This window comes from Lissotriton helveticus, chromosome 9 (assembly GCF_964261635.1).
Source record: "Lissotriton helveticus chromosome 9, aLisHel1.1, whole genome shotgun sequence".
In the NCBI taxonomy this organism is placed as follows: domain Eukaryota; kingdom Metazoa; phylum Chordata; class Amphibia; order Caudata; family Salamandridae; genus Lissotriton; species Lissotriton helveticus.
Genome location: NC_136070.1, coordinates 186,054,876 through 186,126,964, shown reverse-complemented (window position 1 = coordinate 186,126,964; position 72,089 = coordinate 186,054,876). Strand labels below are relative to the sequence as shown.

Genomic DNA, 72,089 nt, shown 5'->3' with positions numbered 1-72,089 from the left:
TGGTACTGGGGATTAGGGAAATATTTATAACAAAAAAAAACGTACCTGTTCCAATGCTGCTGGCTGCCTCAGTGCTCCTCTTCTCTCCTGATGGTGTCCCAGCAGTCCCTGGGACATCAACTCAGGCTCCCCACCCAATCCTGACGCTGCTCCCAAAAGCATGAGAGCAGCACCAGGATTGGTCTGAGCAGCTTGGTATGCCACTCAGACAGTGCCTGGGAGTCTGTGTTGTTTCTCCAACCCGGTTGTGCAACACAGCTGGTTTGGTGAAACCTAAGTGTGCATGACGGTTTGGCCGGCCTAAGACGGCCGCCAAACTGTCATGCGCACTTACAGTGTGCACTACTCCTCCCCTGCTGGCTGTGATGAAAGCCAAGCCCCGCCCCACCTAGACTTAGCTGGCTCTAGAGAGAAAAGGGAGAAATAAAATGATAATAAAACAAATAAATTATCATTTTATTTTTCCTGTTTCCCTCAGCTGACTCTCAGCAGTGGGGGCGAAGCTCCTCTGCCAATGCGGAGGAGCTGCCGCTGATTGTAGCAGCCGGTAATACCTCTACAGCAAGATGTGTTCACTCTCACCTTCCATTACTGTAATTCTTGTGTTTTTATTTTCCATTTTGTACTGAGGTTAGTATATAAAACACTGTAATGACTTTGTGCTATTTAAAAATTATGCAGATCACATTGACTTCCATTTGTGCCCTTTGTGACCCTAACATCATTGTAGCCTTCTACATTATACAACATCTTTTTTTTACATGCACATTCCTTATCAGAGCACCACTGAATAAGTGGAACAGGTATTCTCAGGTTGCACAGACCATACACCATCCATTAGCAGAGCTGTTCCTCAAACAACATGCTTGTTGAAGAGTCATAAGACAGTAGAACTATATACACACATTAATGTCCTACACCAGACTCTCTTGGTGGGTGAAGATGAAACTGTTGAGAGCTCTGAGCACGTTGAGGCATGGCTAAATTATTAATTTGCTAGCTATTTACACCTCGAAAGTGACCTTTGTAAGCAACTACTGGAGAAGGTGTCATAGGGACCATATTTAAGGTGAACTTATGGTTGTGGCTGTGTGGGCAGCAAATCACATTTCATCCAACTTTCAAGATGTGCAGACGTGTGTTTTGTGGGGAAGCACACACAGTGAGAGTCACTGGGAAGGAAGCCTTGCTTCTGCAAATCCTAATTTTCACAACTTCATAAGTTTGAAGACAGAGTGTATTTTAGTCTGGTAGAATGTTTGGGAAGCAAAATGTTGTAGTCATGTGCTTTAATCACTAGCGTACTTCAGTGAAACATTAAGTGCTTGAAAAGGAACCAATTTTTTTATTAGAAATAGTCTAGCATAATTTTGACATGCCACTTGCTGTAGCATTTATATGTGGGAATCTTTGACGGTTCCTATGTGGTCCAGCCACCACAATTAATGTTCTACCTCACCCACCTTTACCAGTCATGCAGCACGAATGCCAGATGAAGGCTGCTTCACAGAAGGACTAACGCAAAAAACATTTTTATAAACATGTTTAGTATTATGGATAGTAATATGTAAGAATGTGAGCACATGGGTGGGTTGGTTGAAACTGAAACCCCAGGTAAATAACGGTTCTGTTGCTTTCTCTAGTGGAGCTTTGGTGACCATCATGTGCATTGTGTTTGTAACTCCCATAACCTAAGCTAAAAATCTTCTTTTCAACTGCAGACAGTAAACATTTGCCTCGCAAAAGCCAGGCAATTCTGTGGATGTTCTTGATGGAATTAGGGTTCTACCGGGTAAATCTAGTTCACAATCCACATCTTTTCCTTTATTACAGGTTTCTGAGACAGTGCAAGATACAGATGTGATACAGCAGACATGTGTAGAAGCAGAAAGTCCAGGTAATTATTTGATAGATTTTCCTTGCGGTGCACCTGGTACATTATAATATGACAACATGCTTCAACCACCTTTTCTTCTATTGCAGAGATCTCAGACTATACTGCTCCTAGGCAAGCCAGGGCAGGTGTGAGTAGAAGCAGAAAGACCGGAAAATTATTTAGTATATTCCCCTTGTCATGCACCTAATACATTATAATATGACAACATCGACTCATCGGCAACTGAACGGGGCTGTGTACACCCTCCTCCCCCCGCCACCCTCCTTCCCCCTCAACGCCTTGAGACCCTCACAGGTGAGTAGCGCGCTTTAGAATTCCCTGATTGATTGATTGATTGAAATGTTTCAACCACCTTTACTTATTTGAAGGCATTTCAGACATCGCTACTAATCGATTAGAAAGTGCATATGTGAGTGCAAGCAGAAAGATCAGGTAATTATTTGGTCAACTTTACTTCTAGAGTATCTGGCCAATTGTAAAACTGTTTTAACCATCTTTTCTTCCACTACAGGCCTTACATACAGTACTAGGTACAGATTTGGTCAGACAGCTATGAGAACAAGCAGAAAAGTCCAGAAATTAATTGTTACATTTTCCAGGGGATGCATCAGAACTTAAATTCATAAACATAGGAACAAACTTTAAACATTTTTCTTTTCTTAAAAACGTCGCAGCCTAGCAGGCTCAGACCGATTAGTAGAAAACTGTTCAAAGTGCAAAGCTGTTAATTCTGCGGAGCGCAATGCTACACCACAAAGAAAGAAATGCTGCCTTGTGTTCAAAGAAGATTGAATGAAATAAATAGTGGATTCTGGTAAGCAGAAATCAAGGAGCAATGTGTAGTAATCAACTCCAGGACACAAAGGAAGTTGAGTAGAAAGATATTTATTCAGCACAGGTGCCAGCAGCAACCGGCAGGGGAAAGGATCTGAGAGCAACTGCCTCACAGAACACGAGTCACTCACAACATTCCATAACAGAATAGAATCTAGCATGCACGTGGATAATGACCAAAGCAACTAAAGAAGATAAGACCATTACATTATCCTCCTCCTTGTACAGCGAAAACAAAACAAAGTAAAGCAAAAACAATAAAATAAAATAAAAATAAAAATAAAAACAAACATTTCAAAGATTACAAGAGTAATTGGAAAGAACTGAAAACTGCCTATAAATAATTAGCGGAATTTTGCAGGAACAAAACACTGCCTGTTGCTCCTACGTAGAACAGTAGAAGTATCCCTTTGAGGAGGAGAAAACTGTGAAGAAGAGATGTCATCATCAAACAAAGATTCCCTTTGTTGCAAATTAACACATGAATTTCTAACAATCCTAGAAACATTCCACCATTGTTTATTGCTCATTCTAACTGCATTACCTTGAATCTTGTCAATAACCATGGGAGAAGAGAATTTACAACAACCCTTCTTCTTATGAACTGGAAATTTCACACAAACTAAATCCCCAACAACAAAAGAATGAGACATAGTTTTTTTCCTTGAATCAAAATATGACTTTTGTTTAGATTGTGCCATGGTAACATTTTCTCTGACAATATCATCTAAATCAGAAATAGAGTCCAACTTTACCCATTTGGACATCCAACCAGGGCATAACTTAGAACAAGGTTTCCTCCCACGCAAAAGTTCAAAGGGTGACACTTTAGTGGACGAGTGAGGTGTTGTGCGATAGAACCACAGCATTGAACGTACTGCATTTTGCACATTAAACTTACCCGCTAAGGCCCACTGTACACAGTTGTTAAGAACACGATTCATGCGTTCAACTAATCCATTTGTTTGCGGGTGATAAAGTGAACTCTCTGAATGACTAATACCACACTGTCCCAAAACTTGTTCAAATTCTCTGCTCACAAACTGTACACCATTATCGCTGACAATGGTGGAAGGAAAACCCTCACGTAAAAAGACATCCTTTAAAAAGTCAATAACATTTTGAGAATTAGGTTCACCAATGAATCGAACTTCTGGCCATTTTGAGTAATGATCAGTTGCCACTATGGCAAACTTAAAAGAAGATGGAAGTACATTGAATGGTCCAACAAGATCAATACCAATTTTCTGCCAAGGTGCTACAGGTAGTTCAATTGGCTGCAAAGGAGGAGTTCTAACAATAAAGTTTTTCTCTGCACCAGAACAAACAACACATTCACCCACAAAAGAATCAACATCTCTATCCATTTGGGGCCACCAAAAATACTCACGTAACCTCCTCTTTGTGAGAGTCTTCCCCAAATGCCCCTCATGCGCTCCTTTCATTAAACGTAACCTGAGAACATCAGGAGGAATTAGCTTATCACTGCGTACAAGTAACCCATCTTCAACAGAAAGTTCAACAGAAACCTTAACATAGTCTTAACATAGGTCTGCAGTGATAAAGGAACACTTTTCTCTTTTGCCCATCCTTGCTTAATATGCTTAATGACACAAGGAAGAAGATTGTCTTTCGCAAGCTCCTCTCTCCATTCCTTCTCAGTAACAGCATACATGTCATCCAAAACAAGACTGGCAATAAAACACTCATCCTCATTTCCCAAATCCAACTCACTCCCATCATCAACCGGAAATCTAGAAAAATAATCAGCTCTCCCATTCTTATTTCCAGGAATAAAGGGGACATCAAAATCATATTGTAGCAATTTTGTGGATAAGCGAGCTATTCTCGGAGTGTGCTCTTTAAGTTTTACACCTGACAAAATGGAAACAAGTGGACTGTGGTCTGTACGTAATTGAAAATGTCTGCCCCAAATATAGGAGTTAAACTTCCTCACAGCCCACCAACATGCCAACAGTTCTCTTTCAATGACAGCAAAACTTAATTCAGTACCCCGCAAGACTCTTGAGGCAAAACCTAAAGTGTTCTCGACACCGCCAACAGATTGGGTAAGGACAGCGCCTAGACCCAACCCACTGGCATCCACGGTTATAGTGCACATTGCACTGGGATCAAAAGGTTTAAGAACATTAGGACAAGTCAACTGTGTCTTAATCCACTCAAGCGTCTTTTGAGCATTCGAGTCCCAAAGGAAAGGAAGGCTCTTCTTTAGCATGTTGGTGAGAGGTTGAGCTTTCGAAGCATAATCCGGTACAAATCGTGAATAAAATTCACATAAACCTATGAACTAAGAACTCAACAAACCCATGGTGAGAACCATATATCGAATTTCTACCTCCTCTGCCATGGAACCTTATCTAACATTTGTGACAAAACCATACCATCGTTTTCTTTTATTGAGATTTAGGTTCAATCTTATCCATCTAGTGCTGGGTTCCAACATAAAGTGGGGGACCCTTGAAATTACCCCACCTTGCACTTGTGATAGCTTCTCAAATCAGGACACAGTCCACTTTGTGATGTTTTGCGAACACTATCTGGAGCCCCGGAAAAAGTTTTTATATCCCATTTTGAAGGAACTTAATTTTGTCCAAGTAAGGCCTGCACTTTTACACCTGCAAATGTTGAACACTGTGCAGGTCACATATGGTGTAGCCAGTTTCTTGGTGGCGGCTGCCCGATTGAATAAGGCAAGACTTACCCAGACAAATATACATCCTGGTTGACATTTTATCAACTTTATTCTGGGACACCGGATAAGGATCATTGGGACATGGAGGCGCTTGTCTTTTTCTGGTCCTTTTCTTATAGTGAACCTGTTTTGTATTCATATTTTTTAATAACAAAAAAACTTCTTTTAAAAAAAAACCTCTTTTAATGAATCATTTTAGGAACTGCATCATGTGTATAGTTTGTTTAATTGCTAATTTTAATCTATTTGTATAGTTCTTATTTTAAAAAAATGAATTGTGTATTGCTTTTATGGTTTTAATTAACCGAATAAAGATATTTGACTGACTGACTGACTGACTGACTTAAGCCCAATTTTGTCCAAAGGGGCTGGACTGTCAACAATCGCTTTGATAAGAGCGGGCCTGGGCTTAATTCCCTGTTCAGATAGAACATGACCAAGATATTCTATTTTCTTAACTTTGAAAACACACTTCTCCTGTTTGAGAACAACACCACTGTCTTGCATAACCTCAAGTACATTGAAAAGAGTTTCATCATGCGCATCACTGGAGTCACCATGTATCAACACATCGTCTTGAAAGACAACTACACCTTTAATGTGTTTCAACATACCTGACATAATCCTTTGAAAAACAGCCGCCGCTGAAGCCAACCCAAATGGCATACGGCAATACTGGAAAGAACCACAAGGTGACACAAAAGCTGTAAGATGTCTCGAAGAGGGATCTAGCAGAACTTGGTGGTATGCTGAAGCCAAATCTATTTTTGAAAACCATTTAGAACCACGAACCAAACTTAGCATGTGGGAAATCTTCGGAAGAGGATGTGAATCGACCCAAATGTTTTTATTTAAACTGCGAAGATCAACACAAACGCGAAGATCGCCATTTTTTTTCTTCGCGACCACTAAGGGAGACAAACACAATGAAGATTCTATTGGTTCTATGATCCCCTTACTACACAAATCATGAAGTTCCTTCTCTAATTGATCTCTGACACTAAAAGGAACATTCCTCAATTTGTGCTTGACGGGAATAGTACCATCCTTAACCTTGATGACATGGGTAAATCCTTTTATTTACCTAATTTATTGCTAAAAACTGAAGGATAGTGTTCTGTCAATTTGACAGAAAAATCATCTAACCCAACAACAGAGACTTGATCTTTGATACCTGGTCGCAAAACCATTTTGAACAATCCTTGGTGGTACCAACCTAGAATTAGCAAACCTTTAATGGCCACATAAATTTTACCATGAATCACTCTTCCTCTGAACTCCAACGGATTTTCAAAGAACCCAACCAATTCAATCCTTCTCCCTTCATAAGAAACCAGAGCTCTATATGGAGGCATCAAAGAACGAGAACCCCAGAGCTCAGCAAATAATTCTTGAGTAAGCATCGTAATCCTCGCCCCTGAATCAACTAACAAATTTACAATCTTCCCTCCAATGTTAATATCCACATAAGGGTCAACACATTCTTCAGTTTCACAAGATGAATTACTCACCACCACAACCATGTCTTTTAAATCATCTCGAATATTGCTAAGATTAACATCATTACCCTCCATAGCTGAGACATTGGCAACAGGAGAAGGAAAATGCTTAACATCCGAGAAAACACGTTTGCCACTTTGACAAATTTTGGCAAAATGCCCCATTCTCCCACATATTCTACAAACGACATTCTTTGCAGGGCATGGTCAACCAGATTTAAAATGTGAAAGATTTCCACAATGATAACATATATTGTTTTGTTTGAACTGCTTCTTTTCCACACGTGTGGGATTATTGCTCTTAACATCTTTAGCTTTAACAACAGCAACTGTCTCATTTGACACTACTTTTTCAACAAGTTCTTTTACAGAAATCTTAGAAAGCTCAATGCTCTTGGCTGTGCGTATGGTTTCTTCAAGGGTAGGATTACCCATAGATAACAATTTTTGTTGAATGTTTTTATCCAAACATTTGCAGATGTATTGATCACGAATCAATTGTTCATTAAACCCCTCAAACTGACAATCTGCACTCAGTTTACGCAAAGCTGAAATGAAAGTTTCAACATCTTCGCCTGTCCTTTGTTCCCTTTTAAAGAACTTGTGCCTAAGCACAACGATACTGGGTTGAATGTCAAAACGAATCTCCGACTTCTTTAGTGCTTCATCATACTCATCAAGCTCTGCTTCATTTCCTGCACGTACTAATTCTGGAAGGTGCTTAAAGACAGACCTACCCTTAAATCCCAGAGAATTCAGAAGAAGATATTTTCTTCGCTCAGCCCTGAAACGTGAAGCACCTATAGCACCAATATATGTCACAAATGCATCATACCAATTTCTCCAAGGTATTGGTGGATTACCAGGAGACTCCAGAAAAGGAGGTGGTGGAGATACCGATTGCATTTTAAAATTTAAAAAAAACTAAGCAATTCCCTTGTGACTCTACAATGGAATTTCCCAAAGCAATGGCATAAATATAGTACAGAAAATGAATAAGAGAGTGAAAAACTGTGTACTCAGACGTACTCCTCAGGTGTGCAGTTAAATGTCACCATACGTTTACATAAGTGTGCGTCTCACTGTGTACTGTAGCTTGATACGCACTAACCATCACTACAAGTGTGCATATCACAGTAAATGAGTGTACGTGTCACTTGAACCTTGTAACTTGACACGCATAAGTAAGTGTGTGTGTCACTGTCGTTCCACCCACAAGCGAAATGCAATATTCAATCCCTGAATATCCTCTTTGAGTATGCGTATCACTGAAACTTGACACGCATAAGTAAGTGTGCGTGTCACTGTCGCTCCACCCTCGAAATGTAATAAGCAAGTGGGACACGTAAAAGCATGCGTGTTTCACTTTCACTTCATCTCGAAGTAAATGTGAGATAGATATACTACTTGCTAAACCATGAGCTGTAAATGGTCATTTCACAATTTGATACTCTCCCTTCAATGAACTCGACCGTAGATGAATTTCCGCTCCTTAATTACTTGATCCTTTTTCTTTTTTGTTAATGTGTAATATCTGATGTGGCTAAACGTTGTTTTTTTTTAACACTTTAAAACTACACGCATTCGAAATAAAATGTCATAGACTTCCTTTCCACACGTATTAACTAATAACGACGTGCAGACAATGTTAATCACAGCGTGAATAACGTAGAGTAGTTTTTAAACAACACTTTTTGTAAATGTGTTTACACTTTAAGATGGCCGCCTCAACGTCATCTTCAGAAACAATCAGATATCACATAATGGCCGACACGTGAATTGCGCATTGAAACTGACTGCGTTTCACCGACGTCAGCTGCGCTGTGTAGCGCACTGTCTCAACGATGTTCTTCCCCAAATATGCCCGCGCTGCTAACTTTGCCGATTGATAACCACAGTACCTCCAAAACTTGACGCTGGGAGATAAGAAACTGTTCACCCAGTTACAGCCTCACGAAGGTAAGCAGATATACAAGTCTTCATCCACGCTCGAACTTCTTCACAACTTAACTTGAATGACGAATGGGTTCTTCTTGCACCTGTGCATCGTCGCCACAATATTCTGTAGTAATCAACTCCAGGACACAAAGGAAGTTGAGTAGAAAGATATTTATTCAGCACAGGTGCCAGCAGCAACCGGCAGGGAAAAGGATCTGAGAGCAACTGCCTCACAGAACACGAGTCACTCACAACATTCCATAACAGAATAGAATCTAACATGCACGTGGATAATGACCAAAGCAACTAAAGAAGATAAGACCATTACACAATGTTCACTCATAACTTGGGGAGCTATTTCAATACAATCCAGAAGAGAAGATGGTCCTCCTGGAGGACCCTGTAGAAATGTTGCAGTTGAGGAATCAGCAAAGTTTGCAGAATATGTTTCAACATAGACACCCAGGCAACTGGAACTTACGTTACATTATGTATTGGTGCTTGGACTCATAAGGAGGCCCAGGGGCTATTTGGAAGATCTTCAGATGTGACATTTTGGGCTCAGAAATGTCATAGTACTGTTGAAAGTCTGCAACTTCTTCCTCCTCTTCACAAGCATCCTCTTTGCACTCCGAAATGTAGCACACACTGTAAGTTATGTTTGAAGCTTGTCTTTGGCCTCTTACATCAGCCCAACAGATGGACTGGCAGTTGCTCAGAAACCTTTAAAGGTGAATATGAATAGGCTTGATGTTTTTCCAGAATTGGCAAATAAGTAATGCTGTTGTCAACAGGACTCTGTTGTACGGTTCCTACTTTCAGAGTATGACTGTACTGTTGAGCCACATAAGCATTACAACTATGTGGGAATGAGTCCCACATACCTTCAGAATATGTTGCCCTGGTTCCTGGCTAGCTCAGTGTGCCACCTGGGCCCCTAAACTGACAGGGCACTGGATGGTGTCAGCAACCTCAGTACTTGTCAACCTAAATCCTCCCCCCCCCCCGCACCAAGGAAATCGTGGAAACAAATCTTACCCTTTCGTTTGTAACTCATGCACGCACAAAGAGGTACACAAGAAATACAAAAATACGGTTTCAAATATTTATTGAGGCAACTGGAATCTTGTGTAAAATATATACACTGCTGAGGGGGTGTGGGGTGTAGGGTGCGGCCAAGATGGTGGCCACATCGGATGCTTGTTAAAAGAGATCCATGACGGGCCCGGTAAAAATCCTGTCTACCCGGCAGCACCTGCCTACAGACTAACGTTTTCTGGCTCGCCATGCACTCAGCGACAGTGTCCACATAGTGAGACCGCCGTTTGCAGGGTTCCATGGAGATAGATAGCTGGCGGTGCCAACGACCGCAGCCTGCCAGCGTTGTCCCGTGTGCGGTGGCCCTGGTGGTGCTGGAGTGGCCCTGTGGGGCACTGGGCGAGCGGCTGAACATGGCTGGAGAGTGATCAAGCAGTGGCGCTACAGCACTCCCCTGAACAAGGTCCTGCCACAGGTGGAGTGGTGAACGGCGGGCCCTGGGGCGACCTTGGAGCGGGGTTCCTCAGCCTCCGAGTGGTGCTACGCTTGACCTGCTTCTGGACGAGGTGTGATTCGTAGGGGGTGGACCAACAACGACATTGGGCCGTAGGGCCTGAATGATATACAACTTTGCTCAGCTGGGATGAGATGGCTGTTCCCCCCTTCCCTCGGGTGGCAAACAGGAGGAACTATCGTGACTGCGGTCTGTTTCACAGGTCAGCCCCAACTATATGAAAGCTGTAAACACTAGTGAGGCCTGTACTGATGCGGTTCCTCTCTGCTGCTACGAGGACACTGCTTAGAGCCCTATGGGTATCTCCAGGAGGTGCAGTAGTTGCGCCCTGTCTGTGGCCAGGGCTGCCCTGGGATGCCTAACTTTGGAATTCTGACCAAGAGACAGTTGAGCAGGGTTGCAGTCAAGACCAGACCCACCACTCCCGGACACGGGACTCACTGGCAGTCAGGGATGCGACTGTGAATGCTGCAGAGGATAACAGGGGAGTGGCACCCCCGGTGGGCTTCTGGCCTGAACCCCTGGACTCGGGCTGCGGCCAGACAGCATATCTGAAATGTCCTGATTCACCTTTCTATGACCCAGCTACTGCGGGGGAGGACCCGGTGAGACGCATTGTAATGCCAGGAAATTGTGGTGATTGGGGTGGCAGCGAGTACCCCCTGGCATCCACTATGTCCCCACACCCTCTTTGTTTGTGACTGAGACTCCTGCATGCCCACTGGAGTGGTGCCTTTCTTACTACACATCTAACGAAGTAACAGCTCACGCCCCAGCAACTAGGCATGCCTGAGAGGCACCCACCTACATTGCTTCCTCGGAGATAAGGGTACACAGTGTTAGATCACCTGAGCCCACATATGCTAAACTGCCGCCAGGCAATCCTCAGATACAAGACCCTTTGAATGACTGAAATTTCTCAATCCCAGACTATCTGCTGGACTGGGGCTGCGTGTTATCACGCAGTTCATCCTTGGATATACGGCAAGGGCCTGCCTAATCCATGATCAGAGAACCCCACAGGGCAAACCAGACCCTACTATATCCTTAGCCAATCCTCTCTTTTTTCCACTATTGCTGTCCTGATGGAGAAACCCAGAACCAAACTGATGGGGATAACCACAGAAACAAATGATCACCCCTGCACTCTCTCAGCGAACAATAATTATGTTACCCAAGCAGTGGACCCCTTAAGCCTACAACTGGAGAAGATTCTGGCAGCCACAGCAGACACCAAGGTCACCTTTTAGCAGGATATTGGTACGGCATCAGTGGGACTTGGCCTTCTGCAGGCAGGAAATCACAAATTAGCGGATAGAGTCAAAGAGGTGGAGCTCGTCAGCTGTTCAGCTGTTCAGTGCTCACAGGTCAGGTATCAGAGCTGCGAGACAGAGTCCAACGTCTTGAAGGTCATACAGAGGATGCAGAAGGCCACAACAGGTGAAATAACATCAGGGTGGTGGGCCTTCCTGAGGGAGTGGAAAGTGATGATACGGTATAATATCTGGAAAACTGGCTGGAGTCAGAAGTGGCCCACAATCTACTTACCCCCCTCTTTGGACTGGAACATGTGCACCAGGTTCCAGCATGGCCACCGGCCCCAGACAGGCCTCCTATATCAATTGTGGCTAGATTGCTGCATTATCGGGACAGAGATATAATCCTGCAAACAGCACACTCGGGGGGCCCCTTCATGGTGGATAATAGCAGGTTGTCGGTGTTCCCAGACTTTACGGCGACGGTGCAGGCCAGAAGGGCTTCCTTCCTGGAGGTTAAGAAAGTTGTCAGAGATAATGGCATAATCTACTCCCTGATGTTACCCTCCAAACTCCGGATTATACTTGATGGAACCACACACTTCTGCGAAAGCCCAGAGTCGGCATGGAACTGGCTGGAGGCTTTCAAAGAGGGGGATCCTCTCGTCAACTCTCTCAGGGTCTACTGTATCCAGTAGGTACTCGGGGTGAGCCATCTCCTTCACAGACCGAACTAGAGGGCAGTGCCCCTTCAGGCGGCCGCAGACATCGTAATGGCTCACAAAACATACTCAGGAGCTGGGACCCCAGCCGAGTACAAATCGGGGCTGTCTGATTATGCGACTTCTCATGGCGACAGACTTGGACTTCCTGTGGTGATCCCGCAGATGGCAGAGTAACTGATTTGATATCCTGTGCTACCTGTGATACTTTTGATGCTGGGGGTGAGGTTTATCCAAGGAAGGGGGAGGTTCTTTCAGACTATGTTTGACGAATTCCTGAGACACATGATGGAGTTGTGTGTGTAGATGGTAGATTGCTGGATGGATCCTTGATCTATACACTATGTGATGGGTCGGCATGGCACTGACCTGGTGAGAGCAGCGCTGTCTACCCCTCTTTGAAAAGCCCTTGCTGACTGACTAGGGGAGCTTTTCCTTACGATTATGTTTTGAAATATTCTGTTTGGATGACCAGCTGTTGCAGTACTGCCATATGTTGGGGAGTTTAAGGTTGTGGGTTATTTTAGTTTTTAATTATATCTGTTTGCACAAGGATTGAGCCGCTCATTGATGAGAGGAGGGGTGAATGTGGGAGTTCTGAGATGACGATGAGGGTTCACGTAGTATGTAACTTTTCATGGCTGACCACCGGCAGGCATTGAACTTTTTTGTCTTCGAACATTAAGGGGATGGGATCAGCCTCCAAGAGACATAACATTCACAGATATCTAAAGCGGCAAAGGGTGCAAGTGGCCATGCTTCAGGACCGAACCTGGGGGAGGAGGATTGCCAGCTGAGACGCAGATGACGGGCCCAGCTGTATGCCACCTCATACTCAGCCTATGCTAGGGTAACCTTGATATGGATTAGGGTGGGGATCCCCTTTGAGCTCATGCACTCTGTCACTGACAGGGAGGGTAGGTATGTGTTCCTTGAAGGTCAACTACTGAGGAAAGAGATAACACTGGGGAGTGTCTATGCCCAGAACCAGAATTAGGTAACCTTCTTGCAGTCTCTTTCTGTACACCTGGCAATACTCCAACCGATACTCTACTGCTAGGCATGACTTCAATGTGTGATAATGTACTGTTGGACCGCTCTACCCCCCCCGCCCCCCCCCACTAGGTGCACCAGCTTATAAGCTGGAAAGGGGCCTGCAGGACATGCTGGAACTTTGGGAGATGCAGATATGAGCATGGGGAAGATCGGGATTACTCATATTTCTCCCACATCTGTAAGCTTCGTACACGGATAGACCAATTTGTTCATTCTCATAGGTTCAGACAATACATTAACAATTCTGAATATTTAGGGCACACACATTGTCTGATCACAGCCGTCTTGCTGGGGTCCACCTGGCAGGGGATCGACTTCAAGTCCCCATATTGCGCCTTAACCCATCCACCCTGGTAGACAAGTGCTACAGTGACTCTCTGGCGAAAGTAGTCTCTGAGTATTTTGCTCATAATCAGGGCTTTGCTTCCTCAGGTATAGTAGAATGGGATGCCTTTAAGTAGTAGTAGTACAGGGCCATTGCCTTAGCCAGACAATTGGCATCTAAAAGGAGTTGAATGAGGAGCTCCAGACTTTGGATAGAAAACTGCAGACTTTGGATAACACTCTTGGTACAAGGCCAAATGTCTTAGATGAGATTTAGAAGACAAGGGAACAATATACTGCTTCCCTGGAGAAGCTACGCTGTCTTGTTTGTCAGTGCCAGAATTAGAGATTTCAGTTCAGCCAGTAGTGAAGTGCAATCACCTAGTGATTGTGTATATATTTTTAGAGGCTGGAATTCTCCATACCTCATTTTACCCTTAATAACTGTGCAAGCAGCAGAGTATTGATGGTTTCTTTCAACTGCAGGCGGAGCAGACGATCAGTGTAAACTATAAAGTCATTCTGATTTAGAGGCATTATTTGACGAGAAAGAGGCTATTCTTATTCATATTGCAGGTATGCTTGTGTTTGTATTGTAGAGTCAGATATGTAGTCTACATCAGTTGATGTCAGTGATCTGGCCCATTGTATCCATCTTGTTTATAAGGCTTTTGCGTTAGGAACCCTAGCCTTTGTAACAGACTTTAAGGCTGGGATGGGAGTAACAACAATTATGTGTTTTCCCTGAGCCAACAAACTTTCTCCCACTACAGCCGTCTGTACCGCTGTCAGAATCGTTTCTGTAAGAGCAAAACGCATTTCAGCATTTGAGTGTAGATGCAATTTATATGCTATTTCTACAGTGTCACCCTCGATGAAAGTGACAAATGTGTATCCTGTGGTCCCCGCAATTACGCGGATTACAAAGTGTGCTGTGCTTACATTGAGTGTGTAAGTGTTTTGCAGCTAGCATGTTAGCTTGTACTGCATGCAAAATATGTGTGCATTCTAGTGTCCAATGTTGCTTGAGAAGTCTGGACAGATCAATTCATAAAACTGGTATGTATGTACTACCAATTGTAGCCTTTTTATTGAGGTTGGTTGTAAAAGCATGCACTGCTCTAAGAAGTGTGGTGCTAAGCTTTTGCCTTCAGTTGACAACTTGTATACCAAGAACAGGACACTGATATAGGCAATTTTAGATTTTTTTTAAATTGAATTTGTATCCAAAAATAGCAAATCCCAGGATAATGCGATCTATCTGTCCAGATGAGCGTCTAAGTCATCATACATAAGGTATCTCATCAACAGAGGACAATGCTTCATTGTCCAATCTTTGTAACAGTTCTGTTACATGGGCTGAGAACAAACCTAGGCTGTTCTCATACCCTGTACCAAACAGCAGAATTGTTTTTGTGACCATAAGGCGGGAAATGCTGTCAAATACCTGCTTTCAGGTGTAATGTTTTGACAGAAAAGGCCATTTGAAAAGTCTAATGTGGTTTTATATTTTAGTGCTGTGTAATATTTTGTACTATAAATGTGCGAGAATTACTGTTTAGATGTTTGTTGTGTAAGACTACTTTATGTGAGTGATCTGGTATTACTACAATAAAGTAGGGTTGTTCATCGGTGAGTTACAAGGTTTATTGGCGCCTTGATATTCAAGTTGTGTTAATATTTCTCTAACTTTTTTTGCCTCTTGGTCAATTGGGTACTGAGGTTGCACTTGACAGCTGGACCTTATGGGGATTATTTGAGAAGGCAAATCCTCATCCCAGCCTAAATGACTGTGATATATTGCTGGGGCTTCTGCAAGAGCTCAGCAAAAGAGATGGCAGTAAGGGATACTGAGGAGCCGCACCACCTACCTAGACAAATTTGTTGTCTATAGGTACAAATTCAATGTTGCCCACCTCATTAGTCCACTGCCATAGGACTCAACGATTGCTAAACAATATTTGACACAGAGAGGCAACATAACAATTATTCAAAGCATAAATGCACAGTATAGTAATCAGATCCAGATTTTTTCTTTGTTTCTCAGTAACAAATCTTTTAATCTTGTCTTGTCGTCACACAGAGTGCCAAAAGATGTTTAAAAAATCAGCAAGAACAGCCAACGCGTTTCGCCCCACAAGGAGCTGCCTCAGGGCAAACTTCGCAACAGTCACGCTCAAGAAGTAGATCACTTACGATGCCTGTTAGTGCTTACATCAAAGCTCAATAAATCACGACCCAGCACTCAATGCTCGGATAGTGGTCGCCGTGGACTGTTGCCCGTATTCAGTTCATATATTAAGATTTTCATGTGTTATATTCTTCAAATGTGACAATGATAATTCAGACGAGACGTGATTACTCCAAAACTCCATTGTAGGAAAATGAGTTAATGTGATGGTTGACTCCCAAAAGGCATGTGCAGCCAGCTCCACCATGTTAGCGTTCCCTCACGACGATGAGGGAGCGCTAACAGAATTCTGTTTTTCTTGGGGTCCCGTATAGATAAATACGGCTTCAAGCTGATTTGTTTTTTGTGCGATCCAAAATGGATTTCCTCCTGTCTAGTGGGAATCTTTGCCATTACTGAATTAATAGTTACCAGACTAATTGCCTGCATTGCTAAATGTGGTTGTGCAACTTGAGCATCCCTTGGCGAGTTCTGTGCCATTGTTCACGTGACATTTTGCGTCATACCTCTGTATAACCTAATTAGATGTGTACGTAATTCTATTGTGTTTAGGTTTGCTATTTCTGGATACGGTGTGTAGCCGGCCAACAATGGTCCTGTAGCCCCTTTGTTGCTGATGGGACCCAGTCCGACGTGTGCTGCAGTATGTGGGAGGGATCCTTGGATCCAATATTTGTGCTCTCGATATGTGAGCGGTATTTCTAGATCCACATAAGCGGCAGAATTGTTGGGAACTGCTTTTACAGTGTATTCATGAAACTGTCATGAATAGATTACCTCTGGTTATATACGCTTTGTGAGCCCCTACCATGAAGGTAACATCTCCACCTGTAGCTTGGAGCAAGTGATGTGGCAACACTTGTGTTACAGCATATCTACCATTTACTAGTATGTTTATTGGTCATGTGTCAGCCATGTTGATTTATGGAATTCATAGAAGGTAACTACAGTGGGGGGGGGATCCTTTTAAAGGTTCAAGCTTGAACAACCTACAGGCAAAAATAGGGTCTCCCAGAGAACTACAGAACTACCGCCCTATCTCACTGCTCCCTTTCCCCAAAGTTTCTGGTAGTGCAATCCAGTTGGTTTGATTGGGTCTTTCATGGGGGGGGGCCTGGGTCTCTCCAGGTTGAACATGTATTGTATTAAGAGTATGTAAATAGATATTACTCCTTCATCCCTCTCGCCATGATGGCTCACTCATTGAGGCCTCCATGCCTCCAATCACACCTTCCAAATTCACAAAAGTCCCATGCCCGGCCACTGGTTTGCTGTGCTATGGGCTTGGGATTTCTTCATTTTTTTTCCCTTTTTTTGGGTGTTGGAGTGCAGTGCCTCCATCCGGATGACTGGTGGTGTGTTTGGTTGCTGGAGCGCTGGTTTGGCGACTGCTTTCCTGTTACTTTTCAGTCCTGCTTCTTGAATTTGAATTTTGAATTTAAAATTATTTATTCAGCGCTCGCATACCACGCGGTTTCATGGCGCTAGTGTTGATCAGTGGCCAAACGGCAGATAAGAATTAGGTCGGATATGCTTGTGTGAACAAGAAAGTTTTAAGCTCTTTTCGAAACAGGGGATAGGACAGTGAAGTGCGAAGTGTGACAGGGAGGGAATTCCAGAAGGTTGGGGCCAGGACTGCGAACCTCGCTCCGCCAGCCCTTTGCTTTTTAAAGCGCGGGATGGTAAGAAGGGCCAAGTGGGCTGAGCGAAGTTCTCTGCCTGGACAATATGGCTTGATAAGGGAACAGATGAACTGAGGAGCAGTGCCCGATCTAGCCTGGTATACAAGACAACCAAGTTTGAATAGGGCACGTTCTCTAACCGGGAGCCAGTGCAACGATTTAAGTAAAGGTGTGACTCGGTGGTATCGGGGTAAGCCATGGATCAGGCGAGCCGCCTGATTCTGCACCAGTTGTAGACGGCGAATCAGGTATGCAGGAGCTCCGTTATAGACTATGTTTCCATAGTCTATACGGGATAGAACCATGGCTAACATGATGATTTTTAAAGCTGGGGGGGTGAAAAAACGAGAAACCTTCCTAATTACCCTAAGAGAAAAAAAACAAGAAGAGACCACCGAATTGACTTGTGGGTGAACAGTGAGTTGGGAATTAAGGTAAATTCCCAGGGTTTTTACTTTAGTCACCGGGAGTGGAGGGGTACCAAGGGAAGAGGGCCAGAAGGAAGGGGTCCATGGACTGCAGCCACCTCCGGTCAAGATCAATTCAGTCTTGTCCGGATTGAGTTTGAGGTGGCTGCAGTTCATCCAATCTTGGATAAGGATCATGATGGTTTGGACATTTAAAGCAGATGAAGGTGAATGGGAAAGATTGAAGATTAACTGGAGGTCATCCGCGTAGTTAAATACGGTGACCTCCAGTTGCTGTAACATAAAAATGAGGGGAAAAATATAAAGATTAAACAGAAGGGGAGAAAGTGATGAGCCCTGGGGGACCCCGCATTCTACTTTCCGAGAGGTCGCCTTAAAGTCAGCCAGCCGGACTGCCTGGGACCTCCCAGCCAGGAAGGACTCCAGCCAGGAGAAGGCTAGGCCTTCTATGCCCGCCGCCCAGACACGGTTAAGGAGGATGGTGTGGTCCACCGTGTCAAAGGCGGCGGATAGATCTAGCAAAATCAAGGCTTGCGGGAGGTTGATGTCAATACCTTCCCGCAGCTTGTCCATGACTGAGACGACCACTTTTTCTGTAGAATGCAGGGGACGAAAACCAGCTTGACAGGGGGAGAGGCAATGATTTGCTTCAACGTGTGCGCTGAGTGTGGTGCTAATGTGAGTTTCCAGCACTTTCGCAAGGTAGGGAAGGAGTGAAATGGGGCGAAAGTTAGCGGGCAGAGAGGGATCGGCATCTGGTTTTTTGAGAATGGGGATAACAACTGCTGATTTGTGTAGGGTAGGGACGTGACCCAGAGTGAGTGAAGCATTGAGGAGGGTTAGGGAAGGGGAAGGACAAGCTAAGTAAACTTCCTTAAGAATACTGGCGGGGGCAAAGTCAAGAGGGGAACCGGATTTAATTCGGTGAAGTAGAGGAAAGAGAGTTGCAGTAGTGAGCAATGGGATGTTGGTCAATTTAAGAATGGTGGGGGGGATGTGGGGATCAACAAAATTGGCGGAAGGCGGGGGAATGTTTTGTTTAATTTTAACTACTTTATCAATAAAAAACTCATTGAGCGAGTCACAGAGGGGTTGGGACGGGAGAATAGCAGCAGTGGCTCTAGAGGATGAGGCAAGCTCATGAACGGTGGAGAAGATTTCCTTCGACTGCGATTCCGCAACCATTATCCTGTTAGTGTAAAACTCGGTTTTAGCTTCCAGGATGCTTTTTTTATAGGTCTGCAGAATTGCCAAATAAGTTGTTTTTTTGGCAGGGTCGTAGGTTCTTCTCCAAGCACGTTCGGCCCTTCTGGCGGCTAGTTTTTTTCCTTCAGATCGGTGGTAAACCAGCGGTTAGCTGCATGGATCCGCTTAACTGAGAGGCGCTTAAGTGGGGCAAATTCGTCGCCTGCCGTCGTGAGCCAGTTATTAATGACGGCCAGTTGAGGGGTGACAGGTAAGTCAGATAGATCAGGACAGGTTTTGACCAGAGTGGAACAAAAGGAGGGCATATCCGTCTTACCCCATTTGCGGACCCAGGTGTTTTTGGGCAGAGGGGGTTTTAGCAGGGGTGCAAGGGAGAGGGAGAAGGTGATGATAAAGTGATCCGACCATGAACAGGGGGATATGATAGGAGAAGTAAGTGGGATGTTCAACGCCCAGATTTGATCGAGCGTATGGCCGTGGGAGTGTGTGGAGCTGTGAATCCACGGGACGAAATTCAAACTTTCCATAAGGCCTGTAAAGTCCTTAGATTGTGGAGATTCGGCAGGATCATCAGGCCAATAGTTAAGGTCCCCCAGAACTAATACTGAGGAGTTATTAACAGCCAGAGTGGCCAAGAGGGTTTGAATATTAGGGAGAAAGGAAGGGGTAGATTGAGGGGGACGGTAAATCAGGACGACGGTAAGGGGAACTAGGTGGGAAGTGGAACGGGCTACAAGAAGGTCGACATCAGTGATGGGGGGAGAAGGGAGGGTCTGAAAGTTGAGATCCGAGCGGGCTATTAGAGCCACCCCCCCACCCCGTTTACCTTCAGGACGGTCTGCACGGATGGCAACATAGTTTGATGGTAATGCGGCAAGAACGTCAGGCATAGAGTCCGTCTTGAACCAGGTCTCGGTCAAGAAAAGGAGATCTGGCTCGTAAGAATCAAGATACTCAGCTATATCGTATTGGTGGCTCACTGCCGATCTGGTGTTCAGGAGGGCAGCCGAGGTGGTGGGCCGCTGGACAGGGGATGCTAGCAATGGCAGGTGATCAGGGGGAGGTGAAGGTGCAGGGAGTATTATTGATGGGGCTATCTCAGGGGGGGGGTTAAAGGAGGAACAGTGTAAGCCAAGATGGTACAGGTAAGCTGTGGTGGACGGGTTTATACAACCGGGGACCCAGAGGCGGCGTAGCTGAGAAGATGAATAGACGATAAGGCCGGCAGCGTCTCGTGCCCCAGGCCCCAGCCTGCCGCGGACGGGCGCAGACGGGCAGGACTCTGGCACGACTCCGGCGCGCCTACGTCGCGCCCGCTGCGCTCGTCCGCTGCGCTGCCTCATGTGGCCCGAATAAGTAGGGGCGGAGCGGCAGGGGAGTGGCAGGGCTAAGCTGTGAGGTAATGCCCAAGCCAAAATGGCGCCCGTTACCGCCGGGAGCCCCCGAGAAGCGACCTGCCCCAGTCGGCAACACCCCTGAAAGTGAGAAATTCTGTTAAGACCTGGATAACTTTAAAAGCAGTTAGTGGCACAATATTTTAAAATCAACAATCAATTTTCGCTAAAAGGATCGCCTCCGCTCGTAGTCAGCGCGGCGAGAATTCTTCTTGGGTCTCTGCTGGTCGGGCTGCCTGAGCTTGGGGCTGGTGCGGGTCTTGGTTTCGGCTTCCTCCGCCTCTTTGGTTTTTGGCTTCTGACTGGGTGTTCATGCACTGTTGTTGTACCCTCTGCTACATTGAGCCATGTGTCCAGTCTGTGCAGCTTTGTCCTGCTGTCACCCCTTTTCCATGTTGGTGTTTTGGGCTTCCTGCCTGCCTGGTGTCTTCTGGGGTTCGGTTGCGATTTGGGAGGCGACCAGCCTCGGTTGTTTCTGCTGGCCCAGGTTGTTTCTGCTTCCCCTCGGTTGATACGTAGCTTCACTGCTTTTTGGATGCTGGCATTGTGGCTCAGCCCACTGGTGGCAGCTGCGGCTTTGGTTGTGGTTCCGGGTTGCCTGCTGCGCTGTTCGCCCTCCCTGGTATTGGTGCCTTGCTCGCCATCTTCCGGGGGTATAGGCTCCAGTGTCCCGCTGTGCTGCACAATCCATTTCCTCCTCTGCTCTGTGCCGCACTGGCTGGTCAATGCGCTGCTTGTGCATGATCCTAGGTTTTCCTTCTTGGTGAGGTGGCTGCCTGTTTGTGCGGGTCACGCCTCTTCCTCTGCTTTGCAAGGCCTGTGCGCCATTGCTGTTTCTGCTGCCCTGATGAGGTGGTATCTGCCTTTTCCTGCTCGCGATGCAGCTGGATGTCAGGGGCTGGTATTTGGCAGCCATGGGATGCATGACTCTTGTGGGGGGTAGTGTTTTGTGACATGCCCTTGAATTGCTTTTCTACACTTCTGCTGTTCTCTGCTTGCTAGGGGCAATGGCAGTGGGTGCCTTAGTAAGCTCCTGTGCTGGAGTCCCTGTTTGGTGCTTCAAGGTGTGTTTGGACTGTTGTGCTCTGATGTGGGGTTTCTCCACATTTGGTTTGGCGGTGGTCGGTCTCTTCAGCTTCCACAGTGCTCTCGTTGGTGGAGTCCTGTTGCCACTTTCCGGGTGGATTATTCCTCTGTGACCTGCTTGTTGGCTGCTCTGCATTATTTTCTGGGGCTTTTTGCCTTTCGATTCAGTGGCTCACCGGTGGATGGTGACCTGTCAGTCTTTTCCTGGCCTCTGGTTTGGCGCCCGCTCTGCCTCGTTTTGGGAGTGCCCGTTTCCTTCTTAAGGCAGGGTTTTTCACCTCTTGCTGTGGCTGTGCCTGTGGATCCTGTGTGTTGGATGTCCACTTATGGTTGTCTCACTGTGTTGTTTCTGGTTGTGTCTGCAGTTCTTGTTGGGGTGTCTGTGACTTCCTCCTCTGCTATACTGGCCCGTTTTCTCTGGTTGTGGCCTGCGGCATGGTTCTGCCAATCTTTTGTTACCCTATGGGGGTGCTGCACTGTTTGGTAGCCTTCGGGGTCCTTGTTTTCTTCCGATGTCCTCTGCGCTGACAGTTGGGTCTGTGCTTTTGTTCCCTTCCCTTTTGATTGTTTTCTTTTGGCTCTTCTTCTTGGTTGGCCCTGGTTTTCTCCTGTGGTTATTTGCCTTCGGGTCCTGTGGTTTGCTCAGTGGATGGTAGTCTGCTGCGGTCAGTCCCCCTATCTTCTTGGCTGCCCGGGTAGCCTTGTTGGGGCCTTGCCTGCTGGTTCCTTGGTGCTGGTCCTGGTTTGGGTCGGCGGCTGCCTTCCCCGTTGCAGAGCCTCGAGGTGCCTGTTCTGGTTTGCCTGAAAAGTGGGGTAATTGTGACTGGTCTGGCCTGGTCTGGTCTGGCGTCCTTTTCGACCTCAACGTTTTCCATGAAAATTATGCTCCTGCATGTTTGTCCTAGTCTTCGCAGGTTCTGTGTGTTCACAGTGGTATTGGGCTTGCCGGTTCCTGGTCTGGTCGTGCAGCCTGTGTCCCGTTCTCCAGGTTGGTGCCTGCATGTTGCCTAGTCTGCTTAGCTGTTCTTGGTGGTGAGTTCCTTCTGCTGTTTTTTGCCGGCTATTGGTACCCGGGGCCTTATTCTCAACAGCCCTATTCATTTAGCTGGCTGTGCTGGGTTTTCTATCATGTCCTGGCGTGCTCGGTCGCTTGGGGTTCCGCTTTGTGTTTCTCTGCCTCCGGTGCTGGTTTCCTACGGGCAGGGCTTGTTTTTTTTTGGTTCAGGTCATCTTGTGGGGGTTCAGGTCATCTTGTGGGGGGTCTGTTGGTTTTCCCAGGCTTGGTTCCTAGTCCTTTTTCAGAGTTTTTCAGTTCTCCGCCCTGTCCCTCTGGTGCTCTGCTTATTGGGCTTTGCCTCTGGGGTTGCCGCCTCTCCGATCCCTCTGGTTGCACCTTTGGTCTCTGTGGGTCCTGTCTGGACACCCTCCTGGTGCTGTTTTGGTTGCCATCTGCTTGCCGGTTGGCTGGGTTCGGCTCCTTGCCTTTTCTGTCTGTCGGTTTCTGGTGTAGGTGGCCTATTTGTTATTTAGTGGGGTCTGGATTTTGTGCTGGCAAGACCCCTTCTGTTAGTTTTCTTCTGCTTCTTGCTGGCGCTTTGTTGGTTTGCCTTTTGGGGTCATTTGTTTTTTCCTTTTGACTCTCCCTACGGAGTGTTTCGCGTCTGACTGCTTCTGTTTGTGGCATTCCGTGGTGCTGGCTTCCGTCTTGTCCTTGGTTTTGCCTATGGCTTGCCCTGGTGTTGCATTTTTCTGAACAGTTGTCCTGGCTGATGGCGGCTTTGGTACATCTCAATGAGTGAGTCATCACAGTGAGAGGGGTAATACTGTGATTACTTACCTGTAATAGCATTACTCTGAGTCGTCTCTTGCCGCGATGACTCAGGCCCTCCAACCTGTCCATTTTGGCCTGTCCAACTGTGTGGTGCGTTGGGCTTGGTATGGAGGAGGGAAGGGACTTTAGGAGTTGGGAAGAAGTGTGATTGGAGGTACGGGGCCTCAATGAGTAATTTTTGGTGAGAGAAGGACTCAAAGTAATGCTATTACTGGTAAGTAATCGCAGCATTGTTGATATCTTTTTTTCTTGATTAATGTATTACAAAAATCATTCAACATTTTTTGAATAAATGAACATGGTTTTGTAATTTGGTGTTTTTTTATATACATATATTTGTAATCACTGGGCTCTAGTGCGATTTATTGCGGTCTGAAATGTATTGATGAGATCTCTCTATTTCAATTTATATACAAGGCAGGATGTTTTCTCTATATGAATTTAGGCCTGTAGAGGTACACAATTGGCGATTCAAATATGTGAGGCAACTGGAATCTTGTGCATAATATATGCGCTGCAATAAGTAATAGAATGAAGCAGACCAATGTAACCAGCATTAAAAGAATGGTAAACAGGATGACTAATTCAACCACTGTACAAGTGCATTAGATTATATGACTACATATGATGGTACTACTTTCGAGCTTGGCCTATCCTAATGAGCATAGGTGTGCTAATCTAGTAGAACCCGTAGAGTGGTCTAACTCCCCCATTTAACTGTGTGCGTGTATCATCTGACAGCCAGGTCTAATGTTGAGCAGGCAGCCATCCTTCTCAGTATAGGGATGGAATCCAGCTGGGCTAGAATTCAGGCACAGGGTGACCATGACAATCCCGTCAAAATGCTTATCTGCCTAAGCAAGGGCCCATGTGGTTTATTTATTAAACTAAACCCATGCATTCAGTGCCTGAGCTCTGGTTCAGCCATATTTTATTCATTCTACCCACCAAGGGATGTCGCACAACAATTCATAACAGTTTGCGCAGAGTACCAGTGACCTTGTGCAGTGTTCTAAGAGACTATAATGAACATACGAAGAAATGTACATGTAAGAAATTATTTTCTCTGGGTACGCTGTTACGCAATCAAAATGTGTTACAAAGGTCACTGTTTAAAATGATGTCTACTTTAAACAGGACTATGTAAAATGGAAGGGTTTGTGTCCGGTCCTATGCAACCACACAATAACTCTTAGCAGTACAATTGTTATTGATGGTGCGGTTGCCGACAAAGAGCGTGCCACTGGAGTCGGCGTTGACCAGGGTCTGATCATTGTCGATGGTATCAACAGACTCTTCTTGGATATGATGGGACACTGCCTGTAAGATATTGCTGGTGAGAAGGGCATCAATTGAAGGGTACTGTCAGCGACGACTTGGACGGGACTACTCACAGGGTGCAAGAGGAGCTGGGTTTTCGCACCATTTTCCATGCAGGTTATTCCACACCGTTTTTTATACCTTCACTGATGTCTTGTACTGGACATGGCCCTTCTTACAGGGTTATCCCCACACTTTTTGACTTACTCTGCCTATTTTTCTGACCTTCTTGATTGTTGGCCCTAGGATTCTGAGCACTTTACCACTGCTAATCAGTGCATGTGCTCTATCCTATAACAAGGTATGATAGGTTAACCCCTGTTTGACATAGTTTATTTATGTATGAGTCCCTTGTAAAGTGGTATACCATATACCCAGGACCTGTAAATTAAATGCTACTAGTGGGAGTGCAACACTGATCGTGCCACCCACAGAAGTAGCCTTTCAAACCTGTCTCAGGCCTGCCACTGCAGGACCAGTGTGCACAGTTTACTGCCACTTTGACCTGTCATTTAAAACTACTTGCCAAGCGATATACTCCCCATTTATTACACACAGGTCACCCCTAAGGTAGGCTCTATAGGTAGAGTGATGTGTAATTAGAAGGTAGGACATGTGCCTTTATGTATGGCATGTTCTGGATGTGACCACCTATTTCGTTTTTCACTGCTGTGAAGCCTATTCCTCTCATAGGCTAGCATAGGGAGTTCCCCTATATATTTTTAAGTGGCAATTCCATCCTGATCAGAAAGGAGTTGCGTTGCCATGTTTGGTATGTTTAGAAAAGTGGCGATAAATCCTACTTACGGGAGTAGCTGGAATTGAAATTGCTATTTTACAAATGCCACTTTTAGAAAGTGGTAATTTCTCTGTGCGTTGCAACCTGCCTCCAAAACACGTCTGGGCTAGGTGACAGACAGACTGCCACCACACAGGAAGGGTTGGGTGTAACAGGGGCTACATCTACATTCATCTACATTCTGATAGTCTGGATGGGAGAGGGAGAGATGTTTCACACTTGTATAGGTTGTGTCCCGCCCTCATAAAATGTGCTGATTTACCCATAATGATCGTCTGGAGCCAGGGCTGGGGAAAATGGATTGTTGCACACTTCTAAGGGTTCCTTTGAAGTCATCCTTCAGCCAAGACATTTTTCAGTATAGGTATTGGGACTTTGACCCCATGGTTTTAGACAGTGCGTGGTACCTGCAACCAGACGCTGCTGGCTCCACAAACTGACCATTACCAGAGGACTGCTGCGCTGCCGGAAGAAACCGCCATTTGGACTACTTGCTAAGCTGTGCTGGCCTACTGGAGGGTACTGCCACTCTGCTTAAGTGACTAATGTGCGGCCTGTCTGCTCCTCAGCTTGTGCTCCAGGTTTCTCAGAGGACTTGCTGGCTTGCCCGTTAGCCTCGAGGTCTCAGGGACATTTAAGACTTTGTGATTTGCCTTATTCTAGCTCGCCACAGTTTGTCTAGTGCCAGCACTCCGCTTTGTGGGAGCATTCCTGGCTGATAGCTGGCACTGCTGGGGATTGAGCACAGTGCGTACTTGCAGTTCACCACAATGTTCTACCCATGCCAGCCCTCTGCTTTGTGAAAACGTGCTAGATTGTCAGTGGGTGCTGCTGGGAATTAGGTGCAGGGATTACTTCAGTGCATATTCCCGCTGTTGGCAAACTGAAGTACTTCGCTTTGGATTTTGCTTTCGTGTGGGAGCCCAAGAGCCGGGGGACTCAGTGCATCTCTCTATCCCTAAAAAAAGATGACGAGTAGCCAGAACGATGACTGTGCATGCTTGTGGCCCGAGAGAACTCTCCAGAAGAGAGCTCTGATCCTTTCATCAGCAGCCCCCACTTGGAATACTCTACACAGCAGGGTCCACCAGAGAGGCCCGGGCCGCATTACCGCCTGTCTGCAAACTTCACATAGGGGCTCCTAACAGATACTGTCCCACTGCAGCTACACCACATGATCCCAAGTAGCTGAGGTGGTGCGTGGGTATTTGGGATAGCGAGGGACCCAATGAGGCCTCCCTGCATTGTCTTTAAGTCTGCACCTTCCCCCTCCTTTGTGGGACCGGCTGGGGGTGTGTCGGAGGGGGGATTGGTGCTTCAGTGGGGAAACCTTTGGATAAGAACCCGAGAACAGCGCAAGGCCATATATAGAGGCGAGACACCTTGAGACTTTGAGATGCAATTACCTTATCACATGTAGTAGGTGAACAGGGGCTTCTATGGCATGCGTTTGATGTCAGCATACAATCATTGCACCAGGGCTCCCAACAATTACCGTATCAAGTGGAATAGGAGCACAGGTGCGCCGTGACCTATGTTTTCCGTGCAATTTCTGTGGTTTATCCTAAGAGTCTGCATTACTAGCACTACTGATATGATCTTCATCATTTTACCTTGCTTTGACCAGAATAACGAGTTCTTCAATTTAAAGTATATGCAATGTTGGACAATTGCACAGTAAATATGATTCATGACAGTCTGGTCTGGTTTTATGTACAATATTCTATATATATTTTTATATAATCCTGTGTGGTCTCTTGAAGGGTATATTTATTGTGTTGCAGAAACGCTTGACACATTATCTCTGATAAGCCTTCTATTTCTGCACCAAGGTACCAGAGGGTGAGCACCGGTTATCTTTGGTGTGGGGGGGGAGGAGTTGGCCTAACGGGTAGGGCTGTCGACCTCGAATCTGGGGAAGTGGGTTTGAGTCTCAGCAATCACACTGAACATCCTGTGATTCTGAGCAAATCACTTAATCTCCCCGTGCCTAATAAAAAAATGAATGTACTCCTGTAACGCAACTGGTGCTATGTAAAGCGCTGATACCCGATCCCTTCGGGTTAAGTTCGTGCTAGAGTGGCGGGCTCTGCCTGGCTTAGCTGCATACCCTAGCCAACCAGAAACCCCATTTCTAACACCTTATCTAACAAAGGATTGATCACATCATCAGAGGAGGCAGAGGCAGTCATTTCTGAGTTAAATTCTAGCAGAGCAAGTTCCACATACATCCTTTTTTGCATCCCGTTCATGGAAGTGTCCAAGTAAGCATCTTTAATGGAATTTCTCCAGATGAGTGGCCATCCACTTTGGAAGGACACGCTCTCTTCTCTAGAAAATAGTAAATGTAATGTCCCTGTCCTTTAGTGCTTTGGAATTAAATGCCACACCTGGACACCTTATGAGAAGGATAAAGGCAATAAATGTACTGATTTTGCAGAGTATCTGTATAAATCTTCTTTTGTCCAAAGTCTTAGTAGGAGTTGGAGAGTTTTTTTTTCCCTTTCTCTGCCATACTGACATCTAAGACTGTTAGCCTGGGCCAGAAAATGAGATTCTGAAAAATCCCTAAAAACAACTGATAGTTAATTGAAGCTTATGTTATGACTGGAAATACAGGGAAGACCAAGTAAAAGTCAATACGTAGCAGATGAAGGTCAAAGATAGGTAAAATAGGTAAGAGGAGGGCTCTTGCCAAGGACTATCACATGTGCAGTAATAATATGTGCTGACCTCTAGGGAGAGCAAAACACTCGAAATCCAGCTCCAGTTGACATTTGTGTTATTTCAAATGAGGTGGATCTCCTACTGAACAGCGTTGCTGGGCCCAAGGGCATTTTAACATAGTTAACTGTCATTTAAAGTTAACAGGGATTTCCAGCATAATGGTGACTCAAGCATGTGAATCTATGAATGATCCAATGATGGCGAATTCAAGCCCAATACTGTATAGTTGTCAGTGTGACCCTGTAACAGTGGTACGGCTTACGTGCCTATACAGGGAACCTTGCAGCACTCAGTAAAAAGGAAGCAGGCAGGCTTAGCAGGAAAAGAAGCGTAGGTCTATTCAACAGGAGTTGTCAGTTCACAACGAGGATAGAACGTTTTCTAAATAAAGCGTTCTTCATCAAAGGTGGCCTCTAATTGGTATTTGGAACCTCTGGCTTTCATAAAATTGCCTTGAACATCATAGCAACCTTGGTAGGTTGGACAGCTCCTTACATAGCAGGACATCCATGCCCAGCAATGAAAGACACCCTTCACATGGACCCCCACCTCTCTGTGGAACGTGTCAGATATGTGTTCAAGAGAGTGTGGCTTAAGCGAAGGGTTGTGCCATTGTCTGCTTTGCTACTAATCAAACTGTTTCCAAGAAGTGGGTGGAATTAGAGGCTGGTTATTAGTGGAGACTAAATGCAAGTTGCTTCCCCTGGAAAATTGATGCTTTTTACCTTGTGTCTACAAAGGCTGCTTACTTTTGCCTGTCAAACACGAGACCTGCCCCGCCCAATATCCTCTCAACATTCTTAGCGCTGTCCGAACCATAGCCCCAGTACTTCGCTGCCAACAATGAGTTCACACACATCTCAACCTGCAGGCAAGGTTTGTTGGCCGCGATCGGTGCACAAGGTCAGTTACCTGGTTTTAGGAGGGAGGTAGAACGTAATGTGGAGTGGAGAAGCGTGGCTCAATGGTTAGAGCGGCAGACCCTGATGCAGAGGTCTGGCCCGGGACCAGGGTTCAATTCCAGCCTCGGCGGCACTTGGGCTCAATCTCCCCGGACCTGATAATTCTCGCCTCGGTGCCTAGTCTAATCATGGATCCCACTCTGTGACTCTGGGCAACAGCTTGCTTAATCTCCACAACTGCCCCAGTAGCGCTTGGATGCCTGGCTTCACCTTGGGGGTGCCCAGGAGTGGACATTTCACATGGAAAAGCCAGGAAGGGTTCCACAGCGGTATGAGTTCAGCGCCGGGACGCCCCGTCGCTTGGGCAGGCGCGAGCTTTACAAATACAACATTTACATTGACATTTAATGCTGGTAAACTGTTACTGTGCTTCTTCCTCAATTCTAGAAGCTCTTCGATAACAGGTCTATTTTGAGGCGTTATCTTATCATCCAACCAACTGGTAACAATAGAAATTGACATTTCTTTAGCATAACCTGTTTACCAGGCATGCCAACTAAATTAGTTGAACACGTACACTGCTTCAACTGGCAAATTTCATATTAAATAAGTAATACTTTTCAATATAAAAAACAATCTCATTTATTTTAACTTGAGGAAAAATTCCAAAGCAAACTCAAAGCAGACTTTATTAATTGCATTAGAGAATTTTAGAAAAATAGATGTTGCACTGCATTTTCAAAACCAGAATAAACTTAGTTCTGCATCAAACAACTCAAGGTTAAAAAACAGACAACTAATTTTGACAACTGTAATTGCTAGAAAGATGGTGGTTTTCTTTTAAACAGAACATTGAATAGCACAATTATTTAATAAGAAATATAACAGACTTCACCTCCAATCATTTCAGAATTAAACAATTGATTCAGCACCCCACAACATGCCACATGGCAACAGAGCACTTGTATGAACAGGCCCACAGATATTGGTTAAACTAACAATGTGCAAGAAAAAACACACCTATTGAAAAGTGATACATCACCAAACACAAAATAGAGAGTTGATGAAAACTTATTTGGTTAAAAGTGGAAAAGCAAGATTATTTTACGAAGGCAGAATACCAGCCTATGATAGAAATAGTACACATAATAGAACGTTCGCTAATAAGGCACTTACACTTGTATCCAACATTTGTCCACTTTTGCCATGATGGCGCTTTCCTTAAGAAAACTATTTAAGATCACCATTAACCTGCCAGTTAGTGGGATATTTCATTCAATGACTTAGAAACTACAGGTAAAATCTATGAACATGATAAACTACATTTTGTGATATTTTTCAAATATGCCACATCACATAGTTAAATAGGATTGTTGTTAGCAGGAGGGAAGAGGGTGGTTTAAAGGCTTTGGTTCTAAAACCTCCATCAAGAGATTACTTTTAACATAGATATAACTTTGCCCGTTGTCAGCTGAAACATGCTAACTAAGAATGCTGCATCAATACATGTGAGGAGGTAGCGTCTGTAATATTTCTCATAAAAACAAGCATTTCCACTGCCGAATACTTTGCATATGTCCATGAGTGTTGTATTAAGAACATGCCTAGCTTGGAAAATGTGCAATAGTAGGAAACAGAATTTGTTCGCCGTGAATATACCTGAAACAACTACACTGGACCATAAGGAGGAGCGTTTTGCTTTTTCCAAAGCCAGTGGTAGTCTATCAAGAGTATCTAAAAGTATGAAAATAGCTATAAAAGGACTCAAACTATGGTCAAAAAGTGTGAGAGGACCTATCACCAATATAATGTACAGACAATAACTTAAAATCCTCCTTTGCACTATGACTTGAGAAAATAAAAGAAAGAACGACCCTTTCAACATTATGAATTAAAAGTATGTAAACGTCTATACTGTACATTTGTAACAGAATGTTTGTACTCCAATTAGTTTCTTTTCACATTAAAATATTGTGAGAAACAAACTATTTACACGGACTCACTGTTTACCACACACACAAAAAGAGAACAAATACATCTCATACACTGATAAAGGAAATTACAAAAATGAACGACAATTAACAGAGCAAGAACGCAAGCAGGAACACACGCCAGCACAACCTATATCTTGTAGTAAAATTAAATTAGGGTCAATGGCAAAAATTAATCCCAATTTTGCCATGCTTGGTCTAAACAACAAACATATATCACTATCATTTGAAACTAGGAAAACAAAAATGTAAATCAAATGCAGCAGAAGCACCCACAGGGGATCTGTGAATACTTGCCTTTAATTAAATTGCTAACAAGCGTTACTTCAGTTGATGCAGTAAAAGCATGGTGAGGAGTATTCGAGTCTGTATTCCAAAGAAAGAAAGTTTACAAAATACACCAAAGGAATATTGAAGCAATAAAATGATTCCCTCTCAACCTAATACTGCATTACCTTACCTGGTGATTGGGAATGGATTCATTTTGGAAAAAAGAAAATAAACTGAAAGGGATAGCAAGGGATGGACTCAAAAGAGGCCACATGCCTTTTATTTAGCTTTGGCCTGCAATACAAAAGTGTTAATTTGATGTATGGCGAAGAAAATGTCACTGCCAAACTTTTTCTCAGTGTATAAATTAAAATTGTGAATGCCAAGAACATAAAAGGACTTTCAGGGAAGGTAGGAAGCCAATAATTTAAAAAAAAGAGCATGGAGGTATATTTTAATGGAACAAAAAGCATACCACAATGGAGGACATATCAGCTTGATGGAAAGTACATAATGCTTCTTCAACTGAAAAAGGTCTCAGTTTCTATGAATCGTCTGTGCTTTAGCACAAGCAGTGAGATGCTTTTGTTAAATAATCACTTTTTAGGTGGTCAATAGATCATATTAAATGGCATAAATATGTTGGTTACCCATGCATGAAATAAAATATCAGCAATGGGAAGATTTCATGAATGTACAAGATAAACCTTGGTTTAGTGCAGAAGTCTGCAATTCAATAGGCCAGGCTGAGTAGCTTACATTCGCAAGAAACCTAAGTGCATTTCAGATTTTCAGAGTTTAATAACCTAAAGAAATTAAAGGAGATTCAGATGCCATTTTGTGTAGCATTCTATCCTATCCAACAAGTTTTTAAATAAGTGCACATATAAGTCTAAATGACATATTGTATTGATAAGATACAAAATGGTGTGTAGAATATTTTCAAGCATTTTAACTATGCTACTTTGGGGGTCCTAAAAATCAAAATGTCTCACATCCCCAATGCATATACCAGTCTGTGGCTCGTTTTCATTTTAAATTGTACGGGTAATTTCATTTTTGGCAGAAAGAATTACAAATAGTCCAGCATTTCAGGACACACATCTGCTTGCTGAAAGAAAAAAGGTGCAAATATGCACGAGAAATGGCCCAAATAGGGGGAAAACATAAGGAAATCAATGCATTAATACGGATTGTGGCACATATTTTCTCCATTCAAGATGTCAAAACTTGTAATGAGCAGGTAAAGGTACAACTGCCCATTATCAGTAATAATATGTTTGGCAATAACTTGTCTTAATAATAGGCCGCTTTAAAAGGGGCCCTAAGTAGCTTAAAATGAAGCTACATGCAAAAGTATAAGAATTACAGTGGTGTATTCCGGTTACCAGCAAGTGTTTGTTAAGATGGCAAACTCGCTAAAGCTATAAAATTGACTATTTAGTGGAAACTTTAGGGCAGGTAAAGACTACCTTAATGATTGCACTAAAATCTTTTCTTAAGTTACAGCATTTTTCCAGAGTGAAGGATGAAAAGTGTTAAAAAAACAAAACATGGGTGGGTACCAAGGATGGGGGGAAAAAGGCAATAAAAAACAGAGAATAGCGAGAAGGAATTTTGTGACAGAAGGTAGCCGTTTTTTAGCATGTTCTGTTCTTCCGAAATGGGAGCTCCTACTTGATTTCCATTTCAAGCCTTGCTATCCAAAGTTTTTTAACCCCTATCAGTGGGGTTAAAAAAGGTTTTTTGTTTTTTTCCATAGTTGGTGGAGAAAGAAAGTGCCTGGATTTGGAGCAAGGAGGGATGCTGCAGGAGTTTTGAATAGAATAGCAGTACCTCGACATAAAATACAGCAGCAATGGCTGTGTCTGCTGCTGTACTAGCGGTTTCATCACACTAGTCTGAAGTGTGTTTCATCACACACATCTGTTGATGTGTGGTGGGCTACACGTGTGCAGAGGAAACAGAGGCACTCTTTTTTGGGGCTACTGTTTGGTTACGCTATCTCCTTTCTTTATGCACCTCATCAAAACCTACTCACAACGGATTTTTGTTTAAAAAAAACATGACCTAAAACAGTATCATGAATTGCAGAAGTTCTTTTTCAGATCTCTGCTGGACCTATGTGTATATGCCTGGATAGCACCTCAAAAATAATGGGTGGCAAGCAAGATTTGGCAAAAAAATATTCAATATCGTATTCACGGACTGTGTGAGGATTAAAAACTAGACCCATGAAAGAAAAACATGGCTGACAACTATAGTAAGAGAAACACAATTAGAAACTAAAAACAAAAAAAGTCAGTCTATGAAACACGGAAAATAAATGTAAAATCTGGTACAGCAATTCGCTATTTTTAAACACAAAAGCAAGCGTCACAAGCTTAGAGAAATTATATCTTAATGACTTCGAAGTTTGTGTGTGTACAAGTCTTGACAAATGATCAAAAAATGGTATCAAATTAATGTTAAGCTGATAAATTGGTTGCAGATGGATTTAGTTAGAGTAACTAGGAAGGAACACAAGTGACTAAAGAGTTCAACACGTATCGAATATATCTGATATTCTAGTTTCAAAACACCTTTGGATGTTTTGTAAACACGACCAATCATGTTGGTCGGCTCCTCTTAGATGGCACATAATTGTGCTGGACTCTCAGCCAGTAATATTCAAGAGAACACAATTACCGTTGCTCTTCATATTCTATGTGCACCAACTGAGGAGAAAGGTACACTGTTCTCATACTTGTGTTTCCCAGGGGGGTAAACACGTACTGCTAACATTTCATACAGATCTGAAACAATACCAAGCACATGAACTAGTCACACAGCACATTGCCTGACACTGTTGCTAGTTCTACTCTTCCATCTCAGCATGGTGAACCTGGCTGCAGTAAAAAAATATTTGCCAAAATTGAAAATATATTCCAGGGCATTCTATAATCCGTACTAATGCATGGATCATACAGTTGTTCCAGTTCACATCAAGCCTCTTTCTACAGATCCTCTTCTTTAATGTATAAATACTTAAAAAATAAAACTACAGTTCTGGGCTATCATTTTCAGCTAAGCTATGAACAGGGCGCTTCCTAACAGAACTCGGTGAATAGTCTCCACCTGCCAGCTCCTCATCATTATCCACATCGTCCTCTGCCCCTTCATCAGAAACATCTTCCTTATCAGCTTCATCTTCATAGGCATTGTCCTTATCTGGTTCATCATCTGGTTCATCATCAGAGACATCCTCTTCATCTGCCTCCTGTTCTTCCTCCAACTTTTTAAATAATTTTGCTGCTTCAGGGGTTAGTTTTCCTTAAAGGAAAAAAATAAAATCAATAAAAGGTCCATCAAAGTTGTCAGAAGCAGAGGGAACTTGAATTATGTGGCATGGAGATGCAGATTCATGTGGTTTGGAAACAGCGGTACAATGCTAGCAGTTATCCAACCTAATTACACTGTTATGAAAACGGTTGTTCTGGGAATTCATCTAAAATGAATAGTCTTCACCCACAATGTTAAATACTGTAGAATGCACCGAATCTATTTTTTGTATAAATCATGTGGTTTTAAAGTTTTTAATTTAGGTTTTATTCTGGCTTTTTATAAGGAATCAACCTTTTTTATGGTTTTAATTAGATTTTAGGCAATATGCATAATTAATTGCACAGAATTAATTGTTACTCTGCCCATTATATATTAATTGTAATGTGTCCTGTGATCAATTGTTGTCAAATGTACTTTTTTAGCACCTGTTTGTAAATGTCTTTTTCTTGTCTGTACTTCCTGCTTTTATGGCTATTAGCCGAAATAAAGTTGAACTGAACAGTCTTCACCAGATAGGAAAACCATTAAATGACAAGAACCATCATTTCAAATTATGCATTTACGGCCCCTATTATATTTAATATTTTAATATCCCCTGCAGCTCCATAATAAAGGGATACTTGGATCTTTAGGAGGAGTTGCAATCTTTACACTCCTTCTAAGATCTCCCTGAAACATGGTTGAGCGCACCCTGACCTTTAGGAGTCAGGGTAAACCTGAAAATGAAGCATGATACTACTAGAGTGTAAGAGGGTTACATGAACAAAAGGATTTGCTTCTTTCCCCACGACTAAGTGGTTGATACCAGATAGGCTTCTTCCTCTTACTATCCAAAATATTTTAAATTGTGAGGTACTCATAGTGATAAGTAGAATTTCATACACCACTTCTGCAAGTTAATGGCAGAGCCAATAAAAATACTACTTGCATTTTTTAGGCAGTCGCGTAGAGGTCCAAGTCAGATTTTTGTTACAATTTTAACTCAACAGCTACTGCATGTTTAAACAATTACAAACATTGTTTGTCAATACTTTACTGGAGCTAAAGTATCTATAACAGCGCATCCTACTTTCCAAAGGCAGACTGAGGTGACACTCAGCTCCTGCACTGAGGCAGTGCATCAAGAATATAGTCAGTCCTATGTCGTACCAAGCTCATGAAGGGCACAGGCTGGTATGGAAGGAGTAACAATACACAAGCCCTATTTTGCTCAAACTGCTATCACTGTGTTTGTGAGGAAACATGCTCGTTTACAAGAAGTTGGTCACAGATGATAGTGGAACTTGTGTGCAAGTCTCATTATACTAAAATGGCTGAAGTAGATGTAGTTAATACAGATATTCAGTTTTTAGAAAGCTTTTGTTGGAATGAAAAAGGCAAGTATGAGATGTTCATATTTATGATGCTATGTGTGTCTAGGAACATTTCATTATGCAGAATTAACTACAGAGAAGTATATAGACAAAAATGAACACAAATATTAACAGTTACAATAATTTATATCCTCACTAAATTAATGTTATGCTTGAAGTAGAGTTCATAAACAGAAAACATTTGTACTTACTCTGAAAAGTATGTGGGTGTGGTCTAAGCCTTCTTGATGGGCAAAGGTAATCTGCCATAAATACCATTATCTAGGAAAGAAAACAATAGTCCAAAATTGAGTTTAACAAAACAATCCAATATGGATTTTTTTTCTGAACAGCCCTAAAGATCTGTGTTTTTAAATGTTACATAAATATTTGTATGAGATACCTTTACCTTTTGTTGCTTTTCGGACAATTTTTTTTTATATTTTTCATCTATTTAGTATATCCATCTCACACCCTCCAAATGAAATAAATAAGCTAAAAAAAATCTATAAATAAATAATTAAACTGAGATGAAACTTAGATACCTTGTTTGGGTATGCGTTCACCCCATTTTTAACAGCAATCCAAAGGTACCACAGTGTAAACCAGGCTTCTCCAACTAGTAGCTTGTGAGCTACTGGTAGGTCTTCAGCTACTGGTCAGTAGCTCTCCTGTGTGGAGCCTAACCTTCCAAATTATAAGCTTTTGCTTAGTGAATGAATATATGTATACATACAATCAATAGTGTATATTTGAGATGCAAATGTGTGATTTTTTTTTTAAAACTAATAAACGTATGTTTCGAGAAAAACTGAATTTCCAAAATAAATTTAAAGCTGCTGAGAGAAAAATCATGGAGCTTTGGTGGGACTGATTAATAATGTTAATACCTTGGTGCTTGAGGTATAGCAGCAATGACTCTTATGAATTACCCATACAGAGGCATACGAAATTGGCAAAGCCTTTTTAACATTACTGCTAGCAACCCTGCCCAGATGCACGGAGGTGATCACTGCAAGTAATCTTGCATATGTTAGCCACTAATGTAAGTGTATCCGCTGTGTGTGGTCACTATTAAAACATTGATAATATCAGTACCTCGGTATGATTTTCTCTGAACATAAGTAGCATATATTACAAAAAAGATTGGAGGCCAATCCCATTTAAAATCGCACACCAAATAAACAGGCCTCCACTCATGTTAATCAGGATAAATACAGCAGCTTTTGTAGTTTCTTTCTTATGAAATGTACATTTCAAATCAAGACTCAAACTTGACCAATTGGGAACTTTCAAACGAGCTCTGAGACTGCAATGGAACATCAGGGGACGAGCATACAATATGAAGGGGCACAAATATCACTGAGTCTGGTGAAGAGAATGAAGTGGAAGGAGCCTGGCACCATCGGCTCCATGACTAGATCAGGCAAGTACTCATCAGCAATGCTACCAAGAGGCAAACTGCAACTCACAAACATAAATGCAAGACAGGCTATAGTGCACGTGATAAAATATCGCCAGTCCTCCGCAAATCAGACCTGCATGGAATGCTAGATAAAGGAAGCCAGTACTCAAAACAGGAAATTCTTAGGCCATGTGGCTAAATGTTGTAGTCTGATAAAATTGAGCTTACTGGCCTACATACATCTGCATTCATTGCTGCACATAGACACATGGACCATTTTAAAGGACATTTTACTGATGGGCCATGTGATCCACAGAAAAATTACCATCACAGTTAGCTGAGACCTGTAACCTCAGGTAGTAGGAAGTTGCTTGGCAAAAGAATCATGAGTTGAGAACCCAAATTAGTAAGGCCAAAAGGAGGTATCATTTATCACTACAAGCTTCCTGATCCTAGATGAGACAAACACAGGACAAAGTGGTTAACTGTGGTGAAAAGATATATTCACTGACAGCCCCATTTCTTGACAGCTAGCAACACTTTGCAAATAATTTACCACAAGAGTAGAGTGTGCTGTGGACGGGCACGTTTACTACCATCTTTCTGTTCCCATCAGAAAGAATGCCAGCCCATAATCCCAACATCAGGAAAGCAATATCTCATGCAAAAAGAGGGAGAAGAACCACCCCCAGCAGAAGAGTTTGCTCTAAGACACACTGTCATCAGAGAAATGCAACACCGCGGTCACCTACTAGGGGTTTACTAGGACACAACTACCACCAGAACAATGCTAGTCAACACCCAGAAAGAGGGGAGGCTCAAGATCAGTTTCCACCGTTTACCACTGCAAGGAGGCAACTCAGCTCACTCTCCCATCTGTTTTATCTGGGTCTGCAGGCTCCACTGAAATCTATGAAACCTTTGCGCATATGACAGCCCCAATGAGGCACACACGTTTATCAAGTATTTGTCATAAGGGCATGTAGGGAAACTACACCAAAGACAGGATTCGTGCTCTCTAGGATCATCTCGCTCACCTTGTTAAACAGGAACATCTATGCTTGTATCCTTGGCATGCATTTAACCACTGTGATGAATTCTATCACACTGCAGCAGGGATACAGTCTCAAAAACCAAAACAGTTCCTGCCTTTATTAAATACACGGAGATCACACAACATCCAAGGAAATTATGTTAGTCAAAGCTCAGAAGGCTTTCAAACAAGCTGAATGTAAAGTCTTTCACACAGGTATGGAGGAGACTGCTATCCATAGGAGCCTTATATGTTGGGTTCAAATATTGCAGCACACCTCAAAGACTGCTATTTTGATCAATGTGTAAATGTGTTCTGATTTTTAGATTCAGCATGGGAACTCGCTAGAAGTGCTCACTTTTGTGAATCCTATTGCCCTTGTAAGTGAACCATTTATCCGTCCAAGAGAAAGGCATTTAAGGTATATTTTGTCATATCAGCTGAGTCCTCCAAGAGCTTGGCATAATGCCAATGATGATGTGGTCCATACTAGTAACCCACGCTTCAGCCCTTGCTACAAGGGTTTAATTAAGACACAGGTAGTAGTTAACTTTCCAGGGTGCACTGATCATCGGGTACAGCACAGAGCAGGTGTGATACATTTAGCATTAAGGTGACTTGTAAGTAAACAAAACAAAATGACTGTACTCCCACAACTGATGCATATTTCTAGAACATTTCAGTTCTATCTACCAAAAACCGTCATTCAACTCAGTTGTTTCTTCATCCATATGGTGGCCACAAAAGCTGCATGATTTCTAAGCAATGTCTTCACTTAACTTTAACCTGGGGACTAGGCTCTCTGGAATTTTCTGGTTTTTTCCTGAGTGGCTCAGGACAATCTGTCCAAGTTGCTGAGATTAGAAGTCCCCTCGTCCATTAAATGTCTTCCTTGCATTCCAACACTTTTCTTAAAGCAACTTGTTAACCTCAGATTGCACACAAAGCACTTCCACTACAGAACAATTGAAACTGTTCACCAGCTCTGGCATAATAATCTTAAAGGGCCAAAGAACCTACAGACCCATGGGTGAGGTGGAACTCAATTTTTCCCCACAGAAGTGAGTTATGGCTCTGTTCGCAGTTGGAGAGGTTCTCACTTAAAGTTTATTCCAGCTATTTGACTATCAAACCTTTAAGAGCTTTTTCAAAATTAGAATTCAGTCTTACCTCAGGCAGAAAAAGTTCCTGAAGTACCTACATACAAGTCATTCCATCTTCGCCATTGAGACTATTTCACAGGCTGCTACCATTCCACTTGAAATATACTTTTTTGCAAGGTTTCTTGATTTAAAAAAACACAATACAAACCTTTATATTTAATCAATTTGGAACGGACGGCAAATCTTCCAAAAGGATATCTGAATCTACTACTTCAACCAAGCAAGTGTAAGTTCACCCCAATTTAGGATTTGAATGATTAAGGAAGGCGCAACATATAGCCTATGTCTCAGAAGAATGTGATTCATATTGTAATGTAATCCTTCAGAATTATTAGTCTCGATTTTTTCTATCATCTATGAAGTCTGGCGGACAAAAGTAAAACAAAAAACAAAGGAAAAACATATTGAGGTCATGAATAAAGGGGTTACTATCAATCTGTGCTTGGTTTTGTTGTTGAACCTGGTTTTTGCTGTTGCACCTTCTCCCTTGTGTGGCTAAAATGCTTTTAGTCTAGAACTGCTGATCACAGCAATTCGCAATACCCCAAAACAGAAATTACAAGAAATAATAGCATTATAAAAGTGTGACTTCTTTGCTCATAGGCAATAAAAAAAAAATCTGTGAAGCACCCAGAAAATAGAAAAAGCTGCATGGTAGTTTTAACTGGTCAACTCTTCAAAAGACTTCGTAAACAGGAGGGGGCCAACATACAAAAACGGTAGAAAGAATAAAGACACGCTAGAAAAACACATCTAAACCAATGAATACAGCACGGCTTGCACTCAATGCCACGAAAGGGTATGGGCCTTCGGGATCTGAGCATAAACAAATTGAAAGTACAGCCAGAGTAAAGTTATCAGGTGTAGTATCTCTATACTTACCAGGCCTAACGCCAAGCCAGAACACAGTGTGGCTAGAGCAAAGATAGCATAGGATCCCCAGACAGGAATGCCAATGTCCTCTGTAAAATAGTTATGGCATTGCTAAACAAAAGGAAACAAAGTTAGTTACTGAAGCAGAAAGGACTAGAGGGCTCAACGAGCTTGGTCACCAGTAAAACAAGAAGACATCCATCACTTACCCGTATCAACATGGAAAGTTGAAACAAAGAAGACATGCTACTCATTCTGCAAAAATAAAAAATAAAAAAACGTTAGAAAAAATAAATGTTTACAGTTCAAGGAAAAAACTGTTAAGCCTCATAAAAGAACAAGCATTTACAATGCAACGGTCTCACCTTTGCAAAAGTTAGATCTATTGGCATTGTAAATGACAACATTTTTATTTATGCGTTGGTTTTGAAAACAGATAAATAAATGGCAGTCATTTACAATGCCAATAGCTTAATCTATCGCAAATGCGAGACCTATTGCATTTGCACCCACACATACACATACAGAGAACCACACAAACAGAGACAGAGCCACACACACACACCGAGCCACACACACACACCGAGCCACACACACACACCGAGCCACACACACACACACAGAGCCACACACACACAGAGCCACACACACACAGAGCCACACACACACACACACACAGAGCCCCACACACACAGAGCCCCACACACACACAGAGCCCCACACACACACACACACACACAGAGCCCCACACACACACACAGAGCCCCACACACACACACAGAGCCCCACACACACACACAGAGCCCCACACACACACACACACACAGAGCCACACACACACACACAGAGCCCCCCACACACACAGAGCCCCCCACACACACAGAGCCCCACACACACACAGAGCCCCACACACACAGAGCCCCACACACACAGAGCCCCACACACACAGAGCCCCACACACACACAGAGCCCCACACACACACAGAGCCCCACACACACACAGAGCCCCACACACACACAGAGCCCCACACACACACAGCCCCACACACACACACAGAGCCCCACACACACACAGAGCCCCACACACACACAGAGCCCCACACACACACACAGAGCCCCACACACACACACAGAGCCCCACACACACACACAGAGCCCCACACACACACAGAGCCCCACACACACACACAGAGCCCCACACACACACAGAGCCCCACACACACACAGAGCCCCACACACACAGAGCCCCACACACACAGAGAGAGCCACACACACAGAGAGAGCCACACACACAGAGAGAGCCACACACACAGAGAGAGCCACACACACAGAGAGAGCCACACACACAGAGAGAGCCACACACACAGAGAGAGCCACACACACACACACACACACACAAACACAGACACACAGAGCCACAGCAACACAGAGCCTTGCATCCCCCGCAGTACAGAGCTGGGGGATCTTCGAATTTAGCTAGTAGTTTAGCCACCTACAGGACCCCTCAAAGATCGCAGCCACACGGGTCATGCTGGAATTGAAGGCTTACAGTACAACGCGAAAAGACACTACAAGTCCCTGACTGCAACGAGCTCATGGCCCAACAGCTAGGACCGAACGAAGGAGTCGCCGAGCGCGAGATACCTTGATAGTAGAGACCTGCACTTGTGCACAGACAGGGAAGTGCAGACCGGGAACTGGGTGGGGGGGAGGGAGGCAGGCACTCAGCACAGATACTGGGAACATTCTAGAAAAGAAGCAGAAGGGATAACATCCAAGGCACTCTTCGTGGGGAGAAGAGGGAGGGGAGGATTCCGGGCTCCGAAAGCTCCCCAGAAATCAAGAGACTGGTGCCAGACTTTAAGCCTAAGAGATTACAGTGCCAAGCTAAAGTCGTCGAAACAAGGGAAAGCAGACAGCGCTAGACGCTATGTGTATCCCAACTGTACCGGAATAAAAACCACAGACCAGTGTGTGAACACCTCACCTGCCCAGCGAGGGGCGTGTGTTTGCCTCAGAGTGGCCAGCTATGCGGGTGTTACTCGTGCCCCGTGCAGGGTGGTGAGGGATTGGCATGAGAACGCCAGGGAGGTGCCAGGGACTTTCCGCCTTTTCTCACCTTGAGCTTCCAAAAAAACAGCTGAACCAGTTTCCTTTCTTGTCTATTCTCCTGCGTGAACTCAACATCTTAAGTTCCCGCAGACAAACAGAAATTTGCCGCTGCCTTGGGAAAAGAATCAAAGGGGTTGCAAATTACACAAGGACTGATTTTGAAAAGAACCTTTTTGTCTACCTTCCACCACCTTGTGGGTGGGTGACTGCCACCACCTTTGTCAAGCACAAGGGGCTGACAAACTAGAACAAAAAGCTCTGGATTCCCGCCTGGAGCCAAGGGGAGAAACGCAAGCCTTTGTCCCAGCGAGCTGGAGGAGGGGAGGAAAAGTTTCTGGCATCTGCATGTTTTCTCGCCTTGTGTGTTCGGTCAGCGGCTGCAGCAGCACTGCCCCCTCCTGCGAGAGCCGAGCGCAGGAACAACAGAGCACATGGCTGGCAGCACACAATGAGCTGTGTGCACATATGGTAACCTCTGGACCACGTACGACGAGACACACTGCCCGAGCACGTGCGTCCGTTCATATGCAGGTGGTGTGCTTATAATTTACTCAGCCACCTCGCTGTTTTAAAGGGACAGCGTAAAACATAAAAAAAAAAAAACACAAACCTACTAGGCACAATGCCTTTTAATTAAGGTCGGTTGGTATTCGCGTTTGAGGACAAATGTTCACAAGATTTTTGACACGTGGTCACTTTGTCGACAGTAGGTGCCACATAAACCCGCAAAGATATGTCGAGTTGGTTAAAACCAAAAGCCACTTGCCACGGTTCAGTCCACTTTATTACCTCAGCTTGCGCACCTTAAAGTTCACAAAACTTGTCACTGACTCCCCCATCATGAAGCACACCATGAACGCTCGGCGGCCTCCTGGCATAGTGACCAGCCTCAAACCCACTCCCTGGCACTCAAACCAACTCACCTCGCTTAGCTTTCATCCTGCTCCGCACTTCAAAACTTTCCCCGGTCGGGAAGAACATAGAAGCAGTGCGGGCAAAGTTTGACGTGGGGGGTGCTGCAGGACACGCATGGACGGGGGTTGCTGCAGGAGCCACAGACCAGGGACATGCTTTCTGCCAACTCTACTGCTCCGCGCTTTGTTGTTTTAAACTATAAAGAATAAAAGTGACAGGCTTCTGTCAGGACAGTGAAAAAGCCTTTTCTGCCGGGCTGTAAGCTTCCTTGCTGCTGCGAGACGAGGGTCTGAAGCAGGGCACGAGTTTCCTCCATCTCTCCCCGAAACCTACTCTCGGCTCTGTAAAAAAAAAAAAAAAAAAAAAAAAAAAAAGCGCTCGCCATTTGTCTCTAAGCCCCGTCCTTTTCAGACTGGGAGGCTTTTTTTTTTTTTTACTGTTTACAGCCTAGAAAGGATGTCAAAAACACGCCCCCAATTCGAAAAGGACCGGGCTTAGATCCAAAGAACAACGTCACTGGGACCTCTTCTCCAATGGCTGGGCACCGTTTAGGAGGCCAGCCAATGGAGAAGAGGGGCGGGGTTAACCTCGCTACTCAAAGTCATTAAATCTCACGAGCACGAGTGCGCATCTGACGCCACGCGAGACCTAAAAACGTACCCGCTGTAATGACCTGGTATGAATCCTACACTTCTCTCTATCACCTACAAAGTATTTCCTTGAACAGGAAATAGCTAGTAGTCTCGAAGGGATGTTTTTCACAAGGTTTTGTGGAGCCTTTATTAGTTTGATGATGCATTCGTTTTGTTTTTAGTTTTTCTTACTACCACGCAAAGGCCGTCTCCGAGGCTCGACGTAGACAGTTAAATACTAAAATGGATTCAACCCAACTAATAATAGATACTTCTAACAAATCTGGGTCTCAAAAAATAACAAACCGAAGTACAGGTTAATAGCAAACTTTATTCTCCCCGGGGTGCTATCTACACTTGCCTGCCTTTACCAGTGGAGGTCTGTTTGCCTCCAGGTGAGTTTGTTCTTTATAAATATCCACCATACTCATGGTATGGTTCCTACATGCTCGCTCTGTGCCTTCAGAGTACTTTTCATTGGTGCTAAGATGAGGGGTACTGGGAATACACAAGCAGTACATTTGATAGCAAAGTGCTTGGTCAGAGTTTACGATGGGATGTGCATTTTTAGACCACTCCAACACTTCAAAGAGTCACCTTTGAATCACAGGGAATTCTACAGGGATGTGCCTTCAGAGTTGAAGGTTTGCATGTTGTCTTACACAGGGACAATCGGTTCTAGGGGCCAGCTGTACACATCAGGTGAAGGTTCACAGTTCCTGCAACGGTTGATCCTATTACTGCTCGGCCCTCATTGTGACTAGTCCGGTAATTGTCCCAGGAACTTGGGCCTCCTGGAGTTACTTATACTGTGACTCCCGTTAGCTCAGTGGGGCCGGGCACACTGGGGGAATTACAAGCAGGACCCCAAAGGTCTCCTTTGAAATACTGATTATCAGGGAAATCTGTAGGTTTGGGTCTGTTTCCCTAGTAATCTCTCATTCCTCGAAAGAGTTTTGCACACATTTCAGCTGCTTCCAGATCTCACAACTCCCATTGACTCATAACCAGTGTCATTTGCCCCATCAGAATGGAGAGGTCACTCATGAGGGTCTCAGTCTGCAGGCTTTTTGCCATTAAAAACATGCAGTCATCTGCTGTTGGAACCAGACACATTTATAACTGTGGAACAGAGTTTTGAGCACCAAACCCATGCACCCTTACATACCGTGTACATGGATGGCCTTCATCCCTACACAAATGTAGGCTGTCGTGGAGTAGAGTGGTGTAGTGTAGTAAAGTGGAATAGAATGGCAGAGTGTCAGGGAGTGTTGTAGAGCACTGAAGTGGCGTGGAGTGGCGTAGAGTGGCACAGAGTGACAGTGGAGTGGAACATAGTGTGTAAAGTGGAGTGGCATACAGTAGAGGGAGTAGAGCATCATAGCGTGGAGTAGAGTGTCGAAGAGTGGCACATAGTCTCGTAGAGGGGAATAGAGGGGTGGGGAGTGCAGCGGTGTAGTGTGTCGTGGAGGGGTACAGAGTGGAGTAAAGTAGAGTGACCTAGACTGGAGAGGTGTAGAATGCAGTGGTGCAGAGTAGAGTGGCATAGAGTAGTATGGTGCAGAGTAGAGAGGCATAGATGGCTTTGGAGTAGATTGGACTGGTGCATAGTAGAGTGCAGTAACGTTGAGAGGAGTTGATGAGAGTAGAGTGCCAATGAGTGGTGCTGCGTAAAGTGGAGTATGCCTGGTATGGTAAAGCACTGCCATTACAAACAACACGTTTTCAATTGAAATGACCATTACATTTGCACAGACATACAATTTTACTGATGAAACTGTAGATAGCACGAACGATAATGTTTGGAAATGGTATCACCAAGTGAATTGATTTGTTTTAATCATATTAAAATATGTTACCAACACACTTCTGAATTACCCAAAAATATGCTTCATTTGTGGGTTCCTCATTTGGATATATTCTGAAATATCTGCACAGTTCATTTACAGACATTTATATGTTGCCGTGCGATGAAAAAAATAACATTGTACAGATTTCCTCCAGCACACCCCAGTAGTCAGAATGGTTGTCCAATAAATCCTCTCGCTTTTAAGTCAGAGAAAGAAAAGTAAACATCAACGCACACTGGAAGAGAGTCTGACATTTGACCTCTGTCTCTGAATGCACAGAAAATATGGCAAGACAAGAACAAGATTTAAATGCATGTTTACAGAAAGGAGCCCTAGTGTGTTGTCCTGTAGACTACTTCGACCCAAAAAGGAGACTCGTAATGTTAGTTTTCTGAATGGTGCAGGAGAGGTCTTCTGCGGGAGAACTGAAATAATGAGCCCACAGAGAGTGAAAGAGTTACTTTAGGGCTAACTTTATCCTGCTGTTACTTTAAAGTTCACATTGATTCTCAGCTTTTGAGTACATTCCACATCAACCAACAAGAAAGAATTGTGGGGAAAAACAACATTAGGATAGCTTACGTTTAAACAAACTTCAGTGAACTTCCTTACCAAATCTGGCATTTTTCAGGCCATCAGAACATAGTGAGGGCAGAAAACCGAGGGGCATATTATCAAGAACGGCATTAAAATTAAAGCGGCGACGATAATGGGCTTGATAATATGCCCTTGAGAATTCAAATAGAAGCCCATGTTCCCACCAGAACATGGGCTTCTAGGGGAATTCAAAAGGGCATATTATCAAGTCCAATATTGATGCTTTAACAGCAGTTTCCTGCCGCTAAAGCGGCGATAATTTTAACGTCATTTCTTGATAATATGCCCCCAAGCAGTTACCTGCCATAATTCTCTGAAAGGTACATGCCAGGAGAAAGTCAATTTATTAGCCCTGGTTGAGGGTGGTTTAAACCCACCCCAGGGACCGATTTTATGCATTACACCATTCACTTCAATCACACGACCAATGATGCTCTATAAAGTAGTGTGCAGTGCCTCAATTCTTAGATTATAAGTGCCTCATGGGATTCAACTGATAATAGCTGTGGGAGCTACCTGGTCAAACATAAAAAAATAATAATCTGGACAATAGCAAAAATATTTTTTTCTCAAAAAGCACACATTGCCATTGTAGTCCAAGGGTAAGGATGGATGAGCAGGGCTAGCTGAAAGCCCCTATAAGTAAATATATGATATACATAATTTTAAGAGACTCAAAAGGTCTTGGCTAACACCAGACATGAAATTGGTGAAAGTAAACAGCCAGTAGAGGCATCACTTGACAAAAAATGTAAGTCCGACTAGGAGCACCGGCAACTGGAAGACTTTAGGAAGTACAATTCTACTGCAGCAACGTTTGTAGAACCTTGTATTATCTCAAATTCAGCTAAAGCCGAGATTTGCCCTACTAAAGAAAGATTTGGTGATCCCACTCTCGTTGGAATTCATGTACCGGACTATCAAACCGGAAACATTCAAACTAATGACTGGTTGCCAGGGTAAAGCATCTAAATATCATAGCGCTACCTGTAACCCAAGGAAGGGTTGTGTTGGATCTGGAGACCACTTAAGAAAGGGAGAAGGGCATGGATGGTGCAATGTCTGACGGAACCCAGTAAGATGCTTTTGGCATTCTTGATGAGAACATATTACAAAGTGAAGCACTGTTGCTCACCTAGATGGTGCTTCAGTATTCTATCTAGGTTGGAATGAGTGTGAAGATGCATTCAACCATTTGTCCCAGCAAATTTAGCACAGGTCTCAGTTTTCAGAGAGAATTGACAGACCAGAGAGGGAGGCACATGTTCATGTTAGCAATCCTTGGAAGAAGGCAATTCAGTTAACACAGATGATATCGGGTCTAAATGTTGCATTTAATCCCCCTCCCCCACCCCCCAGAGTGCCACGTTGCCTTTTCTATATTGGTGAGCACTCTTTCCCTGCCGTGAAAACTGTAAAATTGTAGTACTTTTTTTGTGGAATGTCCCTTAACTGGTTTTCAAATTATGGTCACTATATTTCAAGGTCACCACAGGCCAGTAGTGCAGAGAACGGGAGCGCTAGAGGTCAAATACATATTTATCGAAATAATCTGACTTCACCAAATATAGCTGCCTATGTATTATCTGAAAAGAAAAACAGACAAACCAGACGTTATCACCATTTCCGTAAGAAACGTACAAACATTACTTTGATACTTACAAAAATGAAGAAGGGGCAAACCAAGACGATAATGGTTCAATACTCTCCCATTCCTTCTCGCTGACAAAGCTGATAAAATCCTTCTCATGTCTTGAGCCCTGGTACTTTCTAAAGAATCCATCTTTACAGCTAGGTGAAACAAAGCAGTGTTAGAATCACAGGTTAGCACTCTAGGGCCAATCTATAATATTTAACCAATATTTTCACATCCGGTTTCTCTTGTGAGCTACTGCAAATACACCGACATTGGGAAATGCATACTGACCGTACGTAGCTATGTCAAACCCACCTGCACCTTCCGTCAAGAAGTTCAAGCTAACTTGGACCATAGATATTGGACTTTGGAGCTCCACACTGTGACAATAATACTGCCAGTTGTTGAAATGAAGGTCCTGTGCACGGCTTAGAAAAGCAGCATTGATAAATTGCTCTGGACATTTTTCTGGCCCGTCTTACGTTTTCCACCAGAAAACGCAACAATGCTGGAGTCCTCCTGAGGTGGCAGATGGTGTGTGGAGTGGTTAACAGGGGGGGTGTGGGAATGTCAGATTACGGTTGTATCTACAAGGTAGGCCAAAAGGTGCGTTGCATGGCTCGGAAAAGCCATGGCATGTGTGTTTTTACAGATTCACCCTGCTGAGCCTTTAGTAAGTTTAATTATGTAAGCTATCAGACAGAGGCTACATAATGTGACAAAATAATAATGCGCTCAGGAATGGAGCAAAGACACAACTATTTTAATTGGTGTGCTTAAACGAAGGCGTATAGTGCCCGTTCCCGCCCCCCCCCCCCCCCCCCCCCCCCAATCAGGGTTCCGATCCGAGATAGCGATCCCTGCCTTCTTGGCTGCAACTCCCTTTAGCTTATGCAGAATATCTACTTAGGGGACTCTCAGACAAGAATCAGCTCTGATGCAAGTACACTATTGCTTATAACACCAAAGGCTCAAAGCAGAGGGCATTTAGGTCCATTCAGTCTTGTACCCTCTTAAAAGTTCAGGTGGCACATTGGCTGGATTTTACTACACAATTTTCGAGAAAAATACAGACTCTCAGTCTTCCATACACAACTTGTGCCCATCAAAGCACCAATCACTGTTGGGGCGGTTGCTCCATTCTCTTCGCAGTCACATGGTGCAGTCCTCCAGCAGCAGAAGCAGGTACGCAGAGAAGGTCCTACCTCTCGGGTCAGGTTGAATTGTGGCAAGGCAGGCCAAGTTCATCCCTTCTTGCAATTTGAGCCTCAAGGGATTGGGGGAAAAGAGATGTATGGAGTACTTGGCTGCAGCAGCAAAGATGGCACAACACGCAACTTTGCAGCAATGGCGGCCCCTCAGGTCATGGCAAAGGGAACATGGCTAGGATTCTCCTCCTGTAGAGTACTCTTGTTCTCTCTCTGAGCAGGCAGGTTTCTAGGCACTAGGCTGATCGACCAGCAACTTGCATACATTTCAAGTAATGTTTCCTCACCTCCGAGAGGTGGACTCTACAGAACAATTCCTTCCTTACTCAAGAACTTAGAACATGAACCAAGAGAGGGGGTTTGGATCCCATTAATAAACGTCTCTACCAAATGGGGATATGGAGCTACTGTCTAAGGTCCTGTAACCTGTTTGGGGTTGTTACTTTTCATATGCCATTTTCAGGGGGTAGTGCACACACAGTTTTTGTGCAAGGTGAGGACATTCACAGCAGAAAGCGATTATGAAAGATGTAATGGGTTCTCAGCATTTAATCCATCCAGATTTTTCACTTTTTGATCACCATGTTTTAGGACATTTACTGCGGGTGAGTGTCACTACTAGAGTCTCACCGACAGTAATCACATGGTAATTGGACCGCACGTATTTACAGCCAGTGTCTGCAGTGACGTAGCTACTGTAAAAGGCACTGGGCTGTTATTCATAAACATGTGGGCACATGTTCGGGCTTCATGTGTGAGACTCCCGCTGTGCGCAGCCCAGTAATTTCGCACAGGTAGCTTGACGCAGAAGGGACTGCAAGAATAGATGATGGATGTTGACCTGGGGTAGAACTTATATTATTGGGCACTCCGAGATAGGTCGATAGGGTTTACTGAAGTATCTGCAGTGCCACTGTATTATACACATGGGGGGAAATCTGCTTTAAATTCCTGTTTCGCTTTACTTAGGCCTACACAGTCCAGTGAAGTCTCAAACTGGGAAGGAACATGTACACGGAGTTTGAATATGCAAGTCCCATGTACACCTCATGGGTCATCCAGAATTCACATATCTTCCTGGTTCAGCTCAGAACCAGTTTCCAGGCCTTTTGTAACCCTGTTGGGCCATGTTGATTACTCTGCTGCACAGCAGAAGAAAAAAACATCTCTTCACACAAAAGGAGCAATTATCAGCGATTCACTCAACTCCTGAGGAGGAAGAGGCAGAGAGGAAAATCATCATTTGATAATTAGCTGTCAAACTGCAACATGGTTGGGACAGCCCAGGCACACTGAACAAAAGAGGAGACATTTGGAACCAACATAATAGGGGATCACTGACGTATTAGTGGAAAAGTCCCTGGCAGTGATGTCAGATAAGGGTGGAGCTGAGACTCCCAGAGGAATTGTGAATATAGACCAATTGACTGAACCATATTGGATTGTCCCAGCATGTTGTACAGGAGGGTTGGGGTAGCAGTGGAGCAGTGATGTGGCATCCTAGAATTCGCCAGCGGTGCCTGATCTACAGAAGTTTCCACCCATACTTATAAACTCTTGCACAAAGAGTTATACCATGGACTTGGACGGTGGCAACACCATGGGCAACTGGAAGGACAAACCACCTGATGGCCAAAGGCTGTGTCGCCAGTTGACCCCAGGGACTAGTGGATCTCTCAAAGAGCCAGTGAGCCTGCCCCTTGCCTCCCCGAGGATCAGTTAGTCTGGACGTCTGTGCCTCAGCAAGATGAGAATCAAAGCCCGGGCGAGGAGGAAAGCTGGTACAGGGAGTCAGTGCAACCAGCTCCCTACAAAGTGTGCCCCTTCAGAGGAGAAGAGACCAACTGAAAATGTTGGAGGGGGCTAGGGCTAGCAACTAGGAGCAAAATGAGCCAAAGAGCAGGGAAATTGGCCCAAATTACCCACGTTATGCATACTTGAAGTTTGCCCTTTTAAACCTGCTGAAATTGAGCCAACCCCTTGCTTCGAAGACGACAGCTGGCTCATTGCTGACTTACAATCTGAGGACCATGTCCTCTGAACCACAATTTATCAGTAGGTCCCGGTGAGTTCCAGCCCTGTGACCAGGTGGGGAGTGCCACCCTCAGCCACTCTCCTTGTGAGCAAAGGGACAGTGATGCTCCTGCTGTGGGCAGGAGCAAGGAACAAAAGCTCCTCGCATACCCAGAGGCTAAAGAAGGATTCAGCCAGCTTCTGCGCCCAAGAATTACGATGTCTGAGGAGCCAGCTGGGGTTGTAGGGTCCTTGTGGCTCCCTCAGCAATCCCAAATGTGAAATCTGCTTGGGGTGTCTCGGTAGGACTTGTCACCCCAATTGAAGAAGGAAAAAAAGAACACAAGACGTGTGGCGCTGGACTTTGGCCAAAATCCGCTCATAAAAAATTCATCGTGCCTGGCCAGAAAGTGCCTCATAATGCCCAATACGAGCTTGTTTGAAATTGTTTTTTCGCTAATGGTGCCCTAATCTTGGCTGAGGCACAAGCAGCAAATTGAATGGAAGGTGTGGGGGCCGAAGGAGTTGCTGCAGCTTCCCCTCTCCCGAAGGAATTTAAAAACTGACCCTCAATTTTGTTTATCATTGTTTTAACCAGTTCTAAGGCTGGAACTTTGGTTCTGTAGCCTGGAGTGCAGGTGCCTCTAGTGGATGGTCCTACAGCTCCATTCTATCTGCATTCTGGGTGACCTAAATGTGTTCAAGAAAGACACAGAATGTTGATTTAAATGCTTTATATGAATAAAAATATCTTGCTGACAGTAATTTCTATAAACATTGCACTGCTTTGTATTGCCAATAGGCCTGTGCAAGTGAAAATGGCACTCCCTTATATTGGAACGTTCTATCTGGTATATTCTACCTGGCTATTGTGATTTTCGGGGTTGTGCACCGCTAAGGGTCAAATGTGATTTCAAAAGTTAGGCAACGGTATTTCCAACCCCCTTATGTATTTGTAAATGAGTGCGTAGTACTTAGAATGTGTGTGCAATAAATGTACTTTTACTTTTTCAAAGCACAGACTAGACAATCATTTAATAAGTGTTATTGTGTGCTAGTGATTTGCGATTACTACTCCACACTACCTTCCAGGAGTAGGTCTTAGACTGCCCTGCTTCACTACCCTAAGAAAGTCAAGTGCTACAATGTGGTACTTGGTTTCCAGTAAGGGGATAATGTGGACCTATAATTTGTGCAGGCCTCACACCCTACACAACTAATAACCTGATTTCCTACAATGGTTCCCAGTAGGAGTACACAAAACAAGTGCACGATGAAGAGTGGGAGGAGTGAAACTGGCTGTCATCAGCCTTCTTGTAGAAGTAAACAGGGACACAAAAAGGGGGAAGGACTGCCTATAAACTTACACATTTGTTAACAGAATGTGCCGACTTACCCCCTCTCCTACCATCTATCATATGTCAATGCAGGTGATAGGTTTCCACTGTCTGGGGAAGCTGAACCTACACTTCACCTAGTGCCAAGTTAAACCAAGGGACAACCATAATTATTCCCACGGGTCACAACAACCATTTTCACACAGTCTCATGCTATAACATATGTGCCATATATCCACTATGAAGGCACGCACTCAACACACACAGAACATGTCAGCACAAGGGGGTGCATTGTCTCATCCCAGCAGAAATTTACATGTGTGAGCCGGCTGACTGCATTTTTCAGAGTCAGACAAAAAAAAACGCTTTGGACAGAACTATTAATCCTCATAAATCAGTACTCTACCAGCACCACTGTATGTGAACAACCCAGACCCATGTGTGCCCACCAAGGTAACAGCAGATTCTGTACATCGATAGCTGAGCCAAATGAAAGAAGGAAAAAAATGATTAGGATACCAGTTTCACCTGCAGTTTGGCACTCTAGGGGTACACGACTATCTTGTATATCATTCAGGAACAGCATGTTTACAATAATAAGGCAAACCGTCTTTAGCTGTCCTTCTGTGGGGATTCCCTACTGAGGTACCTAGAGCAAAAAGTCCATGAGTCACACTTTGCCTCCATCATATCCTAGACAAGCATGGAAGGTGTCTGTGTATGTTTAACAATAAATTGGACTGTAAGTAGGTCTGGCTGAGGTCAGGGTTAAGTCCACTAGCCTCCATGTGTGCCTTCAAAATGGTGACTGGCTTTGTGCAAAGGCTGCCTTACATCTTGATGGACCTGAGGGCCTGCACATTCATGTTTGTCCTGTAAGTAGGGAGGCGTCCCCTTCAGTCTTTGAAGTATCCATGGTGCCTTTGCTAGATTTTTCCTAGCTCCTCCTACTATTCCTCTAAGGATCTTCATCTCAGACGAGTCTGGCTTCATGTTGCGGTCGATATGCAGTCTGCCTGGACAAGCCTGAACCAGCACGGGAGAAAATATCGACCAGCACTCCTCCATATCCTGAGAATGCAGTAGTAAAGCTCTTTGGGATTGGAAGCACTTCAAGATTCAATGTTTACAGATGATCCAGATAGCCAGAATTGACCATAACCTTTCCTTGACTAGTGTTCTAGGCTCTCGAATTATCCTAGTAGTAGCTACATACTAGCATAGCAGAGGAAAAGTGGCATCCATGGATAAATCCCTGCTGTTATTAATCTCGGATGTATGACGTTATAACGCATACTTTTACAACGCATACCTTTAAAACGCAACATCCATTACAACGCATTCCATTAGAACGCATGCCATTACAACGAATTTTTTTAAACTACCTTTACAACGCATTCCATTACAACGCATACTACCTTTACAACGCATACAATTACAACGCATAACATTACATTGCATGTATGGTAAGTATTGAATAGTGTAGGGGTAAAAATTACTATTCTAACTCCAGGGGGGTGCAACAGTAGGGTAAGTGTTGGATAGGGTAGGGGTAAAATTACTTTTCTAACTCCAGGGGGTGCAACAGTAGGGTAAGTGTTGGATAGTGTAAGGGTACTATGCGTTGTAATGGTATGCGTTGTAGTGTCATGCGTTGTAGTGGCATGCGTTGTAGTGGCATGCGTTGTAGTGGCATGCGTTGTAGTGGCATGCGTTGTAGTGGCATGCGTTGTAGTGGCATGCGCTGTAGTGGATGTTGCATTGTAAAAGTTTCGTTGTAATGGTAGTGCGTTGTAAAAGTTGCGTTGTAAAGGTTGTTTCCCATTAATCTACATCACAGAAAGCAACTTTGTTTGCGCAAATTATCCCAGACCATGTTGTGTGATCCGGAGTATTCTAATTTACTGGCATAAGAACCAGTTATTTCCTGAAAATGAGAAAACCTTTGGCTAATTGGACTCCAGTAGACTGTGTCTAGGCACTGGTCATCGGACATTGTCCCTACATTCCTAAAAGAGACTGTTTCGGCTAGCTAGACACATGTAGTAAGGTGCAAGAGGTTTCTGATTTACTTTGTTGATCACATTTTACATGCAGTTTACTCAGCATATCTGCATTAAAATACTTGACCTTCTTAAAAGACAGCAAAGACTGGACATTCGATTAAGAGGTACTAAAGTGTCATGTTTTCCAATATCACCTCTAAGTATAAGTGTTGGACTGGTCGGCAATGCTACCCAAGGAGAGTGACAAAAACGAGTACTTTGTCATCCAGTCTGGGGTTTAATAATACTGCAATCACAGGGCACCTTTGGCAAACACTTACTCAAACAGTTACAAATGCGTTCAGTGACCTCCAGCTGCCGTGATCACAGCAGGCCCGTCTTTTCTTTGTACATGCGTCTGCTTTTTCTTGATGCACAGGGTGGATTCAAATTTGGATCCTACTCCTCGGCATTGCCCAATGCTGGGGAAGTAGAGCAAAACAACACACTTGCCTTGGCAAGTAGTTAGTGTATTTTATAATCTCCAACACTCACAAGGATCAATGGTGCCAGTGGGGGAGGAAGGAGTATGTTTTTTTAAGGTTGTTGAAAGGGAGAACTAGGTCATTGAGCAAATGGCTGCAGTTATGTACGCTACAATGGTCCGCTACCTAACTGGGTCAGGAAGAGCACCCTGCCAGACTGAAACACACACCATCTTGGCCACCCACTACATTTAATGAGGTGGATAATTAATGATCTACACAAACTTTAAATTAGTTAAACACCAGTGACCGACTACACCATTTGCGCCATTTTAATACAGCTTTTGTCACTAATTTGACCCAAGTTATAACCCAACTCAGCTAACAGTTCTACAGCTTGGGCTATGTTCACAAAGTTAACCAAACACTGGAAGAATATACTACAGAAAAACTAAAACCAAAAAAGGAAGAGAACGTATTGGGTCTACCAATTAACACTGCTGTGCAACCACAAAAATATCCACTTTCCAACAAGGCATTGTTATGTACTTACTGATAGATAGTTGGAAGAGCTGTTATGATAAAGCGTCCACTCAATCCTAAAGCAAAAATGTTTGGATTAATAACATAAAATGCAGAAATCTGAACTCGTGTTATAAGATTAAAATGTTACGACTGAATTCTTAATCTTAAAAAACAAGGAAATACCATTTAGTTACCTGGCTCTTCGGTAACATCTACTTTTGCAATATTGACCTCCAAGTCTTCTCCCCATTCTGCAAACTTTTCCCACTCAGACTGGAGATTTTGGCAAGCAGGACACCAAGGGGCATAACTGGAAAACGAAATCGCTGTGAGCATGCGGGCAATGGGATGAATAACAAACTGATTTATTGGAAAGTGTCAATATAACGGAGTAGAGTAAAATAATGTTTAGGACATTGGTGTTAGTACAGAAAATATGTATAAATGACAGTCTTTAGAACTCTGTACTAGAGCACCTATTTACTTCTCTTTCCCCATAGATCTGCACAAAACAGTGACCAAATTCTGCAGAATCACATTTTTTTATAGAACATCCTGTTATGACACTAACATTACGACAAGGGTAATTTTACACACACTGATGAATTTCTAAACAAACTCGTATAACCGGTTTCTTCTCTAAACAGGTTATTAGCCGTTCAGAGGAAGTCGCCAAGTAAGCATTGGTAATGTTGCCTTGATGTTAGCTGCAATAAGGGCTTGGGTCAAACCATCTCTTTCCTTCTACCCTGATGATAACGGACATGGTATCTTTCATGAAATAACTATTTTCCTTCACTACAAGTTTAAAGAAATAATCTCAATATTTAGACATGATGCATTAACCATATTTGTGCTGAAAACTATTATTCACAGACAGATCTCTTCTGTCTTTGCATAGCTTGGGAAACAGTCGCATTTTAAAATCTAGATTCTCCAGGAATGGATGACATTCTTGCTAACTTACTTAGTATTCCTCTATTCCTTTAAGTGCACAGTTGTTAGTGTGTTTTCTTTCAATCTACATATTACGATAAGAATTTTCTGATATTTCCAAATGTATAACAGTAGGAGTTTGTCATTATTACAATATGCTGTAATGTAGAGTACCACTCACTCAACTTTATCAGAATACTGAATGGCTTAGTGGAGAAGTGTGGCTCAAATGGTTAGAGCGGCAGACCCTGATGCAGAGGTCTGGTCCGGGACCAGGGTTCAATACCCGCCTCGGCGGGTCTTGGGCTCAATTTCCTCGGACCTGATAATTCTCGCCCTGGTGCCTATTCTAATCGTGGGTCCCACTCTGCAACTCTGGGCAATAGCTTGCTTAATCTCCACAACTGCCCCAACAGCACTGGGATGCCTGGCTTCACCTTGGGGGTGCCCAGGAGTGGACATTTCACAGGGAAAAGCCAGGAAGGGTTCCTGAGCGGTATATGGACAGCGCCGGGAGGTAGCTGTGTATGTTGGAGGTAGCTGTGCGCTCTACAAATGCTGGCATTTATTTACATTTAAAGCGAAGCCTGGCTTAACACTTGGCAAGTTGCCATTTTGTTTAGATACAAAACGAATCCACAGAATCTATTATACCTGAAAGAGGCTGTGGGAGATTGGCAGAGATTTCTCCCCGGTATGCTTGCTGTGTCACTCTCAAGAAGATTACTTTCTCGGGGGTATGCCAAAGGGAAATACAAAAAGTGTATCTAAGGTTAGTTAAAGGTTTTAAGATGGCAAGTTTCGCATATGACCCAGTTGATTTTGTTGCAAGTTTTGGTGGACTGAGAGGCCAATCATTATCCGAAAGCCCTAGTGCACCTTGGTTTAGTGCTCATACAGAAAGACAGAGTGCAACTGTAGAGCGCAGCATTCACATTCAGACTTAAAATTGAAGCTCAGATGAATGAACCCAAGAATACCCCTCAGAAAGGTATGTTATAAAGCCAATGCTTGCCAAAAAACGAGAGGAATTGAGAACCTTGTCAAGATCACTTTAATCTAGAGTAACATAATGATGAGCCATTTGTAAAATGCATTAATCTCCATTAAGTCTTAGGGAAGGTACATTGTGCTCTTCTAAGGAAATGCTCAATGTTTGCTGTGGATTCAGAGGTTGTCATAGTCACACATATTCATGGACTCTTTATTTGCTTATGTTCTATATCCTGCCTGGGGTCATTTTCTTTTGCACTGAAATATTCAAATAAAAAGGTTAAAATATATTAAAAATCTATGTAAACAATGGATTCCAACATAATTTAGCCATGGGCAGACAGCTGTGTATGCATTTCTACTGAGCAGATGGCAACATCAAATAGTCGTCTGAACTACTGAATACAGTAATGGAACTTACTCCCCTGATGGCAGAAAGCACCATTCTGTTGATAAGTCAAATATGGCTCTCTAGATCAGCCTTGTTCTGAGAGAATCCTGTGGCATATAGTCCGGTGACCTCATCTTTTAATATAACACTGGTTCCCCAAGTGGGGAAAGAGGCCAGTGTAATCACTCTGTTGAAGAAATACTCCTGAAATCCTTTGAGATTAAGTAACTAAAGATACATATCATTACTACTATTCAAGGCCAAGGTAGCAGATAGAGTTCAATGTTTTATTAGACTCTGCACAAGCGAAAGTCTGGCATAATCAGAGGACAGACGTCTCTCTGGTGCCTGTCCAACATTAACTTCTCATGATTTTAGATCAGGGATGTATAGTTTGCTTGATCGTACTCAAGCGTTCAATTGCCCATGCTACTGTGTACCGCGTGGCGCTCTTAGACCGTGAGGGAAAAGAATTAAATGGGAAGGTAATGAGGCAAATTCTTCCTTGCTTATCAGATCATAGCCCCCCGAAGTTCAACACCCACACTACTGGTCTTTGGACTGCAAGGTTACTCTTTAAGCCCACTTTATTCAACCTTTATTTGTCTTGTATGTGTAATCGTACCCTACAAATGTTAAGGCTGGCTGTAAATGGATCTGGCGAGCCATCATTTTTTCAGCTGCCTTACTGCAGTTTCTGGCTGGGGTGACTGTCTAAAATTAAGCACATATAAAGCAAAGGTTGTGATCTCAGCAGGGCCTCCCTGTGTCCGGTCGTCATACTAGTGGCCAGAAGGCCTAAGATAGTGCTCTTTTCCCACCTGGACGTCTTATTTATGCTAACGTGATAACTTCTTTCACAGTTCATTACCTGCAACTAGTCCAGAAAGCAGTAGTCTGTCTTCTTTCATCCATTCCTTAGAAAACGTAGATTTCCAGACAACCCCCAATGTTACACTGGCAGCCAGTTCAAAAACATGCAATCATTATAAGCCTCAGTACACGTTTTACAGATCCCTCCCTAATATAACAGCTCTTTAGATGGTATACTCCAGCACCCACTTTACAATCTACTTCAGACTATCACCTAATGGGGCTGCTAATATTAGCTGGTGGCACCAAGGGAGTTGCGCTTTTTCTTACTAAGTAACTAACATGTGGTATGCTCTACCTCTGGAATTAAGTGCAGTTACTAATTATTGAGTTGTAGGAAAAGTTAAAAGCCTTACATTTCGTGATTTAACTGATGCAGGTGTGTTATCGACAGGAACCTAAATAGGTAATCACAAAATAAACAGACCTGCAGTGCAGTAAGCTCAGCTCTAGTTCAAATTCATTTTGCTCCTTTGGGTGATAACCACATATAAAACCCCCTTCCTTCAAATACTTTAACGCCACTCTTGCTGCTTTCCCCAGAGGATTAAAGGCAGACGGTACATACACACCAGTTAGACTGCTATATCTGCGTCTTGGGAGTTATTAAACAAACTATTTATTCTTAATTTACTGAATATGTAGTGTGCATACAGATGCATAATAACCTTTGGACTGCGAGAAGGGCAAAAACACTGGTTAGAAGTACGGGGTGACTTGGATTGATTTAAGCAATGTTTTCCCGATTTAAAATTGCAAAGATGTATGGCGTTTTATCCAAGCACATTTTCTTTGTGGAATCTGGAACTCCCTCCTTCCCCTTTCATTCTCTACAGAAAGAAGGAGGAGTTGTGTGGTTTGCGGTATTTCCTCTCTGACACTGAAAAGGGAATCATTTTTAATCTAAATGGGTAGACTTGTTTAAAGAATGTTTTTACCATTATGAAATCCAGCAATAGATCAATATAGACCGTGGTTCTAAAATTAGTGAAACATTAGAATCAAACACCTTTCCATGTCTTGCAGAACGCCTTAAGGTAGACAGTTAGATTTATATAATAAAAAACAGGCCAAATATTACTGCAGTCTGAAGCAGAATGGGAATTAGCATTTCTAGAGTGTTTCGTGAATTAGGAATAAATGCACGGATGAGAAAAGAAAAGTAAAAAAAACTAATAAAAATATGGAAAGCAGAAGTCTTTTTTTAACCATGTGATGAAAAGCCAGCCAATGCTGGTGGTTATTTGGTGCTAGTTCATTTTTCCAGTCAGCTATGAAATGGTCATAAAAGGGGACATAGTGTGTACGTCATCTTTGGAAATAACGACCAAAATAGACAAGGGATACATCTGACATAGGAGGAATTATATGCAATTGTCTCAACTTCGGATCAGATGAAAATAAGGTGTGTCGATATTTCCATTACCACTGTGGTATGTTGAAGATATACAGTGATTTGGGACCAAGTTACTTGGGTACTCAATGTCTGAGTCTCACGTGTTAATGGATTGGATTTGAAAATTTTACTTTTTACAATGGACATGTAGATGTGCTTAGGTGTACCTTGGGTGTTTTGTTGTTGTTGAGTATTCTATACACGTGTATAAACTGAACTGGAAAGTGGACTAACGGGAGAAGGGCACATCTAGACTATGTCTCTGCTACGTAAATCTGTTGAGAATCTTACTGTGGGAAGAGGATGGTTGGATAGCCTGTGCCAGCCTTGGTCATGGGTACTCACAAACATTTTCCCAGTGGCCAAAATGTATGATCTGTGGTGTGCCCAAGGGATGCATTGATGCCAGCAGGGTGGGGGATGTTTTTTGGGGGGTGTAAGGTGCACAGTGGGGAAGTGAAGCACAGACAGTGAGTTATGGGTTTCTTTTGAGGGTTTCATTCAATACTGCCCTCTAAATGAAGTCCCTAGTGTCTAGAAGAGTCACAGATTTGAAAATACTGTGCTATGCTGTATCTGAATCTCCATCCATCTACTGCACTTTGGGGTAAGCCTTCTCATCGTGCTACCGCTACCTCAGGAGAGTCAAGTGTAAATAGGAAGTAACTTGATTACTGAAGAGGAATGCAATAGAGTTGCACATAGTAAAACCAGAAAACCTGGAATCAATCCCCGCTTCCCCACTTGGCCAAATTGTGTGATCATAGGCAATTGTTTTATTTAATTTCACCTTCTCTTTCTTCATTATCGCATATAAAAGCATTTTGAAAGTCAGCAGTTAAGGGTGTGCGCTGTACAAAACCTTCTCTTTTATTTGAAATAATAAATTATAATGTTATCCATGTACAATAACAACTTAGGTGACCCAGAGAGGTCCACAGGACTAATGACTTGCCTCTTAGTTCATTATTGGCATTGTTTTTAAGGTCGTCTAAGGCATGAGCGTTTCTACGTTCATTTTGGAAAACTATCCCTTTGAGAAAAAAAAAATACTTCTCAATACACTGATATAATCTGATGTATGTTCTATAGTGAAACATTTCTGCACATTATTGAAATATACTTTTTGGATTTGATAGGGACTTTTTCACATTTTTACACGTTTTCTAGTAAGATGCTTTAAAAACGAGAGCGTCCCTAATGTTATGTGGTGCAGAACACCTTATTGGCCTCTTTTCCTTTAGTTAAGTAAGACCGAAATATAAATGCGTGCCCGTTTATTTAACATCCTTCTAAATGGGCTGCCACTAACTACTTACTTGGTAAAGCAATTCATTGACATAATATTAATGGGTGACTTTGAAACTCAAAAACGTGAAAATTAAAATTAGACGATACTGTTAGAGGATACAATGACTCAAAAACAATACACAATAATATGTGAGAACAAATGTTGACATTGTCAATTCATTTTTTCTCAGGTGAGATTCTGATAAAATTGCAGAAATGTCAAACAATTTGGGAACTTGTGCAAGTCAAGAAAGAAATGGTTCCTTCAAAAGAAAATGAGGCTAGTATGAATATCAAAGTAACAGTGTTAAAGGTTTACTTGGACTCAGTGTACGATACTGCAGGAAAGATGTATTTTTGTACATCCTCATTGGATCAAAAACCATGGGTAGAAAATAAAATAACTGAATGGGCTTTAGCAATCAGAAAATTGATGGGAGAGGGGGGGGAGAGAGGGGAACTACGGAAACATTAGCCTGAAAGTCTTCTTTTTTATCAGTCTCGTGAAAATGGAAGTTGGCCCAAGCCCATCATATCTGAAGCTTTATTCATGCAGCATACAAAATGTACACATTTACCGAAGCATATATACAATAGGTACTAAAAAAAAAAAATAAAAAAAAAACTTTAGACACATACACCCAAGCATGTATAAAATAGGCACTTAAAAAAAAAACTTTAGACAAAAGGTCATAAATTGCAACTTAGCATGTAGAATTAGAATTAAGGTATCACAGAGTAAAAGGTAAGGTGGCACAATTGGGGACATTAATATCTGTAGGTGTTATAAATAATTAGACATTAATGCTTAATTTAAATTCACTTCAGTTGACATGTCTGGGCCACAGCCCGCTTGCATTGGCATGGATTAATATCTGCAAAAAGAAATGCACATGTATTTTACACGAAGAAGCATTTCTACATGCATGCCTCTGTTGCTTTTCCATTTAGAAAATACGCGAAATAGCTCTTTCCATAGTGTCAGCTGATGAAATAATTGTATTCATTTGCCTTCACTGGAAGAAGCCATGTTTGGGTGCTTCCTGTTTCAATATTCAGGACCCTTTGCCTAGGCTCGAAGGAGAGAGACATTCATGCTTTAAACGTGCTACTGTTTGTTAAGTTACATAAAAGCACTGATATTTTCTTGATTTTCTATATACAAAAAGCATTAATATGCAGCAAATTACGTGGCTACTAGATTAATTTATTTGATGTACCTTGTGCATTCGAACAGTCATTGTATAATAGCTTTTTGTGTATTCTATTGAGGCAGACTATGTCAGACCTCTTGCTAAATTATATCTTGGTTTTGGCTTCTTGTTTACTTAGGAGGTTTACTTTATGTTGATCCTCTTCTATTTTTGGGGTTTTGACTTCTTATAAATGCTATTTTCCTACTGATTTCACTAAATACTTTTTGCTTTCTGTAATTAGCCTACATTTTGAATAAACCTTTATAATTTTCTCTTGAATTTTGTCTTGTGAAAGTTTTGTTTAATTGGCCTAGGTCTAAGACTCCTGAAGACTAAAACAGCCCTGATCATTAGCATCAACCCTGTTAACTGCTTTAATAAGAGAGACGACTGCTTTCTTTAAAAAAAACAGAGGAAGGTCAGCAAAATAAGCAGAAATAATATCTTAAACTCTCTCTTGTAGGCTAACTGACAAAGTCCATTTACATCAAAGAAGTTTTAACAAGCTACTCACACTCTAGAGTCTGGCAATGTGAACTTAAAGTAAAAAATGCATTGAATTTTCGAAACACAAAAAGACCAAACAATGTATTGCGCTTTCAAATGTTTAAATTGCAATCATAAGTTAAGAAGATTCTCACACAGGAAAACTGTTGCAGCTATAAAAAATAATGTAACTTTGAGACTCATTATGAAGGTGTGGGATTGTTCAAATGGACAGAAACGTTACAATTGAGTCGCTCAACACATGAAAAATTATAACAACGAACAAGATTAAAAAACAAAGGCATTTTTTAAGTCAGTAGTATAATAAACTGCACCATCTCAGGTTGTAAGTGGTTAGAATAACAGTACACATATGTTTTGCATGACAGTGCAAGAGCATTTGGTGAGGCAAAGGTACGTGTCTGGGAGGGATTCACGGAGGTAAGAACATATCCACTGTAAAACAAACCAGGGAACTATTTCCCTTGATTGGTTTGACTAATAAGGCCATTACAAATATTGAAACAATCCAAAATATTCAAAAAATGTAAGCTGAAGCAGTATTTCATTAAAAGGATCTCATTTACAACTCTGACTGGTCATGAGGTACAGTTACAGGCCACTGGAATTACATGATAGTACATGGCGGTGTTTTCCGCATAAATATGGAATCGACGCATTTGCCACATAATCCTTTAGCTGCTACATACGCATAACTATTAAACTGTCGCATTTGACAGCTAATCCTTAGCTGTTGCGCAATCTACAGATTTTAACATAAAATCGTTTCTAGCTCAAACGAGTTAAAAGTTATTAAAAAGGTGGTGGGTGACAAGTCTTCCCGGCCAGTGAAAGGCCCTTCATAAAGGAGAACTTGTCATCGTTCAGTTGTTTATTGCTCTATTTCGTTGTTAAACCGGTACTAATGAGGTGAACTTTTTACCAAGTGTTACCACTCTTAAAAAACTACAGAAAAATAAAGTATTACTATTACAGAATAAGCTACATCGCGCCACGTGATTTGCCTGTTCTTGCCACATAATTTAGTCAACGCTTCTGCAATGTACTTCCTCGGTCGCATGATTCCAGTGGCCCCGAGTATAGGGTTTGCTTTTTGAGCCCCCCTCGACTGGGTTGTACTCTACTGTCATGATGACAGTAGAGTCATCAGATTGCTGGAGCATCTGCTCTGGGCTCTCCTCGTAGTTACCTCTATGGGAACGGTGCTTAGGCGTGTCCCTGGAGGGACTGCCCCATCAGGGGAGGCAGATATGAGGGCTTACGCAAGTGTGCGTCCCCTGGACTAAAACCCGCCACCTGAAAATGAGCAACAAAATTAGCGACGCCGCTTCGAGTATCGGCACCTTGTGGGGGCCTGGTCACTGTGCTTAGGTCTGTCCCAGGGGACAGGCTATCTGCCACATACACACAGCCACACCCACTTGTACAGATATGGACACCCGGGCGTTGCGCGTCCCCACTCCCCTCCAAGTCCTTACAATTCCACCATCCACTCGCCCTCCAAGATCTGGCGCCAGTTGCCGTCTGTGATCTGCTGCACGTTGGTCCTCTTTCCCATGGAACGCTGCCCCGTGAGCACCACGAGACAGAGCACGAGGAGCACCGCCTGCCACTGTCTGCGGGACGCCATCATTAGCAACAGAGACAGCTCCAGGGACTCCTCGCTGGGGAAAGCACTGCGCAGGCGCACGCTACTTCCTGAGCTCGGCAGACCAACTTGTCCTACCTTTGTTTCAATCTCTGAGTTTGGCGTCACACAGCAACATTTTCTGGTCTCGTAGTAGGAAGAATTTGAAGTATGTACGTGAAAAGTCACACTGGCAGCCAATAAAAATGCAAGGTTTCGGCAGGATGGTGCTCCATGGAAACCTTTCATTTTGTCCGCCAGGGTGACTAAAAGGGTATTATTATGCTCGGGGTCTATTTGTAGTTTTTTTTATTACATAGCGAATTATGCTGAAGTTGAACTAGATTGCCAGATATTAGGACTGTTTATTTTTTAATAAGCGGAATGCTTCTTCGTTGATTGGTGAGTGAAGTGGAAGTGTATGAATTGGTAACTCAGTGAGTGGATGAATGGGTTAGTGCAGGCTTCTCCAACGAGTAGCTCGTGAGCTACTGGTAGCTCTCTAGGTACCTCAAAGTAGTGCTTCTGTGTGCAGCCCAGACTATTAAATCAGAAGCTTTTACTTGGTTGAATTCATATATGTATACTAAAATTTAGAGTGTATGGCTGAGATAAAAATGCTTTTTTTGAGAACTCGCAAGCTGATATTTAATTAAAGTGGCTGAATTTCCAAAATGTATTTATGATTGATAAATAAATTCTGCAGCACACTTATAGGAAAATTAGAGTTAAGGCGATGTCTCAATGGACATAAAGTTCAAAGTTCAAGAGCGAAGAAGTTGTCCACAATAGTAAAGAATCTTCTTTTATTGTTCATACATGAGCCAGCCGACACGTGTTTCGTCGCAAGAAACCACACTGTTTCCGCGACTCCTCAGGGCTGGGGAGGATACAAAATAACGGATGGAGTATACAATGAAACAGAATGAAACATGTTGTAATGGTGACTGTATAAGGTGTGGAGTTGTGGGGTGAGTAAAAAGCAGTGAGAAGTTAAATATTGATGTTTTTTGTGGATGCACACAATACCGCCCAAACACCGAATAAGAGTAAACACGTACAGTGTAGTGGAATGGGTGGATCGACAGTGTCTACAAATGTGATGTCTAACACAATAATATAGGTTGCATTTAAAACATTTCTATCGGTGACGCACAGAGAAGGAAAAAGTGAGTAGGGTACATTGAATGGGGAAGTAAGTGGAATTCCAGGTCAAAATTGAGAACGGGGGTGTGCATCCTACCTGTAGGAGTGAAGATATAGGATCAGCAGGTCTATGATGCCCGAGAGGGGAAATTAAGGGGGGGGGGGAGGAAAAAAGAGAAAAAAAAAATAACGTCACAGGGTGTTCTGACGTAGATCAGTGTTGTGATCAAATTACGTGAGAACGGGTGTCCCGGGCAGGGGCACGTGAAATGGACGGAGAAAGAATGGAAAAGAGAAGATGGAATTCTCACCGCGGTGCCGGTGATAATTCCGACCCGGCTCCGCTCGAGACCGGGTAATGTTGAAATCGGACACGGATATCACAGAATGGAGCGATGTTTATCGAGCAGTGATGTGATGATCCTGGGGACAGGGAAAAGGTCTCATAAGTGGTAGAAATAAGTAAGTAAAACAGAGCGAGCACCTTTCTTGTAAGTGTACCCATGTATCAAAAGGAAATGGGTATGTGGCTCACCTTAGTTGAAAACCTTGATGAGGACACGGTTTCTCGAAGTAGGAGTATTGATGCTGGACTAAAAGTCCGTGTCTTCAGAGTTGAAGGCAAGTGGCCTTACAGGTCAGTATGTCCCTGTAGGGATCCGTAGTCATCAAAAAATGGACAATCCACATTGAAGCCGAAGTGGAGGAATTCGAGTTGACAGGGGGACAAAATAATAAAATAAAGCAATCAGGGTGAAGGTCCTTGTATTAGACCTTCCTTGAGCATTGGTAACAGGAAATTAATCAGTGGATTCGTCCACCCCAACGAAAATTTCAATCTAAAAAGTAGTCGCTAGAAAACAGTAGATTACATAGAGAACGCTCAATTATATCATACTGGTCAAAGGCTATTGTTACTATCAAATGCACCTATAAGGGTGATTCAATATCTAAGAAATGCCTCCGAGGCTCGCGTTATCAAGGCGAGTCTGCTTAAGTAGAGGCGCTTGGGTCTCACTCTAGAGTGAAAGACCCTTTTACCCGTTAAATTGCATTGCTCTGCATTGCAAAGTTTAGAAAGAAGTCTCAGAGACCCTTGGTGGGTTTAGACAATATAGGAAACCCTGAATGAAGCTACAATAAAGCATTAACTCTAGGAGAGTAACTTACCCGAGGTGCGGGGATGGTTCGGCGGTGACTCTTTCGAGTCTGCGTTTCTGTTCCGGGTGCGGTCTCGTGTCCCCGTACCCGGAAGTGAATTTATAGTCTTGAACCTGCCGGGTCCCGGATGTCGGTAACTAGAGCGTTGCCTCTGTTAATCCAACATTTCAATCGTGCGCGAAAAAAAATTAAAAAAAACAGCTGCAGTAAAGGGACTATGATCGAGAATGTAAATTCGAGAAATTATATGAGTATGAGTTGTTTAGTGAGTTGAAGTAGCATCAGCACTGGTGAAACAGAAAATCGGTGTATATCTTAACGCATGCACAATGTTCTAAGGAACAAGTGAACAATAGTGACCGCATATTTAGATCAATTTAGAGAGATTCACATATTGTCGCAGAGCAAAAATCAAATTTACTGAATGTGATGGTACTGAATGACATTTTCGTGACATTATATATGAAGGGTGCATTATCATAGAGCAAAAAATCAAATATTACTAAGTGTGATGGTACTAGATGACATTCTCGTGCTATATATACGAAGGATGCATTAGTATTCAATCTACACGCTTAATGATTCGCATTTTTCCTCCTTTGTGGAAAGTCTTTTCTAAATAAAATAAAGAGCGGAGACTTTGAGAGAGAATCCCCTCAGCGTATGATACGTGAATAAGTAAACCCTCAAGTAGAGCTCAAAGGGAGTCTAGGGATTAATTAGACATTAAGTTAAGTTGTCTAGTCACAGCTCACCCACAAGGAAATATATTGCAGGAATTTTGTAACTGGAATAGTTAAGTAAGGTAATGTTTACTTAAAGGGGATATGATCTTATATAGGAGACACATTGCTTTAATCACCCAAGAAATATTGCATCTCGTGATCAAAATTCAATCCGTGGTCAACGCTCCGTAAGCGGAGAATCCACGTCGCTTCTAAGCGTCTAAGTTTGAGTTCCCGGTTACCACCCCTAACTCCTAGAGGTACAGTGTCTATCCCGTAAAAGGATACCGTTTTGTCAAGGTTCTGGTCCGAGCATGCAGCCGCATGCAAGGCCACAGGATATCTGGGATTCTGTTTTTGAATAGCCCTAATGTGTTCTGCTATTCTGTCTTTCAGAGGACGGATGGTGCTGCCCACATACATTTTCTTGCAAGCACATTCAATGATGTAAACTACAAACCTTGTGGTGCAGTTAATGTTCATTTTGATGTTGAATTTTGTTCCTTTTGTGTCGTAAAATTCTTTAGTTCTGTGTTTTGCCCAACGGCACATGGAACAAAATCCACATTTAAAGAATCCAGTGTTTCGTAATGTGAGCCAAATGTTAGTTGTTGAGTCTCTTGGGATGGTAGGACTAAGTCTGTTACGTAGCGTTCTTCCTCTTCTGTATGTGATCAGTGGGTATTCTCCTATGTACTTCTGAATACTTTTGTCACTTTTAAGAATACCCCAATGCTTAACTAGACTTCTGCGTAGTGTTCTGTTTTGACTGGTATAATCCGTGATCAAACGGATCTTGGAAGCATCGGATTCCTTATCAGTCTGTTTTTTCTTGAGTGTATCTCCTCTTTTGATGTTTTTGACACGAGTGGTTGCTTTTTGTAGTAGCTCATCTGTGTACCCTCTTCTTTTGAAGCGGGTGTTCATTTCCCTCAAGTTGAGAATGAAGTCCTTGTCGTCACTACAATTTCTGCGTGCTCTTAGAAATTCACCATAAGGAATGGTGTTGATTTGGTGTGGTGGATGGGCGCTGTCTGCACGTAGGGTTGAATTGCAAGCCGTGCTTTTTCTGAATAGTCTGCTGTTAATTTTGTTGTTAGCAATGTAAATCTCAAGGTCCAGAAATTCTACTCTGTCAAAACTAGACTCGATAGTGAAACTCATGTCCCACGTGTTGTGATTCAAGTATGCATGAAAGTCCTTCAAATATTCGTGTGTACCTGACCAGATTAAAAAACAGTCATCAATGTATCTTCCCCAAAATACTATTGAGTCTACAAATGAAACACCATTTGGTCCCCAAATCAGGTCCTTCTCCAATGCCCCCATGAAGAGATTGGCAAAGGAAGGGGAAAACTTAGAGCCCATGGCAACACCTCTTGTCTGTTTGTACCATGAGTTGTTGAACATAAAGACATTGTTCTTGAGGACGAGTTCCATCATTGCAATCAACATGTTCGTGTGTTGCCACATGGTGGCCGGTCGATTGTGTAAGACTTTGGTTATTGTCTCCAACCCTAGCTCTGGTTTGATGCTCGTGTACAGAGACACCACATCCATAGTGACTAGAATGTTACCTTGTTGCCACTGTAGATCAGATAGGAGGCTCAGAATGTGCTTCGTGTCCTGGATATAGGAGGGAAGATTACGTACTAAGGGTCCTAAGAATAGGTCGACATATTCTGATAGTCTTTCAGTAGGGCCCCCTATACCGGAGATGATTGGTCTGCCAGGGGGGAAAGGGAGGTTTTTGTGTACTTTGGGCAGTGTGTATAGCCATTGGTGCGAAGGTTTGAAGACTTTTAGATAGAGGTATTCATCCTCATTGAGAAGACCCTCCTCTTTCCATTTTAGTAGAGATTTGTTGATTAAAGTCGTCAGTGAGGCAATCGGGTTGTGGTTCAGAGGTTCATAGCATGTGATATCGTGTAACTGGCTAAGTATTTCATCATTATCGTCTTTTTTGTTCATAACCACTATGTTCCCGCCCTTATCTGCCTCCCTAATGACGATGTCATGATCTTGGATCAGAGTGTTTAGGGCTGCCCGCTCCTCTGGTGTTAAATTGTCTTTGTATCTAAATGTATGTCGATCTTTCGAGTTGTCAATTCTGTCAATGTCTTCCAACACCCTTTTGTGGAAGCTGTCTATTGAATTCCCACCTGGTAAGGTGGGGATCCATTTGGATTTAGATCTGAGCCCACTTACAATGCTGAAATCAGACTCAATATTGAGTTCTTCTAGTAGTTTTTCGGTATCATAAGGAGATTGTTCATGGTCGGTTAAAGAGAGAAGAAGCTGGGTAGTATGAATATCATTGATAGTAAGGACACCAGGTTCAAACTCAGTCAGAATGTTTGTAGTAGTTTTATTGGAAGTGACACGATTAGAGAAATGTTTTTTTAGCTTTAGATTACGCACAAATTTGAACAGATCAATTTTCAATTTACAGACATCAGTGTGAGTGTAAGGGTTAAAGTTAAGACCCTTGCTTAGTAGGGAAATCGTAGTGGGGGATAGTATTTTCGATGACAAGTTGATTACTTGAACTTCTCCATGATCTTTGTCTATTGCTTCCGGTTGTTCCCAGATCGGAGTTTCTTTCTGTAGTCTTCTACGCTTCCTCCTCCTACCCCTCCGGGATTTGGATCTAGTATGCGGTTGCCTCTCCTGATTCGTTGTATCTCGCATAACAAAGGGGTAGTTTCGCTGTCTGTGCGGGTAGCATCGTCCTCACTGATGCTGACTATGCTAAGAGATGTGGTGCTTGAAGAAGCTGAGCTGGCATCAGTTTCATAGGATTTATCTTTCCTCTTCTGAGTTTTGTTCTTGATCATGAAGTCATATTTTCTATCATAGGTGAATATTCTGCCATCGGTGTAGTCGGCCTCATCTCTTTATAACTGTCTCGCTTTGCGGCTTTTGATCTCATTCTGGTGTTTCAATAGGATTTCATCTAACTTGTTATAGTTTTTAACTGTGGATTCAGGACGATTTAAATCTTTAATCTCTTGCTCTAGAGTGGCAATTTCGGCTTGTAGTTTAGCTACCTTTCGGTCGGAACTCTCGATGAGAATGTCCATGAGGGTATGAGAATTGTTGGTGAGAGCCTCTTCCCATTTCCCTAGAAGATCGTTGTCTAGATCGTCATAGGTGGGGAAGATCTGTGCCCTTAAACTCCTTGGTACGCGTCTGAGTCTAGCGTATTGTTTCAGGGTTGTGCCATCCCACCATTTGGAATTTTCTTGTTTTTTCAGTCTTTCTAGTCTGATAAATTTATCTCTAAGACCCTCCTCCTTGGCGCCACTGGGAGCGCCACTGGTAGTTGCTCTATAAGTTGACATGCCCTTGGCGAGATTGTCGAAAAGTTCTTCAGCAGCCTTATCACGATTCATATTGGGGATGAGTGACTCTCCTCAAAGTGGTGATGTGCGGCGGCAGCCCACCTCACCTATATAATATAACAGAAAAGAGCAGGGTTTCAGGTGTGAGGCAAAATCTGGGCGCACTGCTAGGTTGACGCACAGTTAGACGTTTGAAGGCAAAAAGGTGCATGCAGATGAGAGGCAAAGCCCTGTAACCCCTCACGTTGTGTTTTGGGGACACACCAAGTAAAAGAAAAACAAATTCTGCAGCACACTTATAGGAAAATTAGAGTTAAGGCGATGTCTCAATGGACATAAAGTTCAAAGTTCAAGGGCGAAGAAGTTGTCCACAATAGTAAAGAATCTTCTTTTATTGTTCATACATGAGCCAGCCGACACGTGTTTCGTCGCAAGAAACCA

General features: G+C 43.2%; 1 protein-coding gene across 1 annotated transcript; it reads right to left on the bottom strand.

The window, feature by feature from the left end:
• Nucleotides 1-29,974: 29,974 nt before the first annotated feature.
• On the bottom strand, nt 29,975-65,314 carry TMX1 (thioredoxin related transmembrane protein 1). Its single transcript, XM_078659736.1, has 8 exons — nt 65,124-65,314; nt 56,258-56,373; nt 56,092-56,137; nt 48,537-48,665; nt 40,978-41,023; nt 40,778-40,879; nt 36,507-36,576; nt 29,975-34,930 (listed from the first exon to the last, which is right to left on the bottom strand). The coding sequence occupies exons 1-8, from the start codon at nt 65,276-65,278 to the stop codon at nt 34,659-34,661; spliced, it is 936 nt and encodes a 311-aa protein (XP_078515862.1). The 5' UTR covers nt 65,279-65,314; the 3' UTR covers nt 29,975-34,658.
• Between the last annotated feature and the right edge of the window lie 6,775 nt (nt 65,315-72,089).

What these genes read in the sequence shown, in the direction of transcription:
- TMX1 (XM_078659736.1), bottom strand. Translation starts at nt 65,278, where the DNA reads ATGATGGCGTCCCGCAGACAGTGGCAGGCGGTGCTCCTCGTGCTCTGT. An exon ending in TTTGCCCCTTCTTCATTTTT is followed by an intron (nt 41,024 to 48,536) that starts GTAAGTATCAAA and finishes TTATTTTTGCAG; the next exon opens with AATGAGTAGCATGTCTTCTT. An exon ending in CTGGCTTGGCGTTAGGCCTG is followed by an intron (nt 36,577 to 40,777) that starts GTAAGTATAGAG and finishes TTTCTTTCCTAG; the next exon opens with ATAATGGTATTTATGGCAGA.